The sequence below is a fragment of the Salmo salar genome, chromosome ssa13, assembly GCF_905237065.1.
Source record: "Salmo salar chromosome ssa13, Ssal_v3.1, whole genome shotgun sequence".
Classification (NCBI taxonomy): domain Eukaryota; kingdom Metazoa; phylum Chordata; class Actinopteri; order Salmoniformes; family Salmonidae; genus Salmo; species Salmo salar.
This window is the reverse complement of record NC_059454.1, coordinates 103,106,515-103,178,603: the sequence shown is the minus strand read 5'-3', so window position 1 is coordinate 103,178,603 and position 72,089 is coordinate 103,106,515. Positions and strand designations below refer to the sequence as shown.

Sequence of the window (72,089 nt, the reverse complement as noted above, 5' to 3'; positions counted from 1 at the left end):
ACCTCTGTCACCATAATAACCGTTCGAATAGCAATATATACAGTATATATATTTTAAGACATGTTTTCTCTCCTCCACTCCTGACCGCATGTGCTGCCATAGAAATAAAAATGAATAGGACGGACGTCGCCATTCAAGTCAATGGTGGCATAATGGGTGGACTGGGGACAACGATGGCCGCCTCGCTTCGCGTTCCCAGGAAACTATGCAGTATTTAGCTTTTTTATGTGTTATTTATTACATTGTTACCCCAGGTAATCTTAGGTTTTACTACATACAGTCGGGAGGAACTATTGGATATAAGAGCAACGTCAACTTACCAACATTACAACCAGGAATACGACTTTCCCGAAGCGGATCCTCTGTTTGGCCTACCACCCAGGACAATGGATCGGATCCCAGCCGGCGAGCCAAAACAACGGCGCCGCAGAATGGGCAGACGGAGCGGTCTTCTGGTCAGACTCCGTAGACGGGCACATCGCGCACCGCTCCCGAGCATACTACTCGCCAATGTCCAGTCTCTTGACAACAAGGTAGACGAAATCCGAGCAAGGGTAGCATTCCAGAAAGACATCCGAGACTGTAACGTTCTTTGTTTCACGGAAACATGGCTCACTCGAGACACACTATCTGAGTCGGTACAGCCACCTGTTTTTTTCACGCATCGCGCCGACAGAAACAAGCATCTCTCTGGTAAGAAGAAGGGTGGGAGTGTATGCCTTATGATTAACGAGACGTGGTGTCATCATACCAACATACAGGAACTCGTCATTTTGTTCACCTGACTTAGAATTCCTCACTATCAAATGCTGACCGCATTATCTACCAAGAGAATTCTCTTCGATTATAATCACAGCCGTGTATATCCCCCCCCCCCCCAAGCAGACACCTCGACGGCCCTGAAAGAACTTCATTGGACTCTATGTAAACTGGAAACCACATATCCTGAGACTGCATTTATTGTAGCCAGGGATTTTAACAAGGCTAATCTGAAAACAAGGCTCCCCAAATTCTATCAGCATATTGGTTGTGCTACCAGGGCAGGTAAAACCCTGGATCATTGTTATTCTAACTTCCGCAACGCATATAATCCCTCCCCCGCCCTCCCTTTGGAAAAGCTGACCATGACTCCATTTTGTTGCTCCCAGCCTATAGACAGAAGCTAAAACAGGAAGCTCCCACCCTCAGGTCTGTTCAACGCTGGTCCGACCAATCGGATTCCACGCTTCAAGATTGCTTCGATCACGTGGCCTGGGATAAGTTCCGCATTGCACCGGGATGTCGTACCAACAGCGTCTATTAAACCATTCCCAAACCAGAAACCGTGGATTGATGGCAGCATTCTCGCAAAACTGAATGCGCGAACCACTGCTTTTAATCAGGGCAAAATGACCAGAAACATGACAGAATACAAACAGTGTAGCTATTCCCTCCGCAAGGCAATCAAACAAGCTAAGCGTCAGTACAGAGACAAAGTGGAGTCGCAATTCAACGGCTCAGACACGAGAGGTATGTGGCAGGGTCTACAGTCAATCACGGACTACAAAAGAGAAATCAGCCCCGTCGCGGATCACGATGCCTTGCTCCCAGACAGACTAAACAAGTTTTTTGCTCGCTTTGAGGACAATACAGTGCCACTAACACGGCCCACTACCAAAACCTGCGGGCTCTCCTTCACTGCAGCCAACGTGAGTAAAACATTTAAACATGTTAACCCTCGCAAGGCTGCCGGCCCAGACGGCATCCCCGGCCGCGTCCTCAGAGCATGCGCAGACCAGCTGGCTGGTGTGTTTACAGACATATTCAATCAATCCTTATCCCAGTCCGCTGTCCCCACATGCTTCAAGAGGGCCACCATTGTTCCTGTTCCCAAGAAAGCTAAGGTAACTGAGCTAAATGACTACCGCCCTGTAGCACTCACTTCCGTCATCATGAAGTGCTTTGAGAGAATAGTCAAGGACCATATCACCTCCACCCTACCTGACACCCTAGACCCACTCCAATTTGCTTACTGACCCAATAGGTCCACAGACGACGCAATCGCCATCACACTGCACACTGCCCTAACCCATCTGGACAAGAGGAATACCTATGTAAGAATGCTGTTCATCGATTACAGCTCAGCATTTAACACCATAGTACCCCCCAAACTCGTCATTAAGCTCGAGACCCTGGGTCTCGACCCCGCCCTGTGCATCTGGGGCCTGGACTTCCTGACGGGCCGCCCCCAGGTGGTGAGGGTATGTAACAACATCTCCACCCCGCTGATCCTCAACACTGGGTCCCCACAAGGGTGCTTTCTCAGCCCTCTCCTGTACTCCCTGTTCACCCATGACTGCGTGGCCATGCACGCCTCCAACTTAATCATCAAGTTTGCAGACAACACTACAGTGGTAGGCTTGATTACCAACAATGACAAGACGGCCTACAGGGAGGAGGTGAGGGGCCTCGGAGTGTGGTGTCAGGAAAATAACCTTGCACTCAATGTCAACAAAACAAAAGAGATGATCGTGGACTTCAGGAAACAGCAGAGGGAGCAGCCCCCTATCTACATTGACGGGACAGTAGTGGAGAGGGTGGAGAGTTTTAAGTTCCTCTGCGTACACATCACGGACAAACTGAAATGGTCCACCCACACAGACAGCGTGGTGAAGAAGGCGCAGCAGCAACCTCAGGAGGCTGAAGAAATTCGGCTTGTCACCAAAAACACTCACAAACTTTTACAGATGCACAATCGAGAGCATCCTGTCAGGATGTATCAAGGCCTGGTACGGCAGCTGCTCTGCCCATAACCGGAAGGCTCTCCAGAGGGTAGTGAGGTCTGCACAACGCATCACCGGGTGCAAACTACTTGCCCTCCAGGACACCTACACCACCCGATATCACAGGAAGGCCAAAAAGATCATCAAGGACAGCAACCACCCGAGCCACTGCCTGTTCACCCCGCTAACATCCAGAAGGCGAGGTCAGTACAGGTGCATCAAAGCTGGAACCGAGAGACTGAAAAACAGCTTCTATCTCAAGGCCATCAGTCTGTTAAACAGCCATCACTAACATTGAGTTTCTGCTGCCAACATACTGACTCAACTCAAGCCACTTTAATAATGGGAAAATTGATTACATCAATTTATCACTTGCCACTTTATATTATTTATATTAGATAATGTTTACATAACCTACATTATTCATCTCACATGTATATACTGTACGCCATACCATCTACTGCATCTTGCCATCTTGATGTAATTAGATGTATCACTAGCCACTTTAAACAATGCCACTTTATATAATGTTTTCATAACCTGCATTACTCATCTCATATGTATATACTGTACTCTATACCATCTACTGCATCTTGCCATCCTGATGTAATGTATCACTAGCCACCTTAAACAATGCTGCTTTATATGTTTTCATACACTGCATTACTCAACTCATATGTATATACTGTACTCTTAACATCTACTGCATCTTGCCTATGCCGTTCGGCCATCACTCATTTATATATTTTTATGTACATATTCGTATTCATTCCTTTACACTTGTGTGTACAAGGTAGTTGTTGTGGAATTGGTAGATTACTTGTTAGATATTACTGCATGGTCGGAACTAGAAGCACAAGCATTTCGCTGCACTTGCATTAACCAGGAAAATAATTAATATTTTTGATGAAATCGATAGCCTTTTGCCTAATACCAGAATTAAGATTGACCTGCCTACTCATTCATATAGGTATCCGATTCTAGAAATCAAAACACATCTCTGTTATGAGAATCCACATATGCGACAGGCCTATGTGATCAAGGCTTCCGGTTCACATTTGCAACATTGATCATGAAATGCATGCATGCACATTCGGGAGCTATATTGGTGGCCATAACCTAACCTTCTTTGTTAGATGTATCAGAAACTGGAACATGACAGCTAGCCAAAGGCAGGCTACCTCTTTTTGAACTACTTTATTGATTTATTTAAATGACCTTATACCATTTCTGTTATCAATACTGCAACCACAATGCACTAGCCTATTAGTAGCTACTTTGGACTTGTAGTTAAAAGTTGAGTGGGGCCTTCCGAGTGCCGCAGCTGTCCAAGGCACTGCATCACAGTGCTAGAGGCGCCAATACAGATCCGGGTTCAATCCCGGGTTGTGTCACAGCCGGCCACGACCGGGAGACCCATGAGGCGTCGCACAATTGGCCCAGCGTCGTCCGGGTTAGGGGAGGGTTTGGCAGGCTGGGATGTCCTTGTCCCATCGCGCTCTGGCGATTCCTTGTTGCGGCCGGGCGCATGCACGCTGACTTTGATGTTTCTTCCGACACATTGGTGCGGCTGGCTTCTGGGTTAAGCGAGCATGTGTCAAGAAGCAGTGCAGCTTGCCGGGGGTCGTGTTTCGGAGGACGCATAGCTCTCGACCTTCGCCTCTCCCGAGTCTGTACGGGAGTTGCAACGATGGGACAAGACTGTAACTATCAATTGGATATCACAAAATTGGGGAGAAAAAGGGCTAAAAAGTACCCCCAAAAAAGTATAAAAAATAGTTGTTTGTGGCGCTGAAATTTGGAGACGATCCTCACGTCTATTACAAGTGGCGCCTGTTCCATCAATCAGTAGAATGATGCATTTGATTCCCATGTCCACCAGCCTTGCACAGTTTTTGTAATCGACATATCGGCATCTAGCTATTCAATACAGTAGCTAGCTGGCTTAGGGCCATATACAATCCGAGAACACGGACGGAATCACAGAATCCAGACATTAAAACGGAACTCAACCATATTCAAAAATGTATTGAACTAAAACAGGAAATCAACTAAATGTATTGAACTTAGTAGGAAATCAACGTAATGCATTGAACTTAGTAGGAAATCAACTAAATGTACTGATCTTAGTAGGAATTCAACTAAATGTATTGAAATTAGTAGGAAGCCAACTAAATGTATTGAAATTAGTAGGAATTCAACTAAATGTATTGAAATTAGTAGGAAGCCAACTAAATGTATTGATCTTAGTAGGAAGCCAACTAAATGTATTGAAATTAGTAGGAAGCCAACTAAATGTATTGAAATTAGTAGGAAGCCAACTAAATGTATTGAAATTAGTAGGAAGCCAACTAAATGTATTGAAATTAGTAGGAAGCCAACTAAATGTATTGATCTTAGTAGGAAGCCAACTAAATGTATTGATCTTAGTAGGAAGCCAACTAAATGTATTGAACGTTGTTTCAACTTAATTTGTCAATGTATTGTGACGTGGGCCTAGGGTTTCTCTGGTTGATTTCAAATCTGATGATACTTAGTGATATTGAATTGTGTTTGCTTGTCAGCACAACCAAATGTCAACATTTAAAGGAGATGTATCTTCTGCTTGGATAGTTCCAATCTGTGCCACGGACTTAGTCTGCCTTTAATTCCAGTTTGTCTACATTTGATCTGTGAAGCAAAAACGTCACCCTGACATGGGTTGGGTTAGAATTACAGAGACATTGGTTGGGTTAGAATTACGGAGACATGGGTTGGGTTAGAATTACAGAGACATGGGTTGGGTTAGAATTACAGAGACATGGATTGGGTTAGAATTACGGAGACATGGGTTGGGTTAGAATTACAGAGACATGGGTTGGGTTAGAATTACAGAGACATGGGTTGGGTTAGAATTACAGAGACATGGGTTGGGTTAGAATTACAGAGACATGGGTTGGGTTAGAATTACAGAGACATGGGTTGGGTTAGAATTACGGAGACATGGATTGGGTTAGAATTACAGAGACATGGGTTGGGTTAGAATTACAGAGACATGGGTTGGGTTAGAATTACAGAGACATGGGTTGGGTTAGAATTACAGAGACATGGGTTGGGTTAGAATTACAGAGACATGGGTTGGGTTAGAATTACGGAGACATGGGTTGGGTTAGAATTACAGAGACATGGGTTGGGTTAGAATTACAGAGACATGGGTTGGGTTAGAATTACAGAGACATGGGTTGGGTTAGAATTACAGAGACATGGGTTGGGTTAGAATTACAGAGACATGGGTTGGGTTAGAATTACAGAGACATGGGTTGGGTTAGAATTACAGAGACATGGGTTGGGTTAGAATTCTCGGCACGGGACATTCCATTGCTAATATAAATTGAAAAGTTTATGGACATGGTACTTCCTATGAATAATAATGGGTCCAATGTGTGACATTGGGATCGAAAGAAAAAAAATGGTTTGAAACCAAAATACAAAGATTATTGTGCAGTTCCAGAATACAAGTGAATGGCATACGTGTACAAAACATTAAGAACACCGGCTCTTTCCATGACATAAACTGACCAGGTGTATCCAGGTGAAGCTGTGATCCCTTATTGATGTCACTTGTTAAATCCACTTCAATCAGTTTAGATGAAGGGGAGGAGACAGGCTAATGAAGGATTTTTAAGCCTTGAGACGATTGAGACATGGATTGTGTATGTGTGCCATTATGTGTTTTGGAACATTGTCTTGCTGCATGACCCAACTGCGATTCAGCTACAGTTCACAGACAGATGGCCTGACATTCTCCTGTAGAATTCTCTGATACAGAGCAGAATTCATGGTTCCTTCTATATAGGTAAGTCGTCCAGGTCCTGAGGCAGCAAAGCATCCCCAAACCATCACACTACAACGACCATGCGTGGCCGTTGGTTCAAGGTTCTTACTGTGGAATGCAGTGTTTGGTTTTCGCCAGGCGTAATGGGACCCGTGGTGTCTTCATCGGCATAACGAATGAGACAAGAAAATATTCTGGACATTCCTCACAAACCCAGTTTTTCTAGCACATTGGCTGTGGTTGCATCGCGTGATGTATCACAGCTGTCACTTGACTGTCGTTGAGAAAATCATTTCCTGGATCAGATGACAGTTTGGAAATGTGTGTGTGTTTTGTATGCTTTGTATGCTTTGGCATAAAGCTCAGAACAACCAGCCTGTATCAAGGCACTTAACAAATATTCACCACTGTGCTCATATTGAAAGGACAATAATATTTGGCTAAATGTAAATATTTACCTAGCTATCTTAAGATGAATGCATTAACTGTAAGCCACTCTGGATAAGGGCATCTGCTAAATGACTCAAGTGTAAATGTCAAAATAAGTCAGCTCAGTTCTACAATAAGAGCTGAAAATTACACTCCTGATTGATCCACTGCACTGAGGAAAGAAGAATGTTCCTTACTTGTGTGACGTGTGTGTATTCGTGTCCTGGTTTGAACTGATCTATGGTAATTAGAGAGAGGGGTTTGAGGAGGGCGACCAAGCAGCTAACACACATCATAGAATCTCCATCCAAAAATTCACCATCTTCAATCTTGGTGGATACTCAATCCACAAAGTTATAAAAATACCATTGCAGTGAGCTATAATAAGTCAAATAATAACCATAGAAGTCATCCTGCATGGTTCCTGTATGTTGTAATCTGTCATTATTCAAGCTGTCTCTGTCTTCCCATCTCACCCCCTGCAATCTTCTACGGTAGCCCCAAGGAGAAACACAGCATGGAATATAAGACTGTAAGATGTGGTCTTTAGGGGTTATGAGAAACATTCCAGTATAGACAAAGGTTTGGGAGAAACAATGACTATACCAGTGATGACTTTACAATGACTATACCAGTGATGACTTTACAACGAGAGTGTAGTAGAGGCTTCTCAAGTTACTTGAGACATCTATATTTGGGTTCACAAAAGGGTTGGGACCAAATTTTGCATGAAATCACTTCCTGGTGCTTCACCAAGTTCCCCCACTACACACACACACATACCACACACACAACTGCTGAAGATTACACTGGGACAGATGGTTTTGCACAAAGGGAGCCCCCCCCACGTGCGCGCACACACACACACACACACACACACACACACACACACACACACACACACACACACACACACACACACACACACACACAGGGGGGTAGATTCTCTTTCAGAGGCGTCCTGTGCACACTATGGTCACATAGACGGTTGGAAATCCTAGCTATAGATGATTACCTTGGGAAATGTCAGGATCCAGCACCTGCATTGTGTGCTGTGTCACCCTATCCCTGTCCCTGTCCCTGTCCCTGCACATCCTCTCCAGTCGCCTTACACTGGGATGGCTTTCACAATGGTTCCAGAGCGTGGCAACTGGCTGCCAAGGACTGTTGGTATTGGCTAATACAGTAGTCTCTCTTGACAAACCGAGACCAGCACACCAGTATTGGGGCGGCAGCGCAGCCTAGTGGTTAGACCGTTGGACTAGTAACCGAAAGGTTGCAAGATCAAATCCCAGAGCTGACAAGGTACAAATCTGTTGTTCTGCGCCTGAACAAGGCAGTTAACCCACTGTTCTTAGGCCATCATTGAAAATAAGAATTTGTTTTTAACATGTTTAGGATAGGGGGCAGTATTTTCACGGCCGGATAAAAAACGTACCCGATTTAATCTAGTTATTACTCTGGCCCAGAAACTAGAATATGCATATAATTATTTTATTTGGATAGAAAACACCCTAAAGTTTCTAAAACTGTTTGAATGGTGTCTGTGAGTATAACAGAACTCATATGGCAGGCCAAAACCTGAGAAGATTCCATACACGAAGAGCCCTCTCTGACCATTTCTTGGCCTTCTATAGCCTCTTTATGGAAAACAGAGGATCTCTGCTGTAACGTGACATTTTCTAAGGCTCCCATAGGCTCTCAGAAGGCGCCAGAATGGGGAATGATGACTCTGCAGTCCCTGGGCGGAAAACAGTAGCGCATTTGGATAGTGGTCGATCTGAGAACAATGACACGGGTGCGCGCGTGCACGTGAAGACACCATTTTCTTCTTTCAGTCTTTGAACGAAAACAACGTCTCCGTATTATTGCTATTTTACGAGAAAAATTGCATAAAAATTGATTTTAAACAGCGTTTGACATGCTTCGAAGTACGGTAATGGAATATTTTGAATTGTTTTGTCACGATACGCGCCGGCGCGTCACCCTTCAGATAGTGTCTTGAACGCAAGAACAAAACACCGCTATTTGGATATAACTATGGATTATTTGGAACCAAAACAACATTGGGTGTAAAGTAGAAGTCCTGGGAGTGCATTCTGACGAAGAACAGCAAAGGTAATCCAATTTTTCTTATAGTAAATCTGAGTTTGGTGAGTGCCAAACTTGGTGGGTGTCAAAATAGCTAGCCTGTGATGACCAGGCTATCTACTCAGAATATTGCAAAATGTGCTTTCACCGAAAAGCTATTTTAAAATCGGACACTGCGATTGCATAAAGGAGTTCTGTATCTATAATTCTTAAAATAATTGTTATGTTTTTTTGTGAACGTTTATCGTGAGTAATTTAGTAAATTCACCGGAAGTTTTCGGTGGGTATGCTAGTTCTGAATGTCACATGCTAATGTAAAAAGCTGGTTTTTGATATAAATATGAACTTGATTGAACAAAACATGCATGTATTGTATAGCATAATGTCCTAGGAGTGTCATCTGATGAAGATCATCAAAGGTTAGTGCTGCATTTAGCTGTGGTTTTGGTTTTTGTGACATATATGGTAGCTTGAAAAATGGGTGTCTGATTATTTCTGGCTGGGTACTCTCCTTACATAATCTAATGTTTTGCTTTCGTTGTAAAGCCTTTTTGAAATCGGACAATGTGGTTAGATAAAGGAGAGTCTTGTCTTTAAAATGGTGTAAAATAGTCATATGTTTGAAAAATTGAAGTTTGGGGATTTTTGAGTCGTTTGTAATTTGCGCCACGCCCTATCATTGGATATTGGCTAGGCGTTCCGCTAGCGGAACATCTAGATGTAAGATTAACTGACTTAACTAGTTAAATAAATAAAAAAATGTAGTCCTGGGTTTTGGAGATTAGTTGAGTATCATGTGCAGGGCAAACCTTTTCAAGATAGTGTCAGTCATTTGACCTCTCTTGAAGTGGATCAGCGGTCAGGAATTAGGGGTCAGGGGAAAAATGTTATTCTGAACAGTGCATTCAAAAGGCCGATAGGAAAGCTGAGAGAAACAAATTTAAAAACCCAACATTTGCTGATATAGAAAGTCTCATGCCTTCATAGCTGAGACAAAGGCTGTGTCCCAGATGGCACGTTATTCCCTATATAATGCACCATATTCCCCATATAATGCACCCTATTCCCTATACAATGCACCATATTCCCTTTAAAATGCACCATATTCCCTTTAAAATGCACCCTATTCCCTATATAATGCATCCTATTCCCTATATAATGCACCATATTCCCTTTAAAATGCACCATATTCCCTATATAATGCACCCTATTCCCTATATAATGCACCCTATTCCCTTTAAAATGCACCACATTCCCTATATAATGAACCCTATTCCCTTTAAAATGCACCATATTCCCTATATAATGCAACCTTTTCCCTACAGTTGAAGTCAGAAGTTTACATACACTTACGTTGGAGTCAATTAAACTCGCTTTTCAACCACTCCACAAATTTCTTGTTTACAAACTACAGTTTTGGCAAGTCGGTAAGGACATCTACTTTGTGCATGACACAAGTATTTTTTCCAAAAATTGTTTACAGACAATTTATTTCACTTATAATTCCCTGTATCACAATTCCAGTGGGTCAGAAGTTTACATACACTAAGTTGACTGTGCCTTTAAACAGCTTGGAAAACTCCAGAAAATGATGTCATGACTTTAGAACCTTCTGATAGGCTAATTGACATCATTTGAGTCAATTGGAGGTGTACCTGTGGATGTATTTCAAGGCCTACCTTCAAACTCAGTGCCTCTTTGTTTGACATCATGGGAAAATCAAAAGAAATCAGCCAAGACCTCAGAAAAAAAATTGTAGACCTCCACAAGTCTGGTTCATCCTTGGGAGAATTTTCCAAACACCTGAAGGTACCACGTTCATCTGTACAAACAATAGTATGCAAGTATAAGCACCTTGGGACCACGCAGCCGTCATACCGCTCAGGAAGGAGACGCGTTCTGTCTCCTAGAGATGAACGTACTTTGGTGCGAAAAGTGCAAATCAATCCCAAAACAGCAGCAAAGGACCCTGTGAAGATGCTGGAGGAAACAGGTACAAAAGTATCTATATCCACAGTAAAACAAGTCCTATAATCGACATAACCTGAAAGACCGCTCAGCAAGGATGAAGCCACTGCTCCAAAACCGCCATAAAAAAGCCAGACTACGGTTTGCAACTGCACATGGGGACAAAGATCGTACTTTTTGGAGAAATGTCCTCTGGTCTGATGAAACAAAAATAGAACTGTTTGTCCATAATGACCATCGTTATGTTTGGAGGAAAAAGGGGGAGGCTTGCAAGCCAAAGAACACCATCCCAACTGTGAAGCACGGGGGTGGCAACATCATGTTGTAGGGGTGCTTTGCTTCAGGAGGGACTGGTGCACTTCACAAAATAGATGGCATCATGAAGTAGGAAAATGATGTGGATATATTGAAGCAACATCTCAAGACATCAGTCAAGAAGTTAAAGCTTGGTCGCAAATGGGCCTTCCAAATGGACAATGACCCCAAGCATACTTCCAAAGTTGTGGCAAAATGGCCTAAGGACAACAAAGTCAAGGTATTGGAGTGGCCATCACAAAGCCCTGACCTCAATCCTATAGAAAAGTTATGGGCAGAACTGAAAAAGCGTGTGCGAGCAAGGAGGCCTACCAACCTGACTCAGTTACACCAACTCTGTCAGAAGAACTGGGCCAAAATTCACGTTTGACCCAAGTTAAACAATTTTAAAGGCAATGCTACCAAATACTAATTGAATGTATGTAAACTTCTGACCCACTGGGAATGTGATGAAAGAAATAAACGCTAAAATAAATCATTCTCTCTACTATTATTCTGACAGTTCACATTCTTAAAATAAAGTGGTGATCCTAACTGACCTAAGAGAGGGAATTGTTACTAGGATTAAATGTCAGGAATTGTGAAAAACTGAGTTTAAATGTTTTTGGCGTATGGTGTATGTAAACTCCCGACTTCAACTGTATATAATGCACCCATTATATAGGGAATAAGGTGCATTATATAGGGAATAGGGTGCATTATATAGGGAATAGGGTGCGTTATATAGGTAATAGGGTGCATTGTATTGGGAATAGGGTGCTTTTTATGGGGAATAGGGTGCATTATATAGGGAATAGGTTGCATTATTTAGGGAATAACGTGCATTATATTGGAAATAGGGTGCATTATATAGGTAATAGGGTGCATTGTATTGGGAATAGGGTGCTTTTTATGGGGAATAGGGTGCATTATATAGGGAATAGGTTGCATTATAAAGGGGATAACGTGCATTATATAGGGAATAGGGTGCATTATATTGGGAATAGGGTGCATTATATAGGGAATAGGGTGCATTATATTGGGAATAGGGTGCATTATATAGGGAATAGGGTGCATTATATTGGGAATAGAGTGCATTATATAGGGAATAGAGTGCATTATATAGGGAATAGGGTGCATTATATAGGGAATAGGGTGCATTATATAGGGAATAAAGTGCATTATATTGGGAATAAGGTGCATTATATAGGGAATAGGGTGCATTATATAGGGAATAGGGTGCATTATAAAGGGAATAGGGTGCATTATATAGGGAATAGGGTGCATTATATAGGGAATAGGGTGCATTATATAGGGAATAGGGTGCATTATATAGGGAATAGGGTGCATTATATTGGGAATAGGGTGTGTTATATAGGTAATAGGGTGCATTGTATAGGGAATAGGGTGCATTATATTGGGAACATGGTGCCATCTGGGAAGCAGAAATGTGTCCTGATCATCCAGTCTGTCTGGGATCCTGTAGTATTTTCAGCTCTTTGTCTGTTATAACTAAGCCATCCAGGATACCCAGGTAATAGAGGTAAGTAGATCCCTGTATGAGGAGCTGATATCAGACACACACACTCACACACACGCACGCACACACGTACACACACACACAGACACACACTCAGGAGGCGCTGATATAAGACACCGAGGAGGCCAATCGACTCTTTCCTCCGAGCCAAGGGAAACACAGAACGCAATCGAGGTCTCTCACAATCAGCACGCTATCGAGCGACATAAGTCGGAAGCTTGGGTTACCCCTTCCTTTCTATCTTTCCTTTCTTTATGGGATCCCTCTATTCATAGGATGGAGAGATAACCCTAGCTGTATCTAGCCCTGAGGTGGGATTAAACTGACTACAGCACTGAGGTTCTTTACTGTGATGTCACAAGCAACATTAGAATACATGAGGAATCCTCTTAATGCTTAGGACCTGCTTATGACTGGGGGTGTTTCGGATACCAAAAGGCTTGATGCGTATTTAGTATACATGCTGCCAGTGGTCTATTTTAAACCCTTTTCATATAAATCAGTTTAGCACACTGTAGTTCTTCCAGAGAAAATATTCCCCAATCAATCGTTCTCATTCTCAGTGAGAAAATAAACAAATCATCACTGGCTGGTCCAATTAAGCTTTACGTGACTAGTGCCTCTGCCTCTGCCTTTTCCTTCACTCTGCCCTACTAGTTTAGTTTGATCGTAATGACAACAGTGCATTTCTCTTGTGAAAACATGCTATTACTGAGCTAACACAGCAAAAAGTATTGCCTGACGACTCTTCTTGAATTTAATTCTGCTGCTCTACAGATCAACGTTGAGTCGAAATCTGCTATCCTAGAAGTCGTTTGTGCTGACGTCAAAATGAGGGGAATTGTACAAAACAAATTCATCAGCGATTAGATAATCTCTAACAAATATAACCGATCAGAGTTGACACCGTTATCATGTAGGCCGGCTCTGGCCCAACCCATCGGTTTCTGAAACCAATCAGAACGGTCAGAATATATTCACATTCTACAGGAGTCAGGGAGGAAGCAAATCTAGACTCATCGTGGAGAAGAAATGATAGTGGGTGTGACGTTTAGCTGGAGCGATGTGGATGAGTAGTCAGGCAACAAAACGTACCCCGACAGAAAAATGAAACGTACCCCGACAGAACAACGAAACGTACCCCGACAGAACAACGAAACGTACCCCGACAGAACAACGAAACGTACCCCGACAGAACAACGAAACGTACCCTGACAGAACAACGAAACGTACCCCGACAGAACAACGAAACGTACCCCGACAGAACAACGAAACGTACCCCGACAGAACAACGAAACGTACCCCGACAGAACAACGAAACGTACCCCGACAGAACAACAAAACGTACCCCAAATAGAACAAGGCCCGACAGAACAACGAAACGTACCCCAAATAGAACAACGAAACGTACCCCGACAGAACAACGAAACGTACCCCAAATAGAACAACGAAACGTACCCCGACAGAACAACGAAACGTACCCCGACAGAACAACGAAACGTACCCCGACAGAACAACGAAACGTACCCTGACAGAACAACGAAACGTACCCCGACAGAACAACGAAACGTACCCCAACAAAACAACGAAACGTACCCCGACAGAACAACGAAACGTACCCCAACAGAACAACAAAACGTACCCCGACAGAACAACGAAACGTACCCCAACAGAACAACGAAACGTACCCCAACAGAACAACGAAACGTACCCCAACAGAACAACAAAACATACCCCAACAGAACAACGAAACGTACCCCAAATAGAACAACAAAACGTACCCCAACTGAACAAAAAAAGTAGTAAATCAATGGCATGAGATTGGCAAAATACAATCTGCATCCAACTAGATGGTCGTTGGTTTGGGCTGCGCAGAGAGATCATGCAGTGCTTCTACCTAGTTACTTTAGTTGAATAGTCTGGATAAAAGCATCTGCTAAATGATTGAAATTTAAAATGTAATTAGTAGATTGGGGGTCGGGTGGGGCAGTGGTGGCATGAAGACCACCTGTTATCTATCAGTGATCAGCGGCATATGAATCAAACCAACTGGGCACGGTGCTGCCCACCAGATACAGCCTGGCACCAGCTGTATGAGTGAGAAGGAAGGGTTCTACAGTACCTCTAGTCCAGAATGGAATCCGATCTAGGCTCAAATAGTATTTGATTTCTTTCAAATATTCTGAGCATTTAATTGAGCCTGCCTGAAAGGGCAGGGTTTGCACTTTTGGGATTATCCCATGGTATTTGAATAACAAATAGCAAAACAAATATTATTTTAACCAAAGTCTGGAATTGAGTTGAATGCAGCACAGAACACAACCCCAACAACGCAATATAACAGATCTGTGAAGGTCAGTAATTCGTGTTTTGTCTTGCCTGCCTGGGGCGCGAGTGTGTGTGTGTGTGTGTGTGTTCGTGCATGCATGAATGTGATTGTGTGTGTGTGGAGGAAGCATAACGTCTCTATCCGTTTGTTTACGTCTAACGCTGTCAAACAGCATGGGTCTCATACTGAGGTCACAGTCATTTACAGTCCAGACCAGAGTAACCCAATACACACACAAATACACACACAGCTCAGCGGGATGCCCCTTATTATTCCCCTCTTTCTCTGGATCAGAGAATATCAAGTATTAGTGGTTTAGTTTAGCTTGTAAAAATAGGAGCAGAGAGCTGAATCATGGCATATGGAGTTTATCTACACTGAACAAAAATATAAACGCAACATGTAAAGTGTTGGTCCCATGTTTCATGAGCTGAAATAAAAGATCCCAAACATTTTCCGTATGCACAAAAAGCTTATTTCTCTCAAATTCTGTGCACAAATTTGTTTACACCCCTGTTAGTGAGTACTTTTCCTTTGCCAAGATAATCCATCCATCTGAAAGGTGGGGCATATCAAGAAGCTGATTAAACAGCATGATCATTACCCAGGTGTACCTTGTGCTGGGGACAATAAAAGGCCCCTAAAATGTGTATTTTTTTCATACAACACAATGCCACAGATATCTCAAGTTTTGAGGGAGCGTGCAATTGGCATGCTGACTACAGGAATGTTCACCAGAGCTGTTGCCAGATAATTGAATGTTCATTTCTCTACCATAAGTTTCCTACCAATGTCGTTTTTGAGAATTTGGCAGTATGTCCAACCAGCCTCACAACCGCAGACCACGTGTATGGCGTCATGTAGACAAGCGGTTTGCTGATGTCAACGTTGTGAACAGAGTGCCCCATGGTGGCGGTGGGGTTATGGTATAGGCAGGCTTAAGCTACAGACAACGAACACAATTGCATTTTATCGATGGCAATTTGAATGCACAGAGATACAGTGACCAGATCCTGAGGGCCATTGTGTATCCCCAGTCATGTGAAATCCATAGATTAGGGCCTATTTAATTTATTTCAATGAACTGATTTCCTCATATGAACTGTAACTCAGTAAAATCAATTAAATTGTTGCGTGCCGATTTATATTTTCGTTCAGTATATTATAAGGATTGTGAGAGGGGTCACGGAGGTTCATCCAGACCTGTGACATACTGTAGCTGGGATTGGGGCATGGGGCTGTCTGTGGCTAATAATACAGCTATGTCACTTTTGTTTGATCCAAAAGCTTGTTCAAGATTATAAACATTCCATTTACAACATTTGAAATGTTCCTCTATTCTCTGTCAGCTAAAACCGCTAAATCAGTTAACCCAAAACGACACCTCCTGTACTGTACAGTTGAATTTAAACTCAGTTATTTAAACTCAGTTTTTCACAATTCCTGACATTTAATCCTAGTAAACATTTCCTGTCTTAGGTCAGTTAGGATCACCACTTTATTTTAAGAATGTGAAATGTCAGAATAATAGTAGAGAATGATTTATTTCAGCTTTTATTTCTTTCATCACATTCCCAGTGGGTCAGAAGTTTACATACACTCAATTAGTATTTGGTAGCGTTGCCTTTAAATTGTTTAACTTGGGTCAAAAGTTTTGGGTTGCCTTCCACAAGCTTCCCACAATAAGTTGGGTGAATTTTGGCCCATTCCTCCTGACAGAGCTGGTGTAACTGAGCCAGGTTTGTAGGCCTCCTTGCCCGTACACGCTTTTTCAGTTCTGCCCATAACTTTTCTATAGGATTGAGGTCAGGGCTTTGTGATGGCCACTCCAATACCTTGACTTTGTTGTCCTTAGGCCATTTTGCCACAACTTTGGAAGTATGCTTGGGGTCATTGTCCATTTGGAAGACCCATTTACGTCCAAGCTTTAACTTCCTGACTGATGTCTTGAGATGTTGCTTCAATATATCCACATCATTTTCCTACCTCATGATGCCATCTATTTTGTGAAGTGCACCAGTCCCTCCTGAAGCAAAGCACCCCCACAACATGCTGCTGCCACCCTCGTGCTTCACAGTTGGGATGGTGTTCTTCGGTTTGCAAGCCTCCCTCTTTTTCTTCCAAACATAACGATGGTGATTATGGCCAAACAGTTCTATTTTTGTTTCATCAGACCAGAGGACATTTCTCCAAAAAGTACGATCTTTGTCCCCATGTGCAGTTGCAATCCGTAGTCTGGCTTTTTTATGGAGGTTTTGGAGCAGTGGCTTCATCCTTGCTGAGCGGCCTTTCAGGTTATGTTGATATAGGACTTGTTTTACTGTGGATATAGATACTTTTATATCTGTTTCCTCCAGCATCTTCACAAGGTCCTTTGCTGTTGTTCCGGGATTGATTTGCACTTTTCGCACCAAAGTACGTTCATCTCTAGGAGACAGAACGCATCTCCTTCCTGAGTGGTATGACGGCTGCGTGGTCCCATGGTGTTTATACTTGCGTACTATTGTTTGTACAGATGAACGTGGTACCTTCAGACATTTAGAAATTGCTCCCAAGGATGAACCAGACTTGTGGAGGTCTACAATTTTTTTCTGAGGTCTTGGCTGATTTCTTTTGATTTCCCAATGATGTCAAGCAAAGAGGCACTGAGTTTGAAGGTAGGCATTGAAATACATGCACAGGTACAGGTACACCTCCAAGTGACTCAAATTAGGTCAATTAGCCTATCAGAAGCTTCTAAAGCCATGCCATCATTTTCTGGAATTTTCCAAGCTGTTTAAAGGCACAGTCAACTTAGTGTATGTAAACTTCTGACCCACTGGAATTGTGATACAGTGAATTATAAGTGAAATAATCTGTCTGTAAACAATTTTTGGAAAAATTACTTGTGTCATGCACAAAGTAGATGTCCTAACCAGACTTGCCAAAACTCTAGTTTGTTTACAATAAATTTGTGGAGTGTTTGAAAAACGAGTTTTAATGACTCCAACCTAAGTGCATGTAAACTTCTGACTTCAACTGTATCTAAATCTCTCTCTCTCCCTCTTTTTCTCTCTTTCTCAGCTTCACAGTACAGTCAAGTCTTTCCCTTCCTCAGGGTGATATGCCCTTCTGTCTCACGATGCTAAGATGTGGAGTTTAGTGCAGCCTTGTGGTTCTCCTGGGAACTAAACACTAGAGACCATCCACATCCACCGGAGGGGGAAGGAGGGAGAGAGAGAGAGAGAGAGAGAGAGAGAGAGAGAGACAGAGAGACAGAGAGACAGAGAGACAGAGAGACAGAGAGACAGAGAGACAGAGTGCAGTAAAACTGCATTTCTGCAAAACTGGAAATACCTGTATCAATAGGAAAATGTAATGCGTAAAAATTTTCCATAAGTGCCAGCTCGACATCCTGTTGTCATCACAACTCCCATGTTTTTCCCAGTCTACAGTATTGCCCCCGGCCATTATTCCATTATGCCCCTTCAACCTGTTACCTCAGGGACCCTACACCACACCTGCTCCCTGCTCCCTCTCCCTGCCTCCCGCGGTCCTTCACCCCTCTCTCCCTCCCTGCTCCCTCTCCCCACTTCCGCTCCCTGCTCTCTCTCCCGCTCCCCTCTCCCGCTCCTTGCCTTCTCTCCCCGCAAATTGTAAGCCTCCTGGTTATCTTTACCTGGCAGAAAACAAAGCGCCTTGGAAACTAAACAGCACAGCCACCTCTGTGTCTTCACACATACAAATACACACACGCACACAGACACACACACACACTTTGGACAACACCCCCTAACAGCTGTGGAATGGCGAGCTGCGCTGGGCTGATGACGTCCTTGAGGGTAATTACACTGTAAATGTGAGGTCCAGGGTTGGTAAATACAGTGTTAGAGAGGAGAAAAGGAAGTTACCAGGCAACAAGGAGAGAAAGAGAGGCAGGGGATAGAGAGAGAGAGGGGGAGATAGAGAGAGATAGAGAGAGAGAGGGAGAGAGAGATAGAGAGAGAGAGAGAGAGATAGAGAGAGAGAGGGGGAGAGAGAGCGAGAGAGAGGGGGGGATAGAGAGAGCGAGAGGGTGGGAGATAGAGAGAGCGAGAGGGGGAGAGAGAGACGGGGATAGAGAGAGAGTGGGGAGATAGAGAGAGAGGGGAGATAGAGAAAGAGAGAGAGGGGGGGAAGAGAGAGAGAGACAGGGGATTGAGAGAGAGATATAGGTGGGGGGATAGAGAGAGAGAGATGGGGGAGATAGAGAGGGGGGGATAGAGAGAGAGGGGGGTAGAGAGAGAGAGACGGGGATAGAGAGAGAGAGAGAGAGAGAGGAGGGATAGAGAGAGAGGGGGGAGCGAGAGAGACGGGGAATAGAGAGAGAGGGGGAGATAGAGGGGGAGATAGATAGAGAGAGAGGGGAGATAGAAAGAGAGAGAGAGGGGGAGAGAGAGAGAGAGAGACGGGATAGAGCGAGAGAGACAGGGAGATAGAGAGAGAGGGGGATGGAGAGAGAGAGAGGGGGGATGGAGAGAGAGAGAGGGGGGATAGAGAGAGAGAGAGAGAGAGAGAGAGAGAGAGAGAGAGGGGGAGAGATAGAGAGAGAGGGGGATAGAGAGAGAGAGCGAGGGAGAGAGATAGAAAGAGGGGGGATAGAGAAAGAGAGAGAGGGGGATAGAGAAGAGAGAGAGAGAGAGAGAGAGAGAGAGAGAGAGAGGTGGGAGAGATAGAGAGAGGGGGGATAGAGAGAGAGAGAGAGAGAGAGAGAGAGAGAGAGAGAGAGAGAGAGCGAGAGAGAGAGAGAGGGGGGATAGAGAGAGAGGGAGAGAGAGAGAGAGAGAGAGAGAGAGAGAGAGAGGGGATAGAGAGAGAGAGAGAGAGAGAGAGAGAGAGAGAGAGAGAGAGAGAGAGAGAGAGAGAGAGAGAGAGAGAGAGAGAGAGAGAGAGAGAGGGGGATAGAGAGAGAGGGAGAGAGAGAGAGAGAGAGAGAGAGGGGGATAGAGAGGGAGAGAGAGAGAGGGGGATAGAGAGAGAGAGAGAGAGAGAGAGAGAGAGAGAGAGAGAGAAAGGGATAGAGAAAGAGAGACAGAGCACATAACACCCCAACCCTGCTGTTATAGGGAGCATCACCAACCCCACATCTGGCCTATATTTAGCTTGTGTTTGCTTTCTGTTTCAGTTTCTCTCAATTATTCTCCCTTTCTTTCTCTCTTTCTCTCCCCCTCCCTCCTCTTTCTCTCTTTCTCTCCCCCTCCCTCCTTTTCTAGCGGGGTGTTATTGTTTGACATTTAGAAATTGACCTGATTAAGTAAGTAAAGCCTTGCAGCAAAGCGTGAGGGGTATTACCATTATATCACAACTAAGGTGTCCCTTCCTGCATGTTGGAATATGTATGCAATGACTAGGGGCCTGTGTTTTGTGCTATCATGTCACATGACCTAGGATTTAACCTTTATTTTAAGCCTTTTTTCCAGAAAGGATAATTACACTGCCACGTCTGCTACAGGCTCTCATGCCTCAACCAGATCGCCAGGCTCCCTTGCCTCAGCCGGATTGCCAGGCTCCCCTGCCTCAGCCGGATTGCCAGGCTCCCCTGCCTCAGCCGATCTGTCAGGTTCCCACGCCCCAGCTGACTCGACAGGTTCCTGTGCATCAGCTGGTGTGTCAGGTTCTCGCACATCAGCAGGGGTGACTGGTCCGCTCCTGGTCCCCAGGTTCGTCCCCTTTGACGGGGTCCTGCAGCTGGAGCCACGCGAATCGGAGAGGGGGTACTATCACGTATCCTCCCTCTCCGGCCTCTAGGTCATCAGGCTGCTGATTATCCCACACACCTGTCACCATCATCACCTGTCACCCTCACCTGGACTCCATCACCTCCTTGATTATCGTCCCCATATCTGTCCCTCCCCTTGGCTCTTTCCTCAGGTGTTATGGACTCTGTTTCATGTCGGTGCGTTGTTTGTGGTTCGTGTATATTGTTTATTTTATTTATTAAAACACTCACTTCCTGTATTTGCTTCCCGACTCTCAGCGCACTCGTTACACTGAGGATGGTGCTGGACCATCTGACATAAAAAGAAAAGAGGACAGTTTGTTAAAAAGCTTTAAATAAAGGTTCAAATCCAGGTCATTGGACGTGAATGTTGTGAATATCGGTGCCGGGAATATAGCCTTGTTATTATTATGTCATTTTACTGTGTTACTTTTTATTTGTATTTCATTTAGTAAATATTTACTTAACTCTATTTCTTGAACTGCACTGTTGGTTAAGGGCTTGTAAGTAAGCATTTCATGGTAAGGTCTACACATGTTGTATTCGGTGCATTTGACAAATAACATTTTATTTGAATATTCAAAACACAGGGCCCTAGCAATGACTAAGGAATAAGTCATAGAGAGCACTGTGGTTCTGTAAAGTATCCTGACATTGAGGAGAAAGTGTTGAAAAAGAGGGTTCATTAATATACAGTGCTTAGCCTCTCTGGGCTAGGTGGGACGAAATCGTCCCACCTACGCAACAGCCAGTGTAATCCCGTGGCGCGATATTCAAATACCTTAGAAATGCTATTACTTCAATTTCTCAAACATATTACTATTTTACACCATTTTAAAGACAAGACTCTCGTTAATCTAACCACACTGTCCGATTTCAAAAAGGCTTTACAACGAAAGCAAAACATTAGATTATGTCAGCAGAGTACCCAGCCAGAAATAATCAGACACCCATTTTTCAAGCTAGCATATAATGTCACATAAACCCAAACCACAGCTAAATGCAGCACTAACCTTTGATGATCTTCATCAGATGACAATCCTAGGACATTATGTTATACAATACATGCATGTTTTGTTCAATCAAGTTCATATTTATATCAAAAACCAGCTTTTTACATTAGCATGTGACGTTCAGAACTAGCATACTTCCGGTGAATTTACTAAATTACTCACGATAAACGTTCACAAAAAAACATAACAATTATTTTAAGAATTATAGTTACAGAACTCCTTTATGCACTCGCTATGTCCGATTTTAAAATAGCTTTTCGGTGAAAGCACATTTTGCAATATTCTGAGTAGATAGCCCGGCATCACAGGGCTAGCTATTTAGACACCCACCAAGTTTAGCCCTCACCAAAGTCAGATTTACTATAAGAAAAATGTTATTACCTTTGCTGTTCTTCGTCAGAATGCACTCCCAGGACTTCTACTTCAATAACAAATGTTGGTTTGGTTCAAAATAATCCATAGTTATATCCAAATAGCGGCGTTTTGTTCGTGCGTTCAAGACACTATCCGAAAGGGTAAAGAAGGGTGACGCGCCCGACGCGTTTCGTGACAAAAAAAATCTAAATATTCTATTACCGTACTTCGAAGCATGTCAACCGCTGTTTAAAATCAATTTTTATGCCATTTTTCTCGTAAAAAAGCGATAATATTCCAACCGGGAAACCGTGTTTTAGTTCAAAGAGAGAGAAAATAAAAACATGGGGTCGCCTCGTGCACACGCCTCAGTCTCATTGTCCTCTGATAGACCACTTACCAAAGGCGCTAATGTTTTTCAGCCAGGGGCTGCAAAGACATCATTCAGCTTTTTCCCGGGTTCTGAGAGCCTATGGGAGCCGTAGGAAGTGTCACGTTACAGCAAAGATCCTAAGTTTTCAATAAAAAGAGTCAAGAAGCCCAAGGAATGGTCAGAGAGGGCACTTCCTGTACAGAATCTTCTCAGGTTTTTGCCTGCCATATGAGTTCTGTTATACTCACAGACACCATTCAAACAGTTTTAGAAACTTTAGGGTGTTTTCTATCCAAAGCCAATAATTATATGCATATTCTAGTTTCTGGGCAGTAGTAATAACCAGATTAAATCGGGTATGTTTTTTTTCCGGCCGTGCAAATACTGCCCCCTACCCTCAACAGGTTAGAGTAAAAATATCTCTGTACACCAGTGGAGGCTGCTGAGGGGAGGACAGCTTATAATAATGTCTGGAATGGAGTGAATGGAATGGCATCAAACACCTGGAAACCATGGAAACCATGTTTTTGATACCATTCCATTTACTCCATCCCAGCCATTATTATGAGCCGTTCTCTCCTCAGCAGCCTCGACTGCTGTACGCATTACCGTGGTAACATAAACCTAGTCAGAAGGGGACCGTCACGCTTGGCTGCTGCGTAAAACCTGTGTATTGAGACAAATGGAAGGCGGGATGGGTCCTCACTCAAACATAAACCTGGGCCTATTCCATGCAGGTTTTAGTGACTTGCGGCATCATGTTCGATCTGGTTTAACTTAACATGGTCTTAATGAGGTGGGTTGAGTCTCTGGGAGAAAGATTAATTCAAGATCTTTGAGGTAGTGTCATAATTAGAAAGCTCAGTTAGTTTGAATACTAGCTCATTATCATGCCACTGCTATCCTTGTTCCACAGACGTTGGCTACAGCTTACTACTTACAGTACTTACAGTCATAGCTAGCTATGTTTTCTAGAAACGTTGTTAGCCTATGCTAAAGCAAGAGCAACAAAACGCCACACACAATTCAGTTACTTTCTTTGGCAGTAAGTACCATAAATAATTTAGTTCCACAGTTGGTAACTACTTGTTCTTAAGGTAAATCAATTCATTACTGATACAACATAACATTTAACCAGAATATTTTGTTGCTTAGAGTATAATCTAGTAAAGTTATAGAAAACACAGAACTTGACTTGTTCCATTGTGAAGCCAAACTAAAAATATTAAAGGCATGCTCTTAAAGTGAAAAAGACAGTAGGCATGGGGAGGCAGGGGTAGGCATGGGGAGGCAGGGGGAAGCAGGGAGGAAGCAGGGGAAAGCAGGGGAAAGCAGTCGGAAGTAGAGGAAAGCAGGGGTAAGCATGAGGAGGTAGGGGGGAAGTAGGGGGCAGCAGGGGAAAGCAGGGGGCAGCAGGGGGGAAGCAGGGGGGCAGGGGGAAGCAGGGGGCAGGGGAAAGCAGGGGGCAGCAGGGGGAAGCAGGGAGGAAGCAGGAGACAGCAGGGGAAAGCAGTCGGAAGGAGAGGAAAGCAGGGGGGAGCATGGGGAGGCAGGGGGAAGCAGGGGGTGCAGGGGAAAGCAGGGGAAAGCAGGGGGAGTATGGGGAGGCAGGGGAAAGCAGGGGTGCAGGGGAAAGCAGGGGAAAGCAGTCGGAAGCAGAGGAAAGCAGGGGGAAGCAGGGGGGGCAGGGGAAAGCAGGGAGGAAGCAGGGGGGTGCAGGGGGAAGCAGGGGGAACAGGTGGAAGAGGCTATGTGTGTCTGACCACGCTGAAAATAGCCACTTTGACATTTGAATTAGCTTGAAACAAGACAGTTGAAGTTTGGTGCTGCAGATATTGTCCTCAGTGAGAAAACAGCCAGAATGCCGGGGAACTGGACTCAAGGATTTGATTTCAACAGTGGTGATACTTGAGTAAAAGTAAAGATACCTTAATAGAAAATTACTCAAGTAAAAGGCAAAGTCAAAATATTACTTGAGTAAAAGTCTAAAAGTATTGGTTTGAAACATACTTAAGTATCAACAGTAAAAGTACAAATAATTTCAAATTCCTTATATTAAGCAAACCAGAAGGCACCATTTTAGGTTTTTATTTATTTATCGATATACAGGGGGACACTCCAACACTCAGACATAATTTACAAACCAAGCATTTGTGTTTAGTAAGTCTGCCAGATCAGAGGCAGTAGGGATGAACAGCATTGTTCTCTTGATAAGTGTGTGAATTTGACCATTTTCCTGTCCTGATAAGCATTTAAAATGTAACGAGTACTTTTGGGTGTCAGGGAAAATGTATGGAGTAAAAGTATACTATTTTCTTAAGGAATGTAGCGAAGTAAAAGTACAAGTGTCAAAAATATAAATAGTAAAGTACAGTTACCACAAAAAACTACTTAAGCGGTACTTTAAAGTATTTTTATTTAAGTACTTTACACCACTGAATTTCAACAATGATTAACACTTATGTAATAGGGGGCCTTACATCAACATAAAACTCTAATCCACATTTTTATATATATTTTTTAAATAGCTCAATTGAAATGGCTTGCTTTGGAAAACAAGTTGGGGCTTTCTAAAGTAAAAGTGGGAGAAAGATACAACCCCGTGGTCAGGCCTCAGGAGTGGACCCCCTGCACCACCATCACAAAAACTTGCAGAAACAAAGGATAGAAACAAACCTCAATCGACTGACACAATAAAACGCCAATTAGCATTTATGAAAATAAAAATCTAGTCTAGACAGGCTATATTAAATTAAAGGGGTATTTTATGTGTGTATAATTTTTCCGTGAAGGCAAAACAATGTCTGCCAGAGAGCGACGTCTTAAAGTATCTTGTTTTCTAAAAGACGTAATAACCCTCTACAGTTAATTGCTGATGCGAGGGGAAAGAACGCTTCTGTTTGATGAAGTCTGGATCAAACTGCCATGTTGGAAAAAGCTCATGGGTTTCATTGTTGAGCTCACTTAATTTTTTTTTATTGTCATTGAAGTGGCTGTTAACATAAGTGTGCCATAATGTAGCTCTACAAATATGCTGATCACAGCCCATTCTCTCCGAGCAATGTTGTGGGGTTTTTCAACACAGTGACTGACTGGCATCATCACTGTCTCTTACTACAAGGCATTAACCTTTGAAGTGTTAGAAAGAGGTCAAATGTCATCAATTGCAGGATGTCAATGAATGTATTGCCTGAAATCAAGTTGTTCATTTGTGAATGATTTACAACTCAGAGTTACTACTACTGAGGCATCACATAGTTCTAGAACCTGTAAGAATTCTGTGTGGGAATTAAGTCATTATACAGTGGGGGAAAAAAGTATTTGATCCCCTGCTGATTTTGTACGTTTGCCCACTTACAAAGAAATGATCAGTCTATAATTTTAATGGTAGGTTTATTTGAACAGTGAGAGACAGAATAACAACAAAAAAATCCTGAAAAACGCATGTCAAAAATGTTATAAAATGATTTGCATTTTAATGAGGGAAATAAGTATTTGACCCCTCTGCAAAACATTACTTAGTACTTGGTGGCAAAACCCTTGTTGGCAATCACAGAGGTCAGACGTTTCTTGTAGTTGGCCACCAGGTTTGCACACATCTCAGGAGGGATTTTGTCCCACTCCTCTTTGCAGATCTTCTCCAAGTCATTAAGGTTTCGAGGCTGACGTTTGGCAACTCGAACCTTCATCTCCCTCCACAGATTTTCTATGGGATTAAGGTCTGGACACTGGCTAGGCCACTCCAGGACCTTAATGTGCTTCTTCTTGAGCCACACCTTTGTTGCCTTGGCCGTGTGTTTTGGGTAATTGTCATGCTGTAATACCCATCCACGACCCATTTTCAATGCCCTGGCTGAGGGAAGGATGTTCTCACCCAAGATTTGACGGTACATGGCCCCGTCCATCGTCCCTTTGATGCGGTGAAGTTGTCCTGTCCCCTTAGCAGAAAAACACCCCCAAAGCATAATGTTTCCACCTTCATGTTTGACAGTGGGGATGGTGTTCTTGGGGTCATAGGCAGCATTCCTCCTCCTCCAAACACGGCGAGTTGAGTTGATGCCAAAGAGCTCCATTTTGGTCTCATCTGACCATAACACTTTCACCCAGTTGTCCTCTGAATCATTCAGATGTTCATTGGCAAACTTCAGACGGGCATGTATATGTGCTTTCTTGAGCAGGGAGACCTTGCGGGCGCTGCAGGATTTCAGTCCTTCACGGCGTAGTGTGTTACCAATTGTTTTCTTGGTGACTATGGTCCCAGGTGCCTTGAGATCATTGACAAGATCCTCCCGTGTAGTTCTGGGCTGATTCCTCACCATTCTGATGATCATTGCAACCCCACGAGGTGAGATCTTGCATGGAGCCCCAGGCCGAGGGAGATTGACAGTTCTTTGTGTTTCTTCCATTTGCGAATAATCGCACCAAATGTTGTCACCTTCTCACCAAGCTGCTTGGCGATGGTCTTGTAGCCCATTCCAGCCATGTGTAGGTCTACAATCCTCTCCTTGACATCCTTGGAGAGCTCTTTGGTCTTGGCCATGGTGGGAGAGTTTGGAATCTGATTGATTGATTGCTTCTGTGGACAGGTGTCTTTTTTACAGGCAACAAGCTGTGGTTAGGAGCACTCCCTTTAAGAGTGTGCTCCTAATCTCAGCTCATTACCTGTATAAAAGACACCTGGGAGCCAGAAATCTTTCTGATTGAGAGGGGGTCAAATACTTATTTCCCTCATTAAAATGCAAATCAATTTATAACATTTTTTACTTGCGTTTTTCTGGATATTTTTGTTGTTATTCTGCCTCTCACTGTTCAAATAAACCTACCATTAAAATTATAGACTGATCCTTTCTTTATCAGTGGGCAAACCTACAAAATCAGCAGGGGATCAAATACTCTTTTCCCCCACTGTATAGACTATAGCAGTATATTCTGTCTGTGTAAAGGAACCTTTAGATTGCTGAGTGAACAAAGTCGCAATGTAGCTTGGCTAGCCAGAGTTAATTAGTGGAAACTCCTATAAAGGAAGCAGCAGCCATTATTTCTGTGATAGCAGTGGAAAAGTTGTGTACCCATAGCGTGTTCTACAACACGGCGTGTAATACATCACACGTTTATGGGCTCATGATAAACAGAATTAGAGCAAGCAACATTCTCAGATGTGAGTGAGTGATTTATAGACAAGTTCTTTTAAGTTTCTAACTTTACTTTACAAGCCAATAATTTGTCTGATTTAAAACATAGGCATCTTTACCACAGACTTTAAATTTAAATTGTTTGTTTGTTTTTACTTTCAAATAATCTTTTGGTTATTCCTGGTACTTTTGAACCTTCATAGCATAAATACCTGCCATAGTCACGTTGATTTATTTCTCTCCGGACCAGCTTTCTTCTAAAGCGCAATGAATGGTTTGTTTGATAGAGAGGATAGTTAATATTACAAACAGGATATAGTTCTTAATATATAGGGTCTTAATAACTCAGTGAAGTCAGTGTCAAACTTACACAAGGTGATGGTAAGCATTAATCTTTAGAGAGACTAGGGTCTACTTTGATAATATGTTACATGCTTTGACACATCTTTGTATGAGTTTATCAACAAATGACATTATTTTAACATAATAATCAATTGACAAAATTACTTAATGGTACTCATGACTGTTCAAAAGTATCTTTAAAGAATACCTAACAACTGTAAAGCCTATATCTGAGGTAGTGTCCTCATGGGGCCTCATGGGGCCTCTAACTACACATGGGACAGGGCAGATATACTATAGACAACCAAGGTCCAAAATAGCTGGTTACAATTTCAACCGAACAAGCAGTTCATTATAGCACACAGAGAAGACGCTGACTGCTGATATTTCTGTTTGTTTAAACTTTTACTCACAGTGAAATGACATTAATTATGGTCTGTGGGATGTTAGTGGTTTGGGGATTATGGAGTCCATGTTAAAGGGCCAGTACAGTCAAAAACATGATTTACCTGTGTTTAATATACACTGAGTATACAATGCATGCTCTTTTCATGACATAGATTGACCAGGTGAATCCAGGGGAACGCTTTGATCCCTTATTGATGTCCTTTGTGTTAAATCCACTTCAATCAGTGTAGATAGGTTAAAGAAGGGTTTTTTAAGCCTTGAGACAATTGAGAAATGGATTGTGTGTGTGTGCCATTCAGAGGGTGAATGGGCAAGACAAAAGATTTAAGTGCCTTTGAACGGGTTATGGTAGTAGGTGTTTGTGTCAAGAACTGCGACGCTGCTGGGTTTATCACGCTCAGCAGTTTCCCATGTGTATCAAGAATAGTCCACCACTCAAAGGACATCCAGCCAACTTGACACAACTGTGGGAAGCATTGGAGTCAACATTTTCCAGCACCCTTGTGGAAGACTTTTGACACATTGTAGAGTCAATATTAGAAAGGTGTTCTTAATGTTTTGTACGGTCAGTGTACAATGGTTAGATGTACATATATAGTGTATTCTGAAAGTATTCACACCCCTTGACTGTTTCCACATTTTGTTATGTTACAGCCTGATTAAATTGTTTATTTATCCTCATCAATCTACACACAACACCCCATAATGACAAAGCAAACACAGGTTTTTAGACATTTTAGCAAATTTATACAAAAAATAAAACAACTGAAATATTACATTTACATAAGTATTCAGACCCTTTACCCAGTACTTTGTTGAAACACCTTTTGCAGTGATTACAGCCTCGAGTCTTCTTGGGTATGACGCTACAAGCTTGGCACACCTGTATTTGAAGAGTTTCTCCCATTCTTCTCTGCAGATCCTCTCAAGCTCTGTCAGGTTGGATGGGGAGCATTGCTGCACAGCTATTTTCAGGTCTCTCCAGAGATCAGGTTTAAGTCCGGGCTCTGGCTGTTCCACTCAAGGACATTCAGAGACTTGTCTCGAAGCCACTCCTGCGTTGTCTTGGCTGTGTGCTTATGGTCGTTATGGTCTCCCAGTCCTTGCCGCTGAAAAACATCCCCACAGCATGATGCTATCACCACCATGCTTCACCGTAGGGATGGTGCCAGGTTTCCTCCAGATGTGACGCTTGGCATTCAGGCCAAAGAATTCAATCTTGGTTTCATCAGACCAGAGAATCTTTTTTCTCATGGTATGAGAGTACTTTAGGTGCCTTTTGGCAAACTCCAAGCGGGCTGCCTTTTACTAAGTAGTGGTTTCCCCCTGCCTCTCTATCATAAAGGCCTGATTGGTGGAGTGCTGCAGAGATGGTTGTCCTTCTGGAAGGTTCTCCCATCTCTACAGAGGAACTCTGGAGCTCTGTCAGAGTGACCATCGGGTTCTTGGTCTCCTCCTTGACCAAGGCCCTTCTCCGCTGATTAGTCAGTTAGGCCGGGCAGCCAGCTTTAGGAAGAGTCTTGGTGGTTCCTAACTTCTTCCATTTATGAATGATGGAGGCCACTGTGTTCCTGGGGACCTTCAATGCTGCGGAAATGTTTTGGTACCCTTCCCCAGATCTGTGCCTTGACACAATCCTGCCTCGAAGCTCTGCGGACAATTCCTTCGACCTCATGGCTTGGTTTTTGCTCTGACATGCACTGTCAACTGTGGGACCTTATATAGACAGGTGTGTGCCTTTCCAAGTCATGTCCAATCAATTGAATTTACCACAGGTAGACTCCAATCATGTTGTAGAAACATTTCAAGAATGATCAATGGAAACAGGATGCACCTGAGCTCAATTTCAAGTCTCATAGCAAAGGTTCTGAATACTTATATAAATAAGGTATTTCTGTTTTTTAATTTTTAATACATTTGCATACATTTCTAAAAACCTATTTTCGCTTTGACATTATGGGGTATTGTGTGTAGATTGATGAGGTTTTATTTAATCCATTTTAGAATAAGGCTGTAACGTAACAAAATGTGGAAAAAGTCAAAGGATCTGAATGCACTGTATTTGATCCTTGATAAAGACGAGCAAAAACAGACTGTATAAAATAAATAATACAAATACTGAGCTATATTCTCACAAAAAAAAGGAAAATTATATTATTTTACACCAATACACTTGCTCAGAGAAAGAGATTTTGTTTAAAAATGAATACTTTTTTTTTTTATAAGTTAAGTGTCAGAATTACTGCCACCCCTTTTTTCAATATTCCGGCACCCTCCCCTTGCAACGATAATGGCCCTGAGCCTTTTCTAAAATGTTTTATGAGATTGGAGAACACATTTGGAGGGATCTTAGACCATTCCTCCAAACAGAATCTTTCCAGATCCTTGATATCCTTCATCTGCGCTTATGGACTGCCCTCTTCAATTAAAACCACAGGTTCTCGATGGAGTTCATGTCCGGAGTATCAGGTATGAAGGTAAGACCCAGATGTAGACAACGTTGAATTAACAATGGTTTAATAATCCAACAGGGGCAGGCAATAGACAGGTCAAGGCAGGTAGGGGTCAGTAAACCAGAGGTGGGGCAACAGTACCGGACGGCAGGCAGGCTCAGGGTCAGACCAGTTGATGAAGGGATCGTGTCACTGGAGCCAGAGAATCCCAAAACAACAGGAATCTGGGGGGACTTAATGAGCAGGAATTGAATGGTCTCGCTGTGATTCCCTGACACACATAGATTGATGGGAGTGGTGTTATGGGTGACCCGACCTATAGAGCGCCCGTCCAGCGCTCTAACATCCATGGGAATGGAGAGGGGTTGAGTGGGGTTGTTCAGCTCGAAAGCCAGAGTGGCGTCCAAAAAGCTTTCATCGGCCCCTGAGTCAATGAGGACCCGGAGAGACTTGGACTGGTTTCCCCACAACAGAATGACATGAAAAGGGGTGCGAGTAAAGGAAGCAAAAAAGTTCTCCATACGGCCCACCAGAGTATTCACTCCTACCGGTGACCCTGGTCTTTTACCAGGCAAGAGGACACAAAATGACCAAAAGTCCCGCAATACAGACAGCTCCTTGTGGTGATCCTATGTTGACGTTCTGCTGGCAACAGCCCAGCTCTGCCTAGTTGCATAGGCTCGGGAAACAGTGCCTCAGCCGTCTTCGGTAACTCTCGAGGAAGGTCGGGGAACCTTGGGTGTTCTCCGCAACAGGACCGTCGGGGACTTCCGGGATAACTTGGAGGCAAGGTGGAATCCCTGGACGTGCGAGCAAAATCGAATTTCCTCTCCATCTGTCGTTCCCGCAATCGCCCATCAATGCGGATGGTCAAAGTGATGAAGGAGTCAAGATCCGTGGGTAACTCCCAAGCAGCAAACTCATCCTTAACCTCCTTCGAGATGTCGTGCAGGAACATGTCGATCAGTGCTTCCTGGTTCCACGCACTCTTCGCTGCCAACGTGTGGAAATCCACCGCATAGTCGGCCACTCTGCGGACGTCCTGCCGGAGCTGGATTAGCTTCCGGGCAGCTTCTCTCCCAGATAACAGGGCATCATAAACCCTCCTCACCTCTCCCATGAACCCCTCCAGACTCACGCACATGGCCAGTTGTTGTTCCCATACAGCGGTATCCCAGGTGAGAGCCCTCCCAGACATCAGTGTGATGAGGTAGGCTATCTTGGAGAGATCCAAGGGGAAGGAGGAGGGCTGAAGCTCAAAAATGAGGGCCCACTGAGCTAAAAATGCCCGACAGGTACTCGGCTCTCCATTAAAGCATTCCGGGGGAGGTAAACGGGGCTCCCGGGAAGGAGGAGTGGCCGTTGGGGCGGCGCTGCTAACCACCGAGTTACTGAGGGGCGGTGGGGTTCCCACCGTGGCAGGCTGCCCCCCAGACAACCCACGGAATTGCTCCAGCAGCATGTCCAACGGCCGGTCATGGCACTCAGCCAACATTTGGACCCCCTCCTTAAGACCACAAAGCAATTCCTCGTGCTGGAGGCTCCTTGGGAGGAGATGGCGTTGCGCAGCTGGCCCGGATCTGCTGGGTCAGTCATGGCCAGTTCGTACTATCAGGTGTGAAGGTAAGACCCAGATGCAGACCATGTCTAATTAACAATGGTTTAATAATCCAACAGGGGCAGGAAATAGACAGGTCAAGGCTGGCAGGGGTCAGTAAACCAGAGGTGGGGCAAAGGTACAGGTCGGCTGGCAGGCAGGCTCAGGGTAGGCAGAGGTCAATAATACAGAGGTGGGGCAAAGGTACAGGTTGGCAGGCAGGCTCAGGGTAGGCAGAGGTAAATAATCCAGAGGTGGGGCAAAGGTAGAGGTTGGCAGGCAGGCTCAGGGTCAGGGGCAGGCAGAGTGGTCAGGCGGCCGGGCTCAGGGTCAGGACAGGCAAGAGGTCAAAACCAGGAGGGCGAGAAAAAGAGAGACTGGGAAAAGCAGGAGCTGAGGCACAAAAATGCTGGTTGACTTGACAAACAAGATGAACTGGTAACAGACCAACAAAGAACACCGGTATAAATACACAGTGGATAATGGGGAAGATGGGCAACACCTGGAGGGGGGTGGAGACAATCACAAAAACAGGTGAAACAGATCAGGGTGTGACACGGAGACTGAGATGGCCTTTGCAAAATGTTGATTTTGTGGACAATTAACCATTTCTTTGTGGATTTTCATGTGTGCTTGGGGTTATTGTCTTGCTGGAAGATCTACAAAAGCAATTGTATTTGTACAAAATAATAAAATGTTAAAAAAACTAAAACGTGCGTACAATATGTTTTGCATTCATTGTTTCATACAGTCTTTATTGCACATCTTCATCAAGGGTGCCAATAATTTTGGTCGTGACTGTATATAATGGTATGTTGATTTTCAACTTTCAAATGATAAAATTATACATTTAGCAAGACAACACATTATATTCCTCAGTAGTCCTTTTAAATGGGAATCCTCAAAACATTTATACAAAAGATCCAAAGACTGTTCAGGCTCCTGGTTGAAGAATCATTGAATAGAAGAGCGAATGTGAGAGTCCCATTCCCAGCTAGTATCATGAGGTTTCGTTCCCACTAGTCCCAAAATAGTCCCTGAGGACTTTTCAATTATATGGACCATTCCGTACTATGGAAGGGGGCAATCATAAAACCAGTGTTTACTTACCCTGAATCTTATGTTCCTTTGATGGAGTCGAGGAGAAGAAGAAGAAAGCTTGGATCTGATGCGAGTAGGAAACACTGTTCAATGACATCTGTAATTGTCAACCATCTTTGACATGAAGCATAAGAAACAAAGCTTTAGTGCACCACTACTTTAGTTCAAACTATAAACCAGAATTATAGAGTACTCCAAGTTCAGCTGTGATGAAACAGTAGAGATGTGGCTCAGTCGGTAGACCATGGACCTCTCATCTCCATGGTTGTCGGTACGCTTCCCATAGGGGACGAATACCAAACAGTATGAAAATGTATGCATTCGCTATGGATAAGAACGTCTACTAAATTACAAAAATGTACAATGTAAATATACCATAAAACTTTCAGTATTTTAATCAATTTCTTCATTTCGTGAACATCGTCTTATCATGTACACACTGTGTCACGTTTCTTTTCTTTTAGGATGCCTCTATAAAAATAAAAATAAATCCTTGACAGAATAATTATTCTCCCTTTTTGACTGTGCATTTGTCAGATCTTACTTTCGTCACTAGAAGGCGGTCAGTCAACTCCCGAACCTGTTGATTGTTTTTGTGCTTGCCAGTTTGCTAGCAGTTCTAAGCTGTTATTAGCCAATGGCTAGCAGTATCTTACTGCCGATAAAAACGGACGATTGCCATCATTTTTTCAAGTCATTAATGAATTGTTTAATGTAACAAATCAAACACTAAACCTCGTAAACAATTCATGGTAATTCATGGTAACCTCGTAAGCAATTCATTTAAACCCGCCGTTTATTTGAAACAGGTGTTTCTTTACTGAAATGTGTGCCGTTGCACGGCTATTAAAAGGGATTGGCGGCTATTTGAGACTGCGTTTATCTTGAGTTTTACAGTAGATAGGTCAAACTAAAAAGAGGCCTTGCCTTAAGTCTCAAGCATTGTATCTTCAGAAATATGATTAATTTAGCATCATGCTAGCACAAAGATGGTTAAATATGATGATTCAAAAAATTACTTTAATGTACAACGCTGTAAAATAGTCTTTTGTGATTTGAAGACAAAGCTTCGTCTTAAAGGGTGGTGTCAGAGTATTCCCTCGCTGTCATCATGGAAAATGAAACAGGGCCGCACTGACTGACACCCAGGTAACACCTAACTGCAAAATTACCACGCAAGGAGTTACGCCATGTGTGTGTGTGTGTGTGTGTGTGTGTGTGTGTGTGTGTGTGTGTGTGTGTGTGTGTGTGTGTGTGTGTGTGTGTGTGTGTGTGTGTGTGCGCGTGTGTGTGTGTGTGTGTGCGCGGTGTGTGTGTGTGTGTGTGTGTGTGTATAATGAGTGTGTAATTACACCTTTGACTGTAGCGTATTGGGGTGGGGTTTTAGAGGTGGGAGGAATTTTGCATACAGTACTAATTTTCCCATGATTCATAGTCATGTTGTGCTGCTAGATACCTGTAGGACCAGATAAGTAAAAGCTCTCTCATCGTCTGAAATCAGGCGGAATCACTCCTATGAGATGCTCGTATCTGTACTAACATAATGCTCTCAACGGCCCACACGGAGTAATGGTGATGTGTTGTCTAACTCAGGGTTTCCCAAACCTGGTCCTGGGGCCCCCTCTGGGTGCACGTTTCGTTTTTTTGCCCTAGCCCTACAGATCTGATTCAAATAATCAAAGCTTGATGATGAGTTGATTATTTGAGCTGTGTAGGGCTAGGCCAAAAAACTAAACGTGCACCCAGCGGGGGCCCCAGGACAGAGTTTGGGAAACCCTGGTTTAACTAATTGAATATGGTTAAGAAGAGAAGACTTTGCAAAAACATTGGAATTACTTTGATGGTTGTCTTTACAGTACTATGGGAGCTGATTCACACTCCATACGAATAAATCCAGAGATAAAATTGTTGTTTTTCCAAAATTGTTGTTATTCAAAAATGTGAGCCTTAATATTAGAAGGCAATACCATTTACTATCCATATACTATAACCAAGGGTACTCCAAGTTAAAGTACAACTGACTCTTACGTCCACCAATATTGACAGGTGACGCCAAACTGTAGCCAAGTAGTAAAGAATAAATTAAAATCTTCTAAAAGAAAAGGCTTTGATATGGCATAAATGATTAATGCGCTATTTTAAGGGTAACTTTGATTTGTTGATCTTTTATTCAGCAGGTCAGTGGCAGGATTTAACAGCCCTGCAGGTCTATGTCTCATGGCTGGGTGCTATGAGGATTGTATACGTTCCAAATGGCACCCTATCCCCTGTATAGTGCACAACGTTTGACCAAGGCCTATAGGGTTATAGTGTGCTATGTAGGGAATAGGGTGCCATTTGGGATGTAAACTAGGTATTTTAACGAGCTCATGGGAGTAATCAAGATAGGTGGTAAATTAATCCTAATGAATATTTTAAAGCCAGGCATATATCAACATTATCAAAGTGGACTAATTGCTGTGTATCCACAAAATTTGTTTTTTTTCAAACGTGCTTGAACTATGGATCAGAACAGAGTAAATCAGAGACTTAAAGTTGATCTGATTCATAAAAAACGATTGGTTTCTTTCCATGCATTAGGCCAGTGAACTAGAGTCTTACAGTATGTTGATGCTGAATCTACATTACACTATCAGGTCATCAATGGCAGGCAGTGTTCTTTTTCTTTACTTTGTATGCCGGGTCTTTGGTGTTGTGATTTTTGATGTATTGCACCGACGGGCCAAATCAGGAAATCAAATCATATTTCTTTCACAACGACGAGCATCAAACACTTTTCCCATTTTCCTCAGTCGCTATTGAAACATGAACATTGCAACCAGTGCCCTCAATAAAACAGAATGTGACATCAGGCTTTTGAATTCATTAGTCTGATCAAGCTGATCGTTTCTGTTTGATATTGTGCAGAAAATGCTGATGACCATGAGAAATACTTAGCCGTCAATATCGACTGTGTCACGTCTACCCCTGCTCCCCCTGTCCTGCGCTCGACGTCGCCGGTCTACTAACCCTCGATCCTGGCAACCCATCACTCCGCACACCTGGCAACCCTTCACTACGCACACCTGGCAACCCTTCATTAAGCATTATCACTTCCCTGATTACTCCCCCTATATATAGCACTCAGTTGTCATTTCCCGTCAGGCGTTATTGTCTCTGTTTATGTTCTTACGTCCAGACGCTTCTCTTGTTTTTGTATCATTACATGTTAATTTATATTAAACTCTCTCGACTACACCTGCTTCCTAACGCCCTGCGTCTCCATTACAGTGAGACTCAATCAAGCCAACTACTGTACCGATGCTGATAGAATAGAGTGGCATGTGTGAGCCAAACCCCTGAGGTAGCTTGTTAAACACATTAACCTTATCAGTCCCAAGATTCCCGCAATTTCTTTTTTTAACTTTTAATAGATCTGACCTTCATTTACAGTAGCTGCATTAACCAGCCCTAACATTAAAGCCTCACAATGAAGTGTTTTACCATGTTCTTTTCAGAACAACCAGGGCGACAGAAAGAACACAAAACTATTTGCCATAAACAGTTTCATTCATGAGTTTGATTAACAAATGTCAATGAAAAATAAGGTCAGCCAAAGCAAAAACCTGATAAAAATGGATTTATATGAATGCTGTAAGTATAGAAATTGTTTACTCACTGGAAAGTTAATACTCAACTAATCAGTGACAACTGTGTGGAGTTTGGAGATTGTGACAGCAACTCTGTGACCTTATAACAGTATTATAGACAGTATGTCCTGGGATTTACTATGGTCTATGTAGAAGAACCCCTTACAGTATTATAGACAGTATGTCCTGGGATTTACTATGGTCTATGTAGAAGAACCCCTTACAGTATTATAGACAGTATGTCCTGGGATTTACTATGGTCTATGTAGAAGAACCCCTTACAGTATTATAGACACTATGACCTGGGATTTCCTATGATCTTATATGTAGAAGAACCCCTTACAGTATTATAGACACTATGTCCTGGGATTTACTGTGGTCTTCTATGTAGAAGAACCCCTTACAGTATTATAGACACTATGTCCAGGGATTTACTATGATCTTATATGTAGAAGAACCCCTTACAGTATTATAGACACTATGTCCTGGGATTTCCTATGATCTTATATGTAGAAGAACCCCTTACAGTATTATAGACACTATGTCCTGGGATTTACTGTGGTCTTCTATGTAGAAGAACCCCTTACAGTATTATAGACACTATGTCCAGGGATTTACTATGATCTATGTAGAAGAACCCCTTACCGTATTATACACACTATGTCCAGGGATTTACTATGATCTATGTAGAAGAACCCCTTACAGTATTATACACACTATGTCCTGGGATTTACTATGGTCTATGTAGAAGAACCCCTTACAGTATTATACACACTATGTCCTGGGATTTACTGTGGTCTTCTATGTAGAAGAACCCCTTACAGTATTATAGACACTATGTCCTGGGATTTACTGTGGTCTTCTATGTAGAAGAACCCTTTACAGTATTATAGACACTATGTCCTGGGATTTACTATGATCTATGTAGAAGAACCCCTTACAGTATTATAGACACTATGTCCTGGGTTTACTATGGTCTTCTATGTAGAAGAACCCCTTACTGTCTAACGACTCTTGTATAGCTTGTGAGTCTCAGCTTTTCATAGATAGCTTTAATAGTTTGTAGCTCAAACTATTCGGATTCTTCAGACATTTTTGTATAACAGACCCTTAGTTACCTATAAAATCAGTTTTATTTTTTGCCTGATTCTGTTTCGTTTTTAGAGCATCCAACTGAATTGGATGCTCTAAGTCCACAACTGTCACGTCCTGACCATAGAGTGCTCTTATTTTCTATGGTAGAGTAGGTCAGGGCGTGACTGGGGGGTTTATCTAGTTTCTTTTTTCTATGTTTTGTTCTAGTTTATTTTTTCTATGTTGGGGGTTTTGTATGATTCCCAATTAGAGGCAGCTGGTCATTGTTGTCTCTAATTGGGGATCATATTTAAGTAGTTGTTTTTCCCACCTGTGTTTGTGGGAGATTATTTTGAGTTAGTGCATGTTGCACCGCTGTCGTCACGGTTTGTGTTTTGTTTATAGTTTATTGTTCGTTTGGCTAAGTTCCACAATGTAATAAAGATGTGGAACGATACTCACGCTGCGCTTTGGTCCGTTCCTACACACATGCGTGACAACAATGCTTAAACCACATCAGGAGACCACTTTTTTTTTTCTTTTTTTGGGGGGGGGGTGTAGTTACCCTAGTAAGAGGCTGCTGTTTAGCTATGTTTTTGTAGCGCACGTGATGGTAGAGTTATCAAAACTAATAGCAACTGGATTTACGCTAATAATGATATCATTATGCCAGGTAAGCATATGCTACTTTGTAGTTAACATTTAATTGAGAAGGTTTTTGGGAAAGCCTTTCCATCTACCAGAAGATTTTGATTTAGCATCATTGCTAACAAGGCGGTAGCTGCACGCACCGCACATACATAGACGGTGGGATTCTTGTTGCCTCTTCAGAAAGTTGCTGGAAATACAAATCACTGATGCATTCTGTTCATGTCTTATGATCAACTTGGGCAAATTGGTTACTTTTCAAAACATTTAGTTTATTCCCTACAGTTGAATATTGTTGAATTCCGTTTTATCGTCTGGATTCCGTGATTCTGTCTGCGTTCTCCGTATCACAGATTTGATAGGGCCTTAGACCCTGCCCGGGGCCCCTTCGGGATCCGCCCGTCTCACAAACACCACTCTAGCTCAGCCCCCGTTAATCACATAGATTGATACCAACAGAGACATAAGAAGTACTCTTAGAAAAAAAGGTGCTATCTAGAACCTGTCTCTTTCTCTCTCTGTCTCTCTCTCGCTCATAGTAATGTCTGAGATAGTTTAGTGTTACTGCATGAATCAACTCCAGCTTTATGGGACTGGCTAAGGCTAAGTGAAGATGAGTGATATGAAAATGACACAGGAATCACTCTCATACCAGAAACATGCTAGAGAGAGAGAAGGAGAGAGAACAGGAGAATGAGAAGGAGAAAGAGAGCGAGAGAGAGGCTCACTCATCAGAGACAGAGGACTGGCACCCAGTCAGGTATACTGTGAGATGAGCCACATTAACAGATCCTCATGACAGATTTAACACTCCAAAACATCACAGGGGAAGACTGGAGTGCGTACCAAATGGCAGCCTCTTGCCTGCATAATGCAGTGCTTTTCACCAGAGCCGTATGGGTCCCGGTCAAAAGTGGTTCACTATATTGGGAATAGGGTGCCATTTGGGACACAGCCTAGTATCCAGAAGACAGCTTCATTTTGCAGTAACCAAAGCAAAGAGAGAAACAATGTGGTGATGGGTGTAAAGACTATAATCTACTATATAAAAAATCTAACTATAATTTGGCAATGACTTTGTATGGAAAGAGAAGAGCAATAATGGTCATAAAAGAATGATGACATGCCAAGGCACACCGTGAACTATCCTCCAGTTGGACAGGGATATAGACTGTCACTGTAAAACCATTATAGACACGTCATGATAAAACAACAAGCTGATGATAAATATCAAACCAAAAGCATCATGCTTGTTACCAGGATCAAGTAGTTTGACAAAGATCAATGTCACTGACATGGTCAGCATGTAGTCTACATAGATCACACTGTTGATTAAACGATTTGAGAGATTTGGGGACTCCCGAGTGGCGCACCTGCGTTACTACAGTCTGCATCACTACAGATCCTGGTTCGATCCCAGGCTGTGTCGCAGCCGGCTGCGACCGGGAGACCCATGAGGCCGCCCAGAGTCATCCGGGTTAAGGGAGGGTTTGTACTATCTGAACCCTAACTCTAACCTACCCTAACCTTCAATGGGGTAAGGATGTCCCAGCGATCCCGGATAGCAAGGACCAAATTACTTTGGACTATAACATCAGAAATACTAGGTCTACTTGCCAATTTCTGATCAAATTGTTTCCCTCATAGTGTGCAGTGGTAGGCTACTACATTTTGATCTAACAGGATTGGCTGAGGATGATCAAAGAGTAGGCTGTTTTGACATGTCTTCAGACAGTGACGTGAGAGGAGCAGTAATTCACCTGGCCTCTGTAGTTCTGTTCTCTCCTCTCCTCCCACTGGGTTTGTGAAAACGTTTCTGGGAGCCAGGGAGGATTGGAGGCGGTGAGGATGAAAGGGGAGGTTGGGTGTCTGACTGGAGCTAAGCTGGCTTTGGTCTGTCTTACAGGTAGTTCTTCTGACTACCACAGGTGATGCAGTACAGATTGCTCGTCTGTCATCGTCAATGTGATTAAAACTGTAGATTCAGGCTGAAGGCTTTAGGGCCCTTTAAGCCCTTATTGTATCTGGAGCCTGGGACGATTTTACATCTGTTGCACAAGGTACTGTTAGCTGATACAGTTGAAGTCGGAAGTTTACATACATCTTAGCCAAATACATTTAAACTCAGTTTTTCACAATTCCTGACATTTAATCTGAGTACAAATGCCCTGTTGAAGGTCAGTCTTCCCTGTGGCTCAGTTGGTAGAGCATGGTGTTTGCAATGCCAGAGTTGTGGGTTCGATTCCCACGGGGGGCCAGTACAACAACAACAAAAAATGCATGAAATGTATGCATTCACTACTGTAAGTCGCTCTGGATAAGAGCGTCTGCTAAATTACTAAAATGTAAATGTAGTTAGGATCACCATTTTATTTTAAGAATGTGAAATGTCAGAATAATAGTAGAGAGAATGATTTATTTCAGCTTTTATTTCTTTCATCACATTTCCAGTGGGTCAGAAGTTTACATACACTCAATTAGTATTTGGTAGCATTGCTTTTAAATTGTTTAACTTGGGTCAAATGTTTCGGGAAGCCTTCCACAAGCTTCCAACAAAAAGTTGGGTGAATTTTGGCCCATTCCTCCTGACAGAGCTGGTGTAACTGAGTCAGGTTGGTTGGCCTCCTTGCTCATACACTTTTTCAGTTCTGTCCACAAATTTTCTATAGGATTGAGGTCAGGGCTTCATGATGGCCACTCCAATACCTTGACTTTGTTGTCCTTAAGCCATTTTGCCACAACTTTGGAAGTATGCTTGGGGTCATTGTCCATTTGGAAGACCCATTTGCGACCAAGCTTTAACTTCCTGACTGATGTCTTGAGATGTTTATTTTAAGAATGTGAAATGTCAGAATAATAGTAGAGAGAATGATTCAATATATCCACATAATTTTCCTGCCTCATGATGCCATCTATTTTGAGAAATGCACCAGTCCCTCCTGCAGCAAAGCACCCCCAGAACATGATGCTGCCACCCACGGGCTTCACGGTTGGGATGGTGTTCTTCGGCTTGCAAGCCTCCCCCTTTTTCCTCCAAACATAACGATGGTCATTATGGACAAACAGTTCTATTTTTGTTTCATCAGACCTGGGGACATTTCTCCAAAAGTACAATCTTTGTCCCCATATGCAGTTACAAACCGTAGTCTGGCTTTTTTATGGTGGTTTTGGAGCAGTGGCTTCTTCCTTGCTGAGCGGCCTTTCAGGTTATGTCGATAGAGGGCTTGTTTTACTGTGGATATAGATACTTTTGTACCCGTTTCCTCCAGCATCTTCACAAGGTCCTTTGATGTTGTTCTGGGATTGATCTGCACTTGGAAATTACTCCCAAGGATGAACCAGACTTGTGGAGGTCTACAATTGTTTTTCTGAGGTCTTTCTGAGGTTTTATTTTCCCATGATGTCAAGCAAAGAGGCACTGAGTTTGAAGGTAGGCCTTGAAATACATCCACAGGTACACCTCCAATTGACTCAAATTATGTCAATTAGCCTATCAGAAGCTTCCAAAGCCATGACATAATTTTCTGGAATTTTCCAAGCTGTGTAAAGGCACAGTCAACTTAGTGTATGTAAACTTCTGACCCACTGGAATTGTGATACAGGGAATTATGGTGAAATAATCTGTCTGTAAACAATTGTTGGAAAAATTACTTGTGTCATGCACAAAGTAGATGTCCTAACCGACTTGCCAAAACTCTAGTTTGTTAACAAGAAATTTGTGGAGTGGTTGGAAAACGAGTTTTAACGACTCCAACCTAAGTGCACGTAAACTTCCGACTTCAACTGTAGATACTGGAGTTTTGACGTGGAGAAAGTCACTTCAGGTGATTGTGCAATACATATCATGGTTGCACAATCAGATGCATTTAGCATACAGTAATGCTGGTTTGTTACACCTTCAAATAGGAAAAACCATTATCATGTAAATAGAGATAGCGTTACATGATACACACACACACACACACACACACACACACACACACACACACACACACACACACACACACACACACACACACACACACACAGAGAGAGAGAGAAAAGCTATCTATGCTTCCACCTGAACCAACACAAGGTGCGGCTTCCGGCTTGTTGGCAGGTTGGTTCTACCTCCATGGCCTTTGTACTGTGACAATGCAAGCGGCAGCGTCAGCAAGACACGGGTCTTCCCTCAGACGGCCTCCCGTCGCCAAGACAACCTCATTCCAGACTCTACAAACATCAGGGCAGACTGGAGCTTAGCATTCCAGAGGAACTCCCGGGAGGCAGAGTTCTCTCTCTTGTTGTTGTTTTTGTTTGTTGTTGCTAAGGAAGTGCAAAGCTGGCAGGTCTACTACCTCTACCTACTGTACGGAGGCTAGCCCTCCTTTATTAAAGCTGGTATTGCTGCCGTTGACAGTGACGTACATGTACATGCAGAGCTAACCACTATGGGAAGATGTGTGTTCTTTCTAAGGGTAATCCTTCAGGGAGTATTGCAGAGCGAGGCGTTGTGTGACTTAACAGTTAGTCTTAACAGTGCCATTTAATTAAAGCACAACCCAGAACTCTCTGTGGAGTTAGCTGACTCGACCCAGGGCCTGCTGGGGTAGAGTAGTCTGGTGTGTGTGTTTCGTCATGATCACTCGGGAGGCGTGAGCATCACAGCCGTTTTGCACAAACACAAACCAGGACCATCTGCAGCTCTGGCTCTGGACCAAGAGCAATACTAAGACCTGTACACTTTTCCTTCATCTGCTCTCAATAACACACACACACACACTGCATGCCTGTGATGTCATGGTTCTGGGTGTACATGTAAATGGCTGCCTGCCTCTCTGTGTTTAAACGTCCATCTAGCTACAATGTCTAAGGTTCAGGAACCAGAACCTTGTAATTATGTAGTCATTTACACTCTAGGTGAGTTTTATGACTGTAGTGACTTATTCAGCTGGTAGAGAGGCCATTTGTAACCATTACGATTATAGTTCTGGTATAGACAAGAAACAACATTGACACAGAGAGGTAAAGTATTAGTGTTACCTCTCCTCACCAGCTACAGTTCCAGCACTTACCTCCCCGATAGCTTAATTCAGCAAGTCCACCTTATTTATTATGTAGTGTTAAGGTAATGTTGTTGAGAGGAGCAATGGGAGCATTAAGCACTATCCAGAGAGTTATAACAGTATTTAGCAGCAGCAGCAGCAGGCCTGAGTGAAGAATACCACAGTCCCAGCCAGAGTTCCCATCCGGTTCGCATGCTGCAATGTTTTTCACAGAACATTTGAAACTCATACAAACCACAGAGCCAGGGCACAGTTTCTGTCACATACCTCTGGCACGCCACGGCCTGATCTGTACAATGTAGAGCAGGAAACTTTCTGTGTGTGTGTGAGTGCCTATCAACGCACACTCAAGGGTCTCCAAAAGGGTCATTTGGTTTCAATTGTATCTGGCGTGTTGTGTCGACTTCATAGCTGTTAATGAACATAAGATAAATGACCTACACCAGGTTACCATGACACCTAATGGACTTCTGATGTTCCCACTGTGTCATGTTAAAATTTGGGAGCGGGCCTCGCGGTTGAGCGGTTGGCAGTTTAACTGGTATGCTGGGATCCAGAGAGGGCTATTGGGCACAGATTTTAAGAAAAAATTGGCAGGTTTTTTTGTTTTTTCACAATAGAACCTACACATAAAGTCAACGGAATTTTCATAAGCAAGCTGCTTAAGGGATTTGATAGAGTAAGAAAAATATTTCAGGGATACGTTGTATCTAGGCTGTATTCCCCGATCTCAACTAAAAACTGAATTTCACAGTCATCTGTGGACCATAGCCTTCCTTCAGACCGCCTCGCCATCCAGCAGTAAGTCTGGGAAAGAGGGGTCCTCCCTGGCTCTGGCCTTAGACAATAGATGCAGTAAAGAGGTCAATGGAACTCGACCAGAACAATGGAAATGCCATGGGGAAGATGCGGTGAGGGGTGAGATCCCTAATCTCCTCCCCAGCAGAATGAGGCTACATTTAGGCTATTATTTGTGTGTATTTCACTCTATGTTGTGGTAAAAATCTGAGCATAACGCTTGTATGGATGTCAGGCCCTATACATGTTAATGTCATCGTCACCAATCAACTGCATTATAGTTAAAAACGACTTTGACTAGCACCGCCGGTTTCTGTATGCTAGCTATGCTACCAGTTTATACGAATGGAAGTTAGCATTTAGCAGTCACTTCTTCTAAGCCTAAAAAGGAACAACTTCTAAATGTCATGCAGCAAAAACAGCCAAATACAGTGAGGGAAAAAAGTATTTGATCCCCTGCTGATTTGTACGTTTGCCCACTGACAAAGAAATGATCAGTCTATAATTTTAATGGTAGGTTTATTTGAACAGAGAGGGTTTTGCCACCAAGAACTAAGTTATGTTTTTCAGAGGGGTCAAATACTTATTTCCCTCATTAAAATGCAAATCAATTTATAACATTTTTGACATGCATTTTTCTGTATTTTTTTGTTGTTATTCTGTCTCTCACTGTTCAAATAAACCTACCATTAAAATTATAGACTGATCATTTCTTTGTCAGTGGGCAAACGTACAAAATCAGCAGGGGATGAAATACTTTTTTCCCCTCACTGTATATCCAAATCAGACTTCAGTAACCACATTGTGGGCCTGTTACAACACATCAATCATGACGGATTTGACTGATATCCACGTTGTTAGATCAGACTGGTTGATTGTTCACCAATCCAGCATCCTCCTTCTATCCCCCCACGGTCTCTGTTCCATTGACCTCTTTACCACATCTCTCTCCCTCCTTCCCTCTACAGCTGCTTTGAACCCATCAACTTTATAGTCTCTCTTTGACACCAAAACGTCTTTCTGCTCAGGGATAGAGGAAGGAATTTTTTTTTAATGGTAATGGTATTTTCCAGTAGTTGCATTCTCTATTCAAGACTTGGCATACTAAAGTGGAATTGGCATCCAGAAGTTAAGATCTGTGGATTATTTGCTATGGTCAATGAGTCAGGCAGACAAGCAGCAGCTTCCTATGGTCAACAGGTTGTAACACTCTGTTGGGAGACATTTGGACAAATGGTCTGTTGATGTGGGACATGAAGGTGTAGTACTGTATTTACATCATCAGGGCAGTTTATTAGGTACCGTAATTTACGGACTAAAAGCCGCAACTTTTTTCCCATGCGGCTAATATATGGATTTTTCCCGCTTTCAAATAAATACTTTTTTTTTTAAAAACACATTCTGTGACGTGCTCAGTTTTTTGGCGGCATGAAGCTTTCATTAGACCAATGAAATTGCCGAACGGGTTAAGGTCAAACAACTTTTTTGTTTACGGTTCAGATTAATTCGAGCGCTCTCAAACTTCCCATCATTCTGATTACGGTAGTAATTTTGTCACCCTGATTCCTGGGGGCACAACAAAGTATTTGCAGCCACTCGACATCAGTGTAAATTGTGCATTTAAGGTGGCGCTCCGTGTTCAGTGGGAGGCTTGGATGACAAGTGGGGAGAAATCCTTCACTAAAACGGGCCGCATGCGAAGAGCAACTTATGGTCAAGTCTGCCAGTGGGTCCTGACAGTGTGGAGCATTGTCAAAAAATCCACTATCATCAACGGGTTTCGAAAGGCTGGACTGCTGCGTGTTGAAGAGGGCTCAGCGGGGGATTTGCCTCCGGATGAAAGTGACGAGAGCGACAATGAAAACGATCCAATATCGGATGAAGCAATTCTGAGGCTATTCAACTCCGACACCGAAGATGGTTTCAGTGTACAGGAGGAGGAAGATAGTGACCAATGACTTTCTTGGTAGGCTACTGTTTACTGCTAATTTTAAAATTTTTGTTACAAGCATTGTTTCGATAAAGCCTATTTATTTTTGTTACAAGCCGTGTTTCGTTAAAGCCTATTTATTTTTGTTACAAGCCGTGTTTCGTTAAAGCCTGTGTAAAGTTCATTTGTTTCAATGTACCGGTAGGCACCTGCGGCTTATAGACATGTGCGGCTTATTTATGTTCAAAATATATATATTTTTTTAATTCAGTGGGTGCGGCTTATATTCAGGTGCGCTCAATAGTCCGGAAATTACGGTACATGCACCTATTACCGGGTCAGACACCCCCCCCTTCTACCTCCAGAACAGATGGAATTCTTCAGGGTATCACGCAGTTGCTGCAGATTGGACGGTGGTACATTCATGCTGCCAACAGCATGAATGCATCTCATCCTAAAGACTCCATTGGGTTTGGTGAGCAACAATGCTCAGATACGCTGTGGCGTTCAATCGTTGCTCAATTGGTATCAAGGGTCCTAACGTGTGCCAGGAAAACATTCCCCACACCAGTACACCACCAGCCTGTACCGTTGACATGCAGGATGGGGCCATGGACCAGGCAATGTTTTTCCCACTCCTCATTTGTCCAGTGTTGGTGATCGCGTGCCCACCGGAGCCGCTTATTGTTTTTAGCTGATAGGATAGAACTCGATGTGGTCGTCTGCTGCAATAGCCCATCTGTGACAAGGAGCACCCTGGGTATATAGGTGGGTAAACCCATAATGCAAAAAAAAAAAAAACACAATTATCTTGCTGAACAGACCTAAACCCTATCCACAAAGTAAAAAAGGTGGGTAAACTGGGTTTCCTTGAGTTTACCCTTACCCCTGATTACCATATGGGGAAGATTTTCACTTAAAAAAAGGTACTGTCAACAAAATGTTTTTAGGCACGTGCACAGATAGGGCATTACCTGTGCAGAGCACATTCCCTATTTGCCCTTCGTCTCTAAAGTGTCCTTTTGTTTGGGGTAAAAATTAAAAATACCTTTTTGTATACAGATTGTCGTTGTTATTCTGAACCCACTGCCCGCAAGTCGTTAAATTTACCGTGAATGTGTAATTTAATTAGCCATTAAAATTTGGCCATCTATTGTTTTCATGTAAAACTAAATATAGCCAAAATTGCCCAACGAGTCTGTGACCGAAGGTTTCGGGGGGAAGTTTTGGGGGGGGGGGGGGTTGCCTTTTTTTAAAGTTTGAGCACCTGCCACCAAAAGGTCTGTGCACGGGCCTGTCTAAATCCATTATATTTGGACATTATCAAGAATGGGAAAGATGTCATGCTTGAATGCTACAGGCAGACAAGTCAACCAGGCAGGTTGATGTACCGGAAGAAAGTCGATGTTTTGGAAACAATCACACAGAAACTTGCTGGTACCTGCTCAGACCTGAGGGTATTCTTTCTTGGTACTGTAGAGGGCTAGACATATGCAGGATTAGGGTGACGTTATCCTTAGACACTAATCCTGGGTCAGTTTTGCATAGCTCCGACTTACAATGTGTGATGGGCAAGCTGATCCTAGATCTGTATAGGGGCAACTTCTGCAGAACACTTGCGTGTCATGTGTTTTTATTACTATCCTAATGCAATCTCACTTCTCTGAGTGAAATCATATACTTGACTTGAATGTTTGCCATTTGACTGACTGATGTTGAAGACGAAGACTTACATTCAAATTATATTTAACCAGCAAGTCAGTTAATGGCTTAGTACAACGTTTGCTTTTCCTATATTAGATGATCACACACTGCGCCGTCAAAATTGGCCTTGCATAAATCAAAATGTCTCCCCAGCTTTATATCATAGTTTTAATTAAAGTAAATCAGAGCCAGCTTGCATTATAGTGGTGGATTTTGATGTCAGACAGTTACAACAAATGTTGACTTGAAAATAACATTTACATTCTGTTTCTGAGTGGAAACAGAGAAGGCTCATTTACGGGTCATAAATCACAAAATATCAAACCCTTGAGAAAATAAAACACTAGATATTTAATTTCCAAAGTTCGTTATAGAAATGTCAATAAGCAACACAGATGCACGATGCCAAACTTCACTTTCAAACGGAACACTTCTCTAACCTTTACAATAATGTACCAAGTGTAGTTAAGTCAGTCAAAAATGTATTTCATTGAGTGTCAGTGACATATAACATGTGGAACGTCAGTTCTCACACACACCAAGTGGTCTGGATCGAGCATTTCAATGTATGTTGGTCAATACTGCCCCCTGCTGGTCCATGTAGAACAATCTGCTCGGGAAGGGAGGATTGTTTACATGTGATCCAGTACGGTCGCATCTCAATACTGTGATGTGGCTTCCTCTCATGTAGGTATTTGCCACTTTCACCGATCATCATGGGTTTTCAGATGACTGCATACCAATTAGAGAAGGAATAATTTAAAAAATCATACTTTTTGAAAGATTGTCGTGTAGAAGACTGTATGGTGTTACAGACCCTAACCAAAATGCATTTTTAAATAAGATCAATATCCCATTGAGTATTATTCATGGAGTTAACTTAAGTCAATAAGAGCTTTTTACCCCCCCCAACACAAATTGGGCATTATTCATGTTGAAAAGTTTTATTTTTATGTAAAAATTACAGTAAATCAAGTTGATAGTAACTGTAAACACTAGGCTACTATAAGCAAGGGAAACCATATACATGCCTCAGGTGACAAAGAACTAGGTTCAATTTCTATTTTCAGGTTGCATGAAAATACATCAGTACTTCCCATATTTGTACAGTTGCCTTGGCAACTCATTTTAGATGCTGTATCACACAGTTCATGTCGGAAGTTTAATAAAAATGTAAAAGGTAACAACGTTGCTTGTTTAAAAACCTTCACTGTCATTTCAAACTGCAATTTTTGATTATGTACTGGGATCCCTATACTGGTAAATTGAGACACAGAAAAAGCAAGAACAATTATGTATAGGAATGAATATACCATAAACTTCCCAATCACATACAACCTCCTCTTTCATAACATTGTAAAACACATTCTGCAATCAACCCTTTCAACCAGTATTTATTTCCTTATGAGAAACAATCATGTTGGTCTTTGGCTGAATAAAATAAAAATGGGTAGTACACCGGTGATCTGATAAACCAAGTAGCTGTTACTCAATTCAACCATTAAGGTGATTAGAAAAAGCTTTTATTTCTCACCAAAACTATGATCCACTGTTACCAAGAAGATGTATCATGGATTTGTAGTAAAATTCAGGAAAACGTGAATACCCATGTTTTTATGCTTTTATCAGATATTGATCAATCAAAAAAGTGTGTGGGGGGGGGGGATGGATCAAAATTACTATCATGGCTCCCTTTTTAGTCGTCGTCAAAGTTCTGTTGTAAAAGGAAGTTAGCAGCCAAGTTCTCGTTCTTCTCACAGGCAAAGTAGGCCTGTATAACAAGTCCTTCCGGGAATCCTAGAGCTTTTAGCTGAAGAGGAAACAGACAAAGTCAACATTGAAATCAAATTAACAAAGATCTTGAATTCAGAAATGACATGATTTGCATGACATGTTTACTCAGATAGATATCCATCTGTGTAATAGTCATTAATCTTCAGTTGAAAACACCGCAGTCTGAAATCAACACTTGGCTTTTTGTTATTAGGTTTATTTGACATGGACAATGCAGATTAACTGACATTTCTGTAAATGTTCCAGATTTAGCTAACCAGCTAATTTTCAACTGTTGCCACTTATCAACAGCCATCATGACCTGTGAGATTCCTTCCTTACCCGCTCAATGGCCTCCTTCTCCTGGGGTGTGACCTGGATGTAGTTCATGCCACTTCCAGCCTCCCCACCAACCCCCACTCCACCACCACCTTCTCCACCACCACCCTGTCCCCCCTCCTGGGCTGGCTCGTTCAGCATCTGGATGAACTGCTCTTGGTGGCTGCTGATTTGCTGGGAGGGAAAACAAGACATGGTTGTGTTCATTAGGGCACACTGTAGCAAAATGTTTCCAACGGAAAAGAACAGCCATTTCCTAAAGGGATACTTCAGGATTTTTGCAATGAGGCCCTTTATCTACTTTTTTTTTTTTTTAAACGTAACCTTTATTTAACTACGCAAGTCAGTTAAGAACAAATTCTTATTTACAATGACCGGCCTAGAGTCAGATTAACTTGTGGATACCATTTTTATGCATCTGTGTCCAGAATGAAGGAAGTTAGAGATAGTTTCACAAGGTAATGCTAACTAGCGCTAGTGCAATGACTGGAAGTCTATGGGTATCTACTAGCATGCTAGTAGATGCCATGGTCAAAAGTAGTGCACTGTAAAAGGGACTAGCGTGCAATTTGGGACACACGACAGTGTTTTAGACAGTCCCCCAGTGGGGGTCTGCTGCGATGCCTTCAGGCTCTGATCTCATCTCTTTACTATGCAGGCCTGAAGAGATGAAGGATACAGAGGGGAATTGATTTGGCAGACAGACTAGTTGAATGCTGAATTCCAGATAGATAAAACTACTGCTCATTTTAACCAGTTCAACTACAAGATTGTGGAATAATAGTCTGGATCATCAATTCAGGAGTATATTGTAAATAGCAGTGCTTGTAAATGGCAGTGTGTGTGCTGTGTCTTTGGTGCCTGTAAGAATGGCACAGCAGGCTCCTGATAGGCGCAGCGGTCTAAGGCACTATACCTACAGTGCTAGAGGCGTCACTACAGACCCCAGGCTGTATCACAACCGGCCGTGATTGGGAGTCCCAAAGGGCGGCGTACAATTGGCCCAGTGTCGTCCGGCTTAGGGGAGGGTTTGGCCGGGGGTAGGTCGTCATTGTAAATAACAATTTGTTCTTAACCGACTTGCCTAGGTAAATAAAGGTTAAATAAACACAAAAATAAGAGTACGGTGCGAGTCGTCCATACTTGCAGAAGCTGGGGGTTCTCCCTCCCTATCTGCTGTAGTAAGGCAGGGAGCAGAGAGGGGTTCTGCTGGATGATCCGTCTCATCTGGAGGAACTGAGGCTGGTTAACCAGGAACCCCAGAGGGTTGGCTGGATACACAGAGAGGGGAGAAGAGGTGTTCTGTTTCCACAGTTCTACATTCCATGTCCACACAGGTCCTTGTACTATACGGAACAAAAATGTAAACGCAACATGCAACAACTTCAAATAATTTTACTGAGTTAGTTCATAAGGAAATTAGTCAACTTAAATAAATTCATTAGGTCCTAATCTATGGATTTCACATGGCTGGATCAGAAAACCAGTATCTGGTGGGACCATCATTTGCCTCATGCAGCGCAACATCTCTTTTAGAGTTGATCAGGCCGTGGAACGTTGTCCCACTCCTCTTCAATGGCCGTGGAACGTTGTCCCACTCCTCTTCAATGGCCGTGGAACGTTGTCCCACTCCTCTTCAATGGCCGTGGAACGTTGTCCCACTCCTCTTCAATGGCTGTGGAACGTTGTCCCACTCCTCTTCAATGGCTGTGGAACGTTGTTGAACATTGGTGCAGCTGAAACATGCTGTCGTACATGTCAATCCATCGCATCACAAACATGTCGTCTGGCGAGAATGTACACCATGGAACTGGGACATTTTCAGCTTCCAGGAATTGTGTACAGATCAGATCCTTGAAACATGGGGCCGTGCATATCATAACCCGACCGCCACCACGGGGCACTCGGTTTGCAACGTTGACATCAGCAAACCGCTTGCCCACACGACGCATCTGCCATGTACAGTTGAAACCGGGATTAATCCGTGAAGAGCACACTTCTCCAGTATGCCAGTGGCGATCAAATTTGAGTGTTTGCCCATTGAAGTCACCTTACGACACCAAACTGCAGTCAGCTCAAGACCCTGGTGTGGACAACTAGCACGCAGATGAGCTTCCCTGATACAGTTTCTGACAGTTTGTGCAGAAATTCTTTGCTTTTGCAAACCCACAGTTTCATCAGCTGTCAGGGTGACTGGTCTCTGACAATCCCACAGGTGAAGAAGACAGACGTGGAGGTCCTGGGCTGGCGTGGTTACACGTGGTCTGTGGTTGTGAGGCTGGTTGGACGTACTGCCACATTCTAACATTGGAGGCGGCTTATGGTAGAGAAATTAACATTCAATTCTCTGGCAACAGCTGTGGTGGACATACCTGCAGTCAGCACGACAATTGCATGCTGCATCAAAACTTGAGACATCTGTGGCAATTGTGCCGTATGACAAAACATCACATTTTGGAGCGGCCTTATTGTCCCCAGTACAAGGTGCGCCTGTGTAACGATCATGCTGTTTAATCAGCTTCTTGATATGCCACACCTGTCAGGTGGATGGATTATCTTGGCAAAAGAGAAATGTTCACTAACAGGGATGTAAACAAATTTGTACACAACATTAGACAGAAACAAACTGTGTATGGAATATTTATGGGATCTTTTATTTCAGCTCATTAAACCAACACCTGTTGCGTTTATATTTTTGTTCAGTATATTTCCACACAGTTCCATTTCCACACCAGTGTTTTAACCTCCAAACCGCTTACGGCATGGAACAATCGATCCAGTGCAACATGGAGGTCATCTCAGAATCTAGCTGATGCTGAGAATGGTCAGTCAATATGTTAGCAGTTTCTTATTATTTCAGAGAAAAGAGAATAAAATGCAAATGTTTTCTTAGTGTCCACAGCATACATAAGTGTTGTTACCCAGTATAGAGGCAGACATGCGCGTGCACACACACACACACACACACACACACACACACACCTCCTGTTGCAACGCTGGCGGGGGTCGTCATGCTGCCTGTGTTGAGAGCTGGAGTTCCTCCACCCACAGAGGGCACCACTGGGTCAGCACCTGCATGGCTCTCCTCCCCAGCTGGGATCCCCTGAAGAACACACACGACAACGTTCGCTACCGCATTAGTGACCCAACGTGAGAACTGTCAAACTGTGGAGGAATCTATCTGGCTTCATTCCAGCTCTAACATGTGGATGAAAACCATCATAAAATAGAAAACCTGAGGTACTTGAAAAACAAGGGGTATTTTGTTTGTTTTACTATGGAATAACCAATCAATAACATGTGTGACTCGTTTCAGGAAACTCGGCGTATGGCACACGACACTACTTCACAGGAGAGGTATTTGAACGTAAACATTATTATTATTTTTTTTATCAAAATGTGGATTTTTGGCAGAAATGCTTACTGGAACATATGAACTTTCATGTGCCATAATAAACTTGTATGCCATCTGTAAATACTAATACAATTGTTAAATTACAAGCCTAGTTGATTTAGCCATGGAAAAAGCCAGGAACCTTCCCGCTAGCCATGATAGGCTTAGATAATGGATTGGCTGGACATGACGAGAGATGAGTTCGGATTGGTCTGCCACGCTTCTGTCAATAACATGAGCTGCTCAGTATGTGTAGATAATCCTTTCCACTTCGGCTTCTGATGACAGTGATGGGGAAGAAATGACAATCACAGAAGTTGAGAGTGTTGAAATCAGTAAAATGCCCGGTGGAAGATGAGTATGATAGCTAAGGAGATGGAGAAAATTCTGGCGTTTAGCGAACGCCAGAATTTTGAAAAGAGAACACCGAAGGCTGTTGTATAAAACACCTGTCTCCGGATTACATCTTCAAACAAAGGGCAACCACAGCATCAGTGACAGAGGAAGAATCATTAATTCATTCGGATAAGAGTCTAGATAGCTACATTTTCAGATAAATTATACATTTCTAATTTTGTCAGAAAGTAATTTTCATTGCAAGTTAAAGCATACAATTAGCTAGCTTGCATTGGCTGGCTCGCTAGCGTTACGTGTATGATCTGTGTAATAATATGATTTAACATTGAATCTAGTTAGTTAGCTACCTGCAGACTCAAGCTAGGTGGCTAGCTATGCCAATCAGTTTTTATTGCTAGTAGTATGGGCTGGAATTATTGCCCCATTCAAAACAACTGGGAACTCGGAAATCTCTGACTTTAGACGTCACTGCGTTCAAGACAACTGGGAACTCTGGGAGGGGGGGGAGAAGACGACAAACGAATGGGAAAAATCTTTTGAACGGTCATTCTAGAGCCCTGACTTTCCGACCTGAAGATCACTGCAGTCATGATTTGACCTCGTATTTTTCCAAGTTCCCAGTTGTCTTGACAGCACCATTGGGTTCATTGTTTAGCTAGCTAGCTACATGTCTAAACAAGACTCCCAATTCTCTAAATGATTACATGACCCATCCGGTTAGCCAGGTGTGTCTTGGGGTGATTACGACCATCTATTGTATTTAATGAACATGTGTACATGTCTAGACAATAGTGACCCATCCACTTAGCTAGAAGTGGCTGGGGCTTGGTTATAGCATTTCCTTCACATGACCCATGATCATTCACACTGAATAAAAAGGCGTGTCAGAAAAAGGCGCGCACTTACTGTAAGCAGGTACTCCACAGCTCTGTCTGGGTTGTTGAAGCTGGCTCTGAGCGCTGCCACTACCTGCTCCCTCTCGTAGCCCATCAGCATCATCTCTGTCACCATGTTCTCATACGATTGGCCTGTCACTGAGGAGCAGGAAGAACAACCAACCGATCAGAGAGCATTTTGATATGAAAGATTCTGAAAGCTTCAGATGACATCATTCACTAGGATAAACATTGCCTAATAAAAACAGATTGTGAGGCAGAGCTATGCCTTTCACTTCTTTATCTATATTTATACAGGGAAGACAACCAAGACACATGGCCATATACCCATCTATTACAGGACGAGATAAAGGATAATCAATCATATATATACTCAATTATGTTAACTTATATCAGGAAGACAATTTACCCAGAGCAGAAGTTGCCTCCTCGAACATGTTCACATTTGTCAATAGACCAGAGGAACTGAAAGAGAAGGAGCGTGACACTGATGAGTACTGTTCTGTTGTATATCACATGGTCTGCCTTTGACTAAAATACAACCACAAAGAGATGCATTCATCCTTCTATAAGCTCAGACACTAGCAACATGTCTACTAGTCTACTGGCCTCGTCTTAGGAGAGAACACACACCGCACGTCCATCTGCTGTTCCTTCAGTGCGTTTTAGGGACCACCCACCGGTGGGCGACTGCCGACATTTTTTCGCATGATTCTACATGTAGAATCGGTTTGCAAATGACGGCTGGCACTCTGTTCAGAGGTGCTAAGTAGTCTCAGCTGGCAAACGCTACCGGCGTGTCTGTGCCTTTGCATGAGGCTACCGATGAAAGGGGCCGGTAAAAAAAGCTTCCTATTAATGGCTAGCAGCTGGACTGTGGTCTTCAGGTCGAGGTAGCATCGATAGCATCCCAAATGGCACCTTACTCCCTATGTAGTGCACTAAATAAAATAAAGCGTAGTGCACTATATAGGCAACAGGGCTCTGGTCAAAAGTAGTGAACGATATAGGCAACAGGGCTCTGGTCAAAAGTAGTGAACGATATAGGCAACAGGGCTCTGGTCAAAAGTAGTGAACAATATAGGGAATAAGATGTAATTTCTGACACAGCAGTGGCTGCCAAACCAGACCTACCTGGTGGGGGTTGATGCTGGGGCTGAAGTGTTGCAGGGCCTCTCCTCGGCTGGTTTGGACCCCTCTGGTGGGTTATCTGAGCCTGGGGAGGCAGCAGTGGGTACTGTGGGGGCTGTAGTGCTGGAGGTGGTGGTGGTGGCGGCAGAACCGGAAGGCTGGGCAGCTGCTGGGGCTGCTTTAGGCTAGAGAGAGAAAGGGGATGCCCACAGCGCTTGGTTTTTGTTGCTTTCCAAGGCATCTTTTAAAGAACACTTATGCCTATAAGTGATACAGTAACAATGATTTAACCAATATGGATTGGATCATGTAAGAAGCCTGTGATCTGCTTTTGGCTACAGACATGGACACATTGGGAATTACTGTGAAGCGGTATTCATTTTAGGTCACTTTCACTTTGTGAGGTAGCAATAGTTTCCTTTTTTACTAAGCAAAAACACAGCAAGCAAACAAGCTTGCTAGCCTCGTAGGCTACTCATCTTGCAAAAAGTTAGAATCAGATCCAAGACTCATAGATATGCAAATAAACAGCAATCTTTACTATTCAATCTTTCAAGGACACTACCTGCTGCCAATTATCAGACACTCAAACTGTGCAGAAGTGACATATTGTAGCTCAGTGTGGTAGAATATTCAATCATTGCATGAACTGTTGCTGCACCTGTGTGCATGGGAAGGGGGGCTGTAACAACTGATTCCAATCGACTGCACTGTGGGACGCAATCTGCATTCTGTCAGTGTGATATTGAGGTGTGTGTCAGCTAATTTTGCCACTTATTTTTTAGATTTAGTCATTGACTATAATATCATTAAGTCTTATTCAAATGACAAAAAGGATTTAGGCTACAGTGGCAAGAAACAAATGTGAATACCTGGATTTTTGCATAAATTAGTCATAGGATTTCATCTGATCTTCATCTAGGTCACAAGACACAGTCTGCTTAAACTACCGTAATTTCCGGACTATAAGCCGCTACTTTTTTCCCACGCTTTGAACCTCGCGGCTTAAACAATGACGCGGCTAATATGGATTTTTCCCGCTTTCAAATTTAAAAAAATAAATAAATAATAAAAAAAAAACATTCTGTGACGTGCTCAGTTTTTTGGCGGCATGAAGCTTTCATTAGACCAATGAAATTGCCGAACGGGTTAAGGGTATCTGTATGGCTTGTTTTGGTGCCTGAGCGCTGTACTCAGATTATCGCATGGTGTGCTTTAGCCGTAAAGCTTTTTTGAAATCTGACACAGCGGTTACATTAAGGAGAAGTGTATCTTTAATTCTATGTAAAACACTTGTATCTTATATCAACATTTATGATGAGTATTTCTGTAAATTGATGTGGCTCTCTGCAAAATCATCGGATTTTGGAGGCAAAACATTACTGAACATAATGCGCCAATGTAAACAGATTTTTGGATATAAATCTGAACTTTATCGAACAAAAACATACATTATTGTGTAACATGAAGTCCTATGACTGCCATCTGATTAAGATCAAAGGTTAGTGATTCATTTTCTCTATTTCTGCTTTTTGTGACTCCTCTCTTTGGCTGGAAAATGGCTGTGTTTTTTTGTGACTAGGTCGTTGACCTAACATAATCACAAGGTATGCTTTCGCCGTAAAGCCTTTTTGAAATCGGACAGTGTGGTTGGACTAACAAGAAGTGTATCTCTAAAATGGGATATAATAGTTGTATGTTTGAGAAATTTTAATTATGAGATTTCTGTTGTTTGAATTTGGCGCCCTGCACTTTCACTGGCTGCTGTCAAATCGATCCCACTAAAGGGATTTGATCTGTAAGAAGTTTTAACAAGTCACCTAATAAGTTGTATGGACTCACTGTGTGCAATAAGTGTCTACCTCATATCTGTAGCCCACACATACAGATAATTGTAAGGTCCCTCAGCCGAGCAGTGAATTACAAACAAAGACCAAGGAGGTTTTCCAATGCCTCGCAAAGGGCACTTATTGGTAGATGGGGCAAGATTATAAAAAGAAAAAAAAGACGTCAAATATCCGTTTGAGCAGGGGGAAGATACACCATCCAAAGTGTAATATCTAGTCACTAGAAACAGACAGGTGTCCTTCCTAACCATGTTGCCGGAGAGGAAGGAAACCACTCCGGGATTTCAACATGAGGCCAATTTGACTTCAAATCAAAATGCATTTGTCACATGCGCTGAATACAACAGGCGTAGACCCTAGTGGAATACTTACTTACAGCCCTTAACCTGTTATGGATAGGGGGCAGTATTTTCACAGCCGGATAAAAAACGTACCCGATTTAATCTGATTATTACTCCTGCCCAGAAACTAGAATATGCATCTAATTATTAGCTTTGGATAGAAAACACTCCAAAGTTTCTAAAACTGTTTGAATGGTGTCTGTGAGTATAACAGAACTCATTTGGCAGGCCAAAACCTGAGAAGATTCTGTACAGGAAGTACCCTGTCTGACCATTTCTTGGCCTTCTTTGCCATCTCTATCCATTACAAAGTATCTCTGCTGTTACGTGACACTTCCTACGGCTCACATGGTCTCTCAGAAGGCGGCAAAAAGCTGAATCGTGGCTTTGCAGGCTCTGGTTGAAACAAAGTAGCGCGTTTGGGTAGTGGCTGGTTAAAGTACTGTGAGACTCAGGCTCGTGCCCGCGTCGACCGAATGCTTCGTTTTCTTTCCTCTGTTTACCTAAACGGAGATTCCCGGTCGGAATATTATGGCTTTTTTACGAGAAAAATGGCATAAAAATGGATTTTAAACAGCGGTTGACATGCTTCGAAGTACGGTAATGGAATATTTAGAAATCTTTTGTCACGAATTGCGCCATGCTCGTAACCCTTATTTACACTTCGGATAGTGTCTAGAACGCACGAACAAAATGCCGCTATTTGGATATAACGATGGATTATTTTGGACCAAACCAACATTTGTTATTGAAGTAGCAGTCCTGGGAGTGCATTCTGACAAAGACAACAAAGGTAATCAAACTTTTGTAATAGTAAATCTGAGTTTGGTCAGGGCTAAACTTGGTCGGTGTCTAAATAGCTAGCCGTGATGGCTGGGCTATCTACTGAGAATATTGCAAAATGTGCTTTCACCGAAAAGCTATTTTAAAATCGGACATATCGAGTGCATAGAGGAGTTCTGTATCTATAATTCTTAAAATAATTATGTTTTTTGTGAACGTTTATCGTGAGTAATATAGTAAATTCACCGGATGTTTGCGGGGGGTATGCTAGTTCTGAACGTCACATGCTAATGTAAAAAAGCTGTTTTTTGATATAAATATGAACTTGATTGAGCAAAACATGCATGCATTGTATAACATAATGTCCTAGGGTTGTCATCTGATGAAGATCAAAGGTTAGTGCTGCATTTAGCTGTGGTTTTGTTTTTTGTGACATTATATGCTAGCTTGAAAAATGGGTGTCTGATTATTTCTGGCTGGGTACTCTGCTGACATAATCTAATGTTTTGCTTTCGCTGTAAAGCCTTTTTGAAATCGGACAGTGTGGTTAGATTAACGAGAGTCTTGTCTTTAAAATGCTGTAAAATAGTCATATGTTTGAAAAATGGAAGTTTTGGGATTTTAGAGGAGTTTGTATTTCGCGCCACGCCCATCATTGGATATTGGAGCAGGTGTTCCGCTAGCGGAACGTCTAGATGTAAGAGGTTAACCAACAATGCAGTTAAGAAAAATGTGTGAATTAAAAATAGATAAAAAATAAAATAAATAATTGAAGAGCAGTAGCAAGACTATATACAGGGGGTACCGGTACAGAGTCAATGTGCGGGGGCACCGGTTAGTCAAGGAAATATGTACATGTAGGTAGAGTTATTAAAGTGACTATGGGTCGATGAACAAAGAGTAGCAGCAGAGTAAAAGAGGGGGTGGGGAGGGGACAACGCAAATAGTCTGGGTAGCCATTTGATTAGCTGTTCAGGAGTCTTATGGCTTGAGGGTAGAAGCTGTTAAAAGAAGCCTTTTGGACCTATATTGGTACTCAGGTACTGCTTCCCGTGCAGTAGCAGAGAGAACAGTCTGACTAGGGTGGCTGGAGTCTGACAATTTTTATGGCCTTCCTCTGACACCGCCTGGTATAGAGGTCCTGGATGGCAGGAAGCTTGGCCCCAGTGATGTACTGGGCCGTACGCACTACCCTCTGTAGTGCCTTGTGGTCGGAGGCCGAGCAGTTGCCATACCAGGCAGTGATGCAACCAGTCAGGATGCTCTCGATGGTGCAGCTGTAAAATCTTTTGAGGATCTGAGGACCCATGCCAAATCTTTTCAGTCACCTGAGGGGGAATAGGATTTGTCGTGCCCTCTCCACAGCCGTTTTGGTGTGTTTGGACCATGATAGCTTGTTGGTGATGTGGACACCAAGGAATTTGAAGCTCTCAACCTGCTCCACTACAGCCCCGGCAATGAGAATGAAGGCATGCTCAGTCCCCCTTTTCCTGCAGTCCACAATCATCTCGTCTTCATCACTTTGAGGGAGAGGTTGTGGTCCTGGCACCACGCGGCCAGGTCTCTAACCTCCTCCCCATTGGCTTTCTCATCATTGTCGGTGATCAGGTCTACCAGCGTTGTGTTGTCGGCAAACTTAATGATGGTGCCTGGCCACGCAGTCAAGACTGAACAGGGAGTACAGGAGGAGACTGAGCACGCACCCCTGAGGAGCCCGTGTTGAGGATCAGCGTGGCGGATGTGCTGTTACGTACCCTTACCACCTGGGGGCGGCCCGTCAGGAAGTCCAGGACCCAGTTGCAGAGGGAGGTGTTTACTCCCTGGGTCCTTAGCTTAGTGATGAGCTTTGAGGGCACTATGGTGTTGAACGCTGAGCTGTAGTCAATAAATATATCATTCTCACATAGGTCTTCCTTTTGTCCAGGTGGGAAAGGGCAGTGTGGAGTGCAAAAGAGATTGCATCATCTGTGGATCTGTTTGGGTGGTATGCAAATTGGAGTGGATCTAGGGTTTCTGGGATAATGGTGTTGATGTGAGCCATGACCAGTGTATCAAAGCACTTCATGGCTACAGATGCGAGTGCTACGGGTCGGTAGTCAATTAGACAGGTTACCTTAGTGTTCTTGGGCATAGGGATTATTAGACCTGCCAACCCTGTTCAACTTTTTAGTGTACCAGATGCATGCGGCAAATTGTAGATTCAACTCTCTCGCGTAGCACGTGCCGAATTGGTGTTCTTTCTCCCCGCATGCTCGTGCTGTTTGTGAGTCTGATCGCTTTTAAAACACGGTTCCTAATGAACACTAAAAGCAAAATAATTTTGAAAACATAATAAAAACAAATGATCGCGTCGACACAGACCGCAAACTGGCTAGACAAAGCTTAAGTAGGCTACCGCAAAGGGAATCTGAACGCTGTTCGCTAGAAGAGTCCGGTGTTTCAGCCTATGTAAAAGGTGCCTATTGGATTTGTATGTCTTTGCAGCACATACATAATTTCAGATTTTCGAAATTGATAAAATCTCATATTTTGTGCAAAGGCCTTTTAGAAGCATTGCATCTATAGCTAATACCGGACACTCATTCATCGCTCAGTCTTCTAAACTCCCGACTCCATTTAATGCCAAGATGTTTACATTTATTTTTATTAAACTTCTGTAATGCTTTTTGTGACGTGGATCATAATTAGTTACAGTATATCAGGTTGCGTGATCCTCGTAATGTTACGTGGAAAATACAACTAATGGGATGCAGAATTAAATGTATATCACACTCGCACAAATGCGACCAGTTATTTTTCATATTTGCATTTCATTTCTTTCACTAGCTAGTGAACTGCTGGCACGGCGTCGAAAAGGGATTTGTCCATGTGTTTACGTACAGCTGACAGTCGGCAAACTCAGCATCACAACAAACAGGAGGGGCAGACACGGGGCAGCTACGTCCAATAATGATGTATTAATCTCCATGTCTGTTGACACAAACTCCATTACATGTCGGTGTGTTGCAGCTTGAGAATCGGGATGTTAGATTTACTCAGTGGATTTTTTTTTTTATTAAAATGTAAAATAAATAACATTTCTGCATACTATTAAAATTGGATCTCGTACCTGCGTTCATGGACAGAGAATAGCGTAGTTGGTACACAAAATGCGTGCATGTTGGCAGGTCTGTACTATAGTGGTCTGCTTGAAACATGCTGGTATTACAGACTCAATCAGGGGCAGATTGAAAATGTCAGTGAAGACACTTGCCAGTTGGTCAGCGCATGCTCAGTGTACACGTCCTGTCTGGCCCTGCAGCCTTGTGAATGTTGACCTGTTTAAAGGTCATACTCACATTGGCTAGTGAGAGCGTGATCACAGTCGTCCAGAACAGCAGATGCTCTCACATGCTCTCGCATAAAAAGGCATTTAGCTCATCTGGTAGGCTCGTGACACTGGACAGCTTGCGGCTGTGCTTCCCTTTGTAGTAGAGGTCGACCAATTATGTTTTTTCCCCCCCGCCGATACCGATTATTGGGGGACCAAAAAAGCCGATACCGATTAAATCGGCCGATTTATTTATAATAATGACAATTACAACAATACTGAATGAACACTTATTTTAACTTAATATAATACATCAATAAAATCTATTTAGCCTCAAATAAATAATGAAACATGTTCAATTTGGTTTAAATAATGCAAAAACAAAGTGTTGGAGAAGAAAGTAAAAGTGCAATATGTGCCATGTAAAAAAGCTAACGTTTAATTTCCTTGCTCAGAGCATGAGAACATATGAAAGCTGGTGGTTCCTTTTAACATGAATATTCAATATTCCCAGGTAAGAAGTTTTAGGTTGTAGTTATTATAGGACTATTTCTCTCTATACGATTTGTATTTCATATACCTTTGACTATTGGATGTTCTTATAGGCACTTTAGTATTGCCAGTAACAGTATAGCTTCCGTCCCTCTCCTCGCTCCTACCTGGGCTTGAACCAGGAGCACATCGACAACAGCCACCCTCGAAGCAGCGTTACCCATGTAGAGCAAGGGAAACAACTACTCCAAGTCTCAGAGCGAGTAACGTTTGAAACGCTATTAGCGCGCACCCGGCTAACTAGCTAGCCATTTCACATCGGTTACACCAGCCTCATCTTGGGAGTTGATAGGCTTGAAGTCATAAACAGCGCAATGCATTGAGGGCTGCTGGCAAAACGCACGAAAGTGCTGTTTTGAATGAATGCTGACGAGCCTGCTGCTGCCTACCATCACTCAGTCAGACTGCTCTATCAAATCATAGACTTAATTATAACAAAATAACACACAGAAATACGAGCCTTAGGTCATTAATATGGTTGAATCCGGAAACTATCATCTCGAAAACAATACGTTTTTCCTGTCAGTGAAATACGGAACCGTTCCATATTTTATCTAACGGGTGGCATCCCTAAGTCTAAATATTCCTGTTACATTGCCCAACCTTCAATGTTATGTCATAATTACGTAAAATTCTGGCAAATTAGTTCGCAACGAGCCAGGCGGCCCAAACTATTGCATATACCCTGACTCTGCGTGCAATGAACGCTAGAGATGTGACACAATTTCACGTTAGCAGGCAATATTAACTAAATATACAGGTTTAAAAATATATACTTGTGTATTGATTTTAAAGAAAGGCATTGATGTTTAGGTACATTGGTGTAACGACAGTGCTTTTTTCGCAAATGCGCTTGTTAAATCAACACCCGTTTGGCAAAGTAGGCTATGATTCAATGATAAATTAACAGGCACCGCATCGATTATATGCAACGCAGGACACGTTAGATAAACTAGTAATATTGTCAACCATGTGTAGTTAACGAGTGATTGTTAAGATTGATCGTTTTTTTATAAGATAAGTTTAATGCTAGCTAGCAACTTACCTTGGCTTCTTGCTGCCCTCGTGTAACAGGTAGTCAGCCTGCCATGCAGGCTCCTCGTGGAGTGCAATGTAAGGCAGGTAGTTAGAGCATTGGACTAGTAACCGGAAGGTTGCAAAATCGAATCCCCCCTGAACAAGGCAGTTAATCCCCGTTCCTACGCCTTCATTGAAAATAAGAATGTGTTCTTAATCGGACTTGCCTAGTTAAATAAAGGTGTTAAAAAAATATATATTAAAAAAAAAAAAAAAAATTTGGCAAATCGGTTGCCAAAAATGCCGATTACCGATTGTTATGAAAACTTGAAATTGGCCCTAATTAATCGACCATTCCGATTAATCGGTCGACCTCTACTTTGTAGTCTAGTTTGCAAGCCCTGCCACATCTGACGTGCGTCAGAGCCGGTGTAGTACAATTCAATCTTAGTCCTGTATTGATGCTTTGCCTATTTGATGGTTCATCGGAGGGCATAACGGGATTTCTTATAAGCTTCCGGGTTAGAGTCCCACTCCTTGAAAGCAGCAGCTCTAGCCTTTAGCTCAGTGCGGATGTTGCCTGTAATCCATGGCTTCTGGTTGGGGTATGTACGTACAGTCACTGTGGGGACGACGTCATCGATGCATTTATTGATGAAGCCAGTGACTGATGTGGTGTACTCCTCAAAGCCATCAGAGGAATCTCAGAACATATTCCAGTCTGTGCTAACAAAAGAGTCCTGAAGCTGAGCATCTGTGTCATCTGACCACTTCTTTGCTGCCCGAGTCACTGGTGTTTCCTGCTTTAGTTTTTGCTTGTATGCGAGAATCAGGAGGATAGAATTATGTTCAGATTTGCCAAATGGAGGGCGAGGGAGAGCTTTGTACGTGTCTGTGGAGTAAATGTGGACTAGAGGTATTTTTTGTCTCTCTGATTGAACATTTAACATGCTAGTAGAAATGAGGAAAAACAGATTGAAGTTTCCCTGCAATGAAGTCCCCGGCCAAATCACATCTTCAAATCAAATGTTATTTGTCACATGCTCCAAATACAACAGGTGAAATGCGTACTTACAAGCCCTTAACCAACAATGCAGTTCAAGAAATACAGTTAAAAAAAAAATATTTAGTAAATAAACTAACTTAATTTTTTTTAAATCAAAAGTAACAAAGTAAAATAACAACGAGGCTATATACAGGGGGTACCACATTAACGAGTCAATGTGCAGGGGTACAGCTGAGTCGAGGTAATTTGTACATGTAGGTAGGGTAAAGTAACTATGCATAGATAATAAATAGTGACTAACGGCAGTGTAAAAACAAAGAGGGGGGGTGCCAATGTAAAAAGTCCAATTTTTGGGGCCTTCCTCTGACAACGCCTAGTATACAGAACGCCGCAGCCCGTCTGGTGTTCAACCTTCCCAAGTTCTCTCACGTCACCCCGCTCCTCCGCTCTCTCCACTGGCTTCCAGTTGAAGCTCGCATCCGCTACAAGACCATGGTGATTGCCTACGGAGCTGTGAAGGGAACGGCACCTCCATACCTTCAGGCTCTGATCAGGCCCTACACCCAAACAAGGGCACTGCGTTCATCCACCTCTGGCCTTCTGGCCCCCCTACCTCTGAGGAAGCACAGTTCCCGCTCAGCCCAGTCAAAACTGTTCGCTGCTCTGGCACCCCAATGGTGGAACAAGCTCCCTCACGACGCCAGGACAGCGGAGTCAATCACCACCTTCCGGAGACACCTGAAACCCCACCTCTTTAAGGAATACCTAGGATAGGATAAAGTAATCCTTCTAACCCCCCCCCCCCCCCTTAAAAGATTTAGATGCACTATTGTAAAGTGGTTGTTCCACTGGATATCATAAGGTGAATGCACCAATTTGTAAGTCGCTCTGGATAAGAGCGTCTGCTAAATGACTTAAATGTAATACAGGTCCTGGATGGCAGGAAGCTTGGCCCCAGTGATGTACTGGTACGCACTACCCTCTAACTTTAAAACAGTTAGAGTTTAATGGCTGTGATAGGCAACAAAAAAAAAACACTGTAGTTACTCCACAATATTAACCTAATTGACAGAGGGAAAAGGAGGGAGCATGTACAGTATAAAAAAATATTCAAATCATGCATCCTGTTTGCAACAAAGCACTAAAGTAATACTGCAAAAAATGTGGCATGGCAATTGACCTTTTGTCCTGAATACAAAGTTATGTTTGGGGAAAATGCAATACAACATATTACTGAGGAACACTCCATATTTTTAAGCACAGTGGTGACTGCATCATGTTATGGGTATGCTTGCAATCATTAAGGAGTAGGAAGTTTTTGAAGATATTTTTTTTTTTACTTAATGGTGCTAAGGACAGGCAAAATGCTAGAGGGAAACCTGGTTCATTCTGCTTTCTATCAAACACTAGGAGATTAATTCCCCTTTCAGCAGGACAATAACCTAAAACACAAGGCCAAAATCTACACTGGAGTTGCTTACCAGAAAGAAAATAAAAGTTCCTGAGTGGCCAAGTTAGTTTTGACTTAAATCTGCTTGAAAATCTATGACACGAACTGATGTAGGCTAGGCTGTGCCGGGCGTGGCGTGTCCTTCCCAATGCTGAACAGAACTGCGCATCTGTGCTGCTAATATTAATTGTGCTCGTCACTGAAAAGCGCTCAATCTCTCCAAAAACTATTGTCCAGTCCACTTAGTGAGATTTTAGTCACAGGGATAATAGTCTCGTTTCAGTCAACTGAAATGAAAAATAATTTGTTTAGTAATTTTTTTCCTGGGTCTATTTAGTCAGTTATAATCTCGTCAATTGCCACTGAAAAGAAATTGGTGTTCGATTAATATTTGTCACAATTTTTGTTGACTAAATTAACACCGGTGTGACAGGCCTAGGAAATCTACATCATACACAGACACGTACGTCCAATGACATGGAAAGTTAATTAAGTCCATCTGCCATTATCAGTGGGTGCCACAGTATGCGCGTTATGGTCTGGTGTGTGAAAATTGTTTTACGATGCAAAAACAGTTCTGTGCCATCTACTCTTAAATTCTCCACAATAAAGGCCAGATCTCAACCCCTCTAATACCTTACCTTTGCCACCATGACAACCACAAAGTTCTTCTCATCAATCTTATAGTCCTTGATAGCAGTGTCATCATTTAGGATTTTCCCTGCAAGGAACAAACATGAAGATAGTCAGTTATCAGCCAACAATGCTTCAAGAACCCTGACATTCTATGCCAATGAAATTCACAGAAGCCTATCCCTGGGGAGAACCCTGCTATCCTGTCACCTATAAGTGAAGTCATAGTGGTGAAGAAACATTAAAGATGCACTATGCTGAAATCGCTCAACCATTTCCAAGTTACTAAAATTCAAATAGTTCGCCTAAATTCCGTTTATTTACAAAACAAGCAACTATAGTGTAGATAATCATTATACCATCTAAATCGCTGTGAAATATTTTCCATAACCAAAAATATTGTATTTGAAGCTGGTATAGAAAACCGAAAGTAAAACACAAAAACTAAACTTAAGACTGGGAAGCATATAGTGTACATAGAACAGCTCTACCACAGACTTTCTTTCATTAAGAATGACAGATCTATAACTTACATCTCTATGTGAATTTGTTCAAGTCTCCCAAAAAGTCACATATTGCAGCTTTAAAAATGTCACATACACAGACTGAACACTATTTCTGCATTCCCATAACATAATTATACTGATAAAAAATATCAAAAATGCAACATGCAACAATTTCAATGATTTTACTGAGTTACAGTTCATAAGGAAATCAGTCAATTGAAATAAATTAATTAAGCCCTAAACCATGGAATTCACATGACTGGGCAGGGGCACAGCCATAGGTGGGCCTGGTAGGGCATAGGCTAACCTACTGGCGAGCCAGGCCTAGCCAATCAAAATGAGTTTTTCCCCACAAAGGGTTTTATTACAGACAGAAATCCTCCTCAGTTTCATCAACTGTCTGGGTGGCTGGTCTCAGATGATCCCGCAGGTGAAGAAGCTGGGTGTGGAGGCCCTGGGCTGTTGTGGTTACACGTGGTCTGCAGTTGAGGCTGATTTGGCGTACTGCCTAATTCTCTAAAATGACGTTGGAGGCGGCTTATGGTAGAGAAATTAACATAACATTATCTGGCAACCTCTCTGGCAACATTCCTGCAGTCAGGATGCCTGCAGTCAGCATGCCAATTGCACACTCCCTCAAAACTTGAGACATCTATGGCATTGTGTGACAACTGCACATTTTAGAGTGGCTTTTTAGTTTACCCAGCACAAGGTGCACCTGTGTAATGATCATGCTGTTTAATCAGCTTCTTGATATTCCACACTGTCTGGTGGATAGATTATCTTGGCAAAGTAGAAATGCTCACTAACAGGGATGTGCACAACATTTTTGATAAATAAGCTTTTTGTGCATATGGAACATTTCTGGGATCTTTTGTTTCAGCTCATGAAACATGGGACTAACACTTTACATGTTGTGTTTATATTTTTGTTCAGTGTACATGAAAACATTGAGATGACAACCTGTGTACTGACATACTTATGCAGCTCTCTTATCAGTGCGCCACAAGGCAAGCCAACAGAGACATGTCATTATTTTACGACAGCACAACGATTTATTATGCACTTTTTAACTAAGTCCTTATACTGCCAGACGAAATGTAGAGTAGGGTAATAAAATACAAACTGTACCTGCATATATCAATTTCTGCCCTGCAACCGGAAAACCATCGTTTCCCTTCTCATTCTCAATTCTTTCCTTTAAGGTTTTTACCTGTAAAGAAAAAGTAGACAAAGTATAAAGGGATCTAAGTCCATTGTGAGAAATATGTTGTCAAACCTAGAGCTGTCGTTAGATAGCTAGCTATATGGATCAATGTTCTGAACCATTAATTAGCCAAATAGCTAACAAACTATTCAACTGCTTCATTATTAGCTAGCTACCGAGCTAAGTGTGACTAACGTTAACAAGTGTGATTGTGATTGCTAAGTGTGATTAACGTTAGCTAGCTATAATAGATGGCTAACGTTACTTAACAGTAGTTAGCTAGCGAGCGTTTGCTAGCTAACTAGCTATAAACAAACCCAAAAGTTGCCGTTTTGAATAAATATCCATTGTAAACAAATTGCAACTATGCATGACAAAAGTGACTTAATTAGACAACGTTAGCTAATGAGCTAGCTAGTTGAGATTAATAAAGTTCAGCTAATTAGGTAGCTAACGTTACTAGCTAAAGCTAGCATAAATCAGCCAACGTTAGTTACTATTTCCTCAAGTTTCAGATTTTTTTTGCATCATAAAATCACAATATGTGTATATGAAGCAATTTACTACTTTATGTTAAGATGATTACTAATGTACTACCTGAATGGGGACTTGAACATGTTTAAATTGCTTCGCTACCTACAGTAGTTATCTAGCTATCCATGTCAAACTAGCTAGAATGTGTGCTAGCTAACGTTAGCTCTCTTGTTAGCCAACGGTAACTTAAGCCATCCACCCCCCTTCAACAAATGCATGGTGGTTTCAACTCACCGTCTCCTCTTCGTCTATGTCGATTTTAAATGTCTGCTGCTGGAGGGTTTTCAAAGTGATCTGCATTTTACCGATGAGCAATTTAGCTTAGGTTTCTTCACTTATTTCACCACGTACTCTTTCCGAGGGTGTAGTTATTCGTTACTATTCCCGCTAGCTCATCACAACCTGTCCGGCGCCATTACGCTTTTCAGTGCATAAACAAACCTGACTTTGCACAAAAAGACGAGTAGGCATGTGCAACTGGTGACGCGAGTGCGACATTGCAAGAAACATGGGAAATTGAGTATTAGTTTGAATTAATCCATCCATTCATTAATCCATACATGCATTCATTGGTAGCAGCGCATCACAGATACATATATATTTTTTTAATGTTTTGAGTGTATCATCATCAACACCAGCATCATCGGCGCATCCATGATCATTCCCGGTCGAGGGAATACTTTTTTGTTTCTTCGCGACTTTGATTTTAAGCTAAATTAACGCACTCGGGTTTAATTTTCTCTCAAATTAAATAGTTACTCACTAGCTTTTAGGCAGGTGTGTGTCTTTAACAACATTAGCGTCAGCAACAATAGTGGAATCGGCGGTTCGCCTTCAAAATAAGTCACCCATTGAAACATGCTATAGGATAAACATTGTGAAAACATGCCACAATTGGAGTAGATAATGATAAACAAGGTTGGAATGTTGTTATATAAATTCAACAAAAGACAATTATTAATGAATTTGACCCCCAAAAAGTATAAATCTGTTGAAAATGCACTGTGGATGCATTTAAATTCAGAATTACATTGGGCGCATGCTTATACGCACTGTACAGCCTAACCTATGGATTGAGCGTCCATGAAATGGGGTATAAGCCTACACAGTGACACCCGCAGAACACAACAATACGGAATATGCATTTAGATCTTCTTGTAACTGAATGACTGTTTCATTTGCAAATTAGAGCAGATGGTGTTAACAAACTACAGTATATATCCTTCCTGTATTTCCTGCACCTTCTGCCTAGTAGTTTACATTCGAGCCCTGTTGAGTTTTGGCCTCATGCGATTTTTTTGTTGTTGTTGTTTCCTATTTAGCTAACCATCCTAAAAAAAACTTTTTTAATTTAACCGTTATTTAACTAGGCAAGTCAGTTAAGAACACTAAGAACACATTCTTATTTACAATTTACAAAAATATAATAAGAAATCAGGTGTTGTTTTTGGTGTAACAGTAACGTTATAGTATGCTATTATATATGTTTCTCTTATGCAGAATACTAATTAATCATTATGTGATCTTCCAAGACATTGATTCAGCTTTGATTTTAACTTTACTAAACGAGCACCACTGTGAGAAGTGACGCTCCGGTGCGCTCTGGCAGCACTCCAGTATTCCCCCTGCAGTTCGCTGCACAGAACGAGCTAATTTAAGCGCACCAGCCACACCTAGTCTATTATTTTTCCTAGTGCAAACCTTGGTGATGCAAAAACGAGAGACCACAAGTGTGTCTGTTTTATGACAATCTGGGAATATGTGGCCCAGGAAACATTCTGGTTGGTCTCAGGGAATGTAAAATAGTTAGGAAGGGAGACTTCTTTAACGGTATTGAGTGAAGTAGCGGCAAATGTGTTGAATGAGCAACTAATGAGCATTGAGACTGGAGAGCCTGACAAGTTTGATTAAATTATCTTATATCTTCCAGTCTAATTCGGCTATTTACTTACTTTTGCTCTTCAGCAGAAGCACGCATTTTGTGAGTAGTGAGGCCTAACTGTCCTCTCCAAGGCTAGCTGGAATTTAGCCCGAAAGGATTTCAAAAATGTGACTGGTTGACTATAGGCCTGTGACATTGGCCTACTTCTCGTCTTGTGCTTCGCATAATATTAGATCTCAACCATTTTTATTTATTTATTTATTTCACCTTTATTTAACCAGGTAGGCAAGTTGAGAACAAGTTCTCATTTACAATTGCGTCCTGGCCAAGATAACGCAAGCAGTTTAACACATACAACAACACAGAGTTACACATGGAGTAAAACAAATATACAGTCAATAATATAGTAGAAAAATAAGTCTATATACAAAGTGAGCAAATGAGGTGAGATAAGGGAGGTAAAGGCAAAAAAGGCCATGGTGGCGAAGTAAATATAATATAGCAAGTAAAACACTGGAATGGTAGATTTGCAGTGGAAGAAGGTGCAAAGTAGAAATAGAAATAAT

The 72,089-nt window shown here is 42.5% G+C and overlaps 1 protein-coding gene across 2 annotated transcripts; it reads right to left on the bottom strand.

The window, feature by feature from the left end:
* Positions 1-49,493: 49,493 nt before the first annotated feature.
* LOC106568459 (UV excision repair protein RAD23 homolog B) lies at positions 49,494-70,130 on the bottom strand. 2 transcript variants are annotated; one of them, XM_014138827.2, is made up of 10 exons: positions 69,876-70,130; positions 69,032-69,113; positions 67,403-67,482; positions 56,459-56,640; positions 55,734-55,789; positions 55,335-55,462; positions 53,660-53,780; positions 51,821-51,948; positions 50,681-50,851; positions 49,494-50,375 (listed from the first exon to the last, which is right to left on the bottom strand). In XM_014138827.2, the coding sequence occupies exons 1-10, from the start codon at positions 69,939-69,941 to the stop codon at positions 50,262-50,264; spliced, it is 1,128 nt and encodes a 375-aa protein (XP_013994302.1). In that variant the 5' UTR covers positions 69,942-70,130; the 3' UTR covers positions 49,494-50,261. The 2 variants fall into 2 exon arrangements, with proteins under 2 accessions (XP_013994302.1, XP_013994303.1); XM_014138828.2 differs by lacking the exon at positions 69,032-69,113 and having other exon boundaries at positions 69,876-70,104.
* Positions 70,131-72,089: the final 1,959 nt, after the last annotated feature.

Coding starts and splice junctions, on each gene's coding strand:
- LOC106568459 (XM_014138827.2), bottom strand. CDS start 69,941: ATGCAGATCACTTTGAAAACCCTCCAGCAGCAGACATTTAAAATCGAC. Junction 69,114..69,875: donor ACATAGACGAAGAGGAGACG/GTGAGTTGAAAC, acceptor TTTTCTTTACAG/GTAAAAACCTTAAAGGAAAG. Junction 51,949..53,659: donor CGCCAGCGTTGCAACAGGAG/GTGTGTGTGTGT, acceptor CTGTGTATCCAG/CCAACCCTCTGGGGTTCCTG.